This window comes from Camellia sinensis, chromosome 8 (assembly GCF_055761805.1).
Source record: "Camellia sinensis isolate YWXY chromosome 8, ASM5576180v1, whole genome shotgun sequence".
NCBI lineage: Eukaryota > Viridiplantae > Streptophyta > Magnoliopsida > Ericales > Theaceae > Camellia > Camellia sinensis.
The window spans coordinates 129,468,728-129,540,816 of NC_138968.1; the positions used below are offsets into that span (position 1 = coordinate 129,468,728).

The window sequence follows — 72,089 nt, forward strand, 5'->3', positions numbered from 1 at the left end:
TACGTGCGGCCCTTTAGGCAGACCCGATTTTGTTTCTGCTCATCTTTTCCACCTTTGCGGCCTCTGTTTGCATGGTTTTAAAGTTTTTTTCATGTGCTTTTGCATCTCATGAACACGAATGAATTAAAGAACAAAAATTTAACCAAACAGATGAGCAACGGTTAGAAACCGAGAAAATGAACATCGAAATAAGTAAAAAATGAAGAACACCGACTAAATACATGAATGAATTATGTATTGAATCATTGTGCTTGAATTTGTTTGTTTAGGTCGGACGCTGCATCTTTAGTGCCTTATAGCACGCATTTTAAGGAGCCCACTGTGGTAACAATGTTATAAAGCTATGTTCAAGTGTTATTTATTTTCTGAATGATATTGCTAAGTTCTATTTCTGAAATGATACTTTTTATTGAATGAATGATTGTCCTATTTTATAAACTGTATTCGTGGCATCGCATATTGTTACTGTTTACTGCTACTATTTACTGTTATTGGTATAGAGATCTCTGTCAGTTCCAATTTTTGGAACTACTGTGACTGTACTGATGGCCATCAACTGACTATTCGGTCTTTAAGACCTACTGTACTGTTCTGCTATGGGATGTACCACGTATGACTGCTATGATTACTATATGACAGATATGACATGAAATATGAGACATTGATTGAGTAAATGATCTACTGATGCAATTGACTGTTTTAAATACTGAAAGGACATTCATTCTTAACCCCTTTACACATTTGTTATTCACTGGGCTTTAGCTCACAGTTTATTATATTTATGTAGGTGACCAGGCACCGGAGCAAAGTTAGCGGTGTCAACTTGATTCTGTTTTGTCAAGCCAACCTGTTGTGCCTCACCGCGAGGTTCTAAACCGTTTTTGTCAAGGCTTTTTGAGGTGATCTAAATCTACCCATTTTGAATGTTATATGGAGTCAAGTGAATATTTTATGACTTTTGTTAATACTATTTTGATAATGGGATTTCATTTCCTAGTTTGTGTCTTGTCTTGTATATATGTGTTTTATGGACATAAGTGTTTGTGTATATGAAAGTTTATTTCCATTGCTCATTGGACGATATATTCTATTATTGATTGGCTTTCGCCAACCCCTTTTTATTATATTATTGTCATTATGGTTAAACAGGCCTTCGGTAATCATAAATTACTGGCCGGTTACGATGCTAAACCTATAGGGGCGGGTTTGGGTTCTGACAGAGTGATATCAGAGTACGAGTTATACTGCACACACCTATCCAAATGAGCTATAGGATGAATAAGCAAACCATCTTTCCTATGTTTATTATTACCATGTTTCATATAGTGCAATAGAGAATGTAAGAAATGTAGATGAAAATGAATCACCCAAAGTAAGAATTGCAAGATTAGAGAGAGTGGTTGAACTCTTGATTGAAGCTCTAAGACAACAACAGAATCAACAGCCCTTACTTCCTCCTCCGCTACCAGTACAATCTAAACCAAATGCCAAAGATGATGTTATTGCCTTAACACAAAAGTTTAACAAAATGAAGCCACCGACCTTCCAAGGAGGACTGGAACCACTGAAAGTTGAGGCATGGATCCTAGAAATTGAAAAGCTGTTTGAAGTGTTTCTGTGTTCAGAGGCACAGAAAGTGTTGTTGGCTAGTTTTACTTTATAAGAGGAGGCAAGGCGACGGTGGATGCTTGTTCGTGAATGTAATAATACTATGATTTGGGCTTAATTCAAGGAAGCATTCTATGATAAATACTTTCCTCAATGTGTCCATGATCGCAAAGTATCCAAGTTTGGGGAATTAAAGCAGGGCACTATGTCCATGGCCGAATATGAAGCAAAATTTACTGAGGTTACACGTTATGCACCACACATGGTAGATACTGACTATAAAAAGGCTCAAAAATTTGAGGGAGGACTTAGTGTGGAGATACTTGACCGGATCAATGTTCTAAAATTACTCTAGTATGTGGATGTCCTTGACCGAGCTATCATAGCCGAGGAAAACATTGTAGCCTTGAAGTAGGCTAAGATGCCGGTGACTGAATGGCGGGGTAAGAGACAAAGTTTTAATCTAAAAAAGGATCGAAATAACTCACAGAGTAAAAAACAAAATGCAGGGTCAACCAATAGTTCCAGTCAGGGGAACAATTCTATACCACCTTGTCTAGAATGTGACAGAAGACATAAAGAGGTTTGTTACAAAATTTCTGGGGCATGTTACAGGTGTGGCAAGGTGGGCCACATAGTCAAAGAATGTCCTCTCACATTGTAAGGCACTAGTAGACCCGTAGCAAGTGTTGCAGTATCAACCGCTACACCAAAACCCAATCCCAAAGCTACCGGGAAAGAAACCTTAAGGCAAGGCCAGGTGTTTGCACTTGTACCAAGGGATGTGCAGAATACTGAGACAGTAGTGTCAGGTATACTCCCTATTTGTGCTCAAAATGCTTATATTTTGATTGACTCGCGGTCTATGTATTCATTTATCTCGCATGTTTTTTCGAGAAAATTATCTAGACCATTGGAACCCATGAACTATTTATTAGATGTGTTTTCACCTACTGGGGGGTCCATGACTTGTGCTTATGTGTATCCTGCATGTGAAATTGTTATTGGGGATGTGATTTTGGAATAGACTTGTTAACAAAATATCATGCCTCCATTGATTGTGTAACAAAACAAGTTGTTTTTCGTCCACTTGGGTTCCCCAAATTTATATTTAACGGAGTTGGTGTTGTGCCTCTCCTATATTTGATTTCATTTATGAAAGCATTCAAATTGATTAGATAGGGGAGTAAAGGGTATTTGTGTTATGTATTGACTGTGTCTGTTGATACTAAAGCTAATGCGGACAATATTCCTATAGTTAGAGAATTCCCAAATGATTTTCCAAGGGATTTAATTGACAAGGGGATTGGGTTCACTATTGAGGTGATACCGGGTACACAGCCAATTTCCAAAGCTCCATATCGAATGGCACCTACTGAATAGAAAGAGTTAAAAATCCAGTTGCAAGAGTTATTGGACAAGAAATTTATCAGACCTAGTACATCACCGTGGGGCACTCTAGTTTTATTTGTGAAAAAGAAAGATGGCTCATTACGGCTCTGCATTGATTACCGTGAATTGAACAAGGTAACAGTGAAGAACAAGTATCCATTGCCTCGTATTGATGCCTTATTCGACAAATTGCAAAGTGTCCAAATATTTTCCAAGATCGATCTTAGATCGAGATATCACCAATTGAAATTCAAAGCCGAAGACGTAGGAAATACTGCCTTCCGAACAAGATACGGACATTATGAATTTCTTGTTATGTCTTTCAGAGTTACTAATGCGCCTGCTGCATTTATGGATCCTATGAACAGAATTTTCAAGTCATTCCTTGATGAATTTGTAGTTGTTTTTATAGATGACATTTTGATTTATTCCAAAAGTAAAGAGGAACATGAACATCATTTAAGAATTGCTTTGCAAACCTTGAGAGAGAAGAAATTATATGCAAAACAAACAAAGTGTGAATTTTTGCTTGATAGTGTTATGTTTTGGGGACATGTGATTAGTAAAGATGGCATTTCTGTCGACCCACAGAAAATAGAAGCAGTTGTGAGTTGGCCTAGACTAACTAATGTTACCGAAGTCCAAAGTTTCTTAGGTTTGGCCGGATATTACCAAAGATTCGTGAAAGACTTCTCCAAAATTGCTTTGCCTTTGACTTAGTTGACTCAGAAAAGGGTACCATTTGATTAGACTGATCATAGAGAATCATCCTTTCAAGAATTGAAGACTCGACTTATGACTGCACCGATTCTCACCTTACCCTCAGGTACGGATGGATTTGTTATTTTTAGTGATGCTTCTTATAAGGGTTTGGGGTTTGTGTTGATGCAAAATGGCAAAATAATAGCATATGCTTCCTAACAACTGAGGCCACATGAAAAGAATTATCCGACTCATGATTTGGAGCTTGCCACAATAGTATTTGCATTGAAGATTTGGTACCACTACTTGTATGGGGCAACATGTGAGGTTTGCATAGACCAAGAGAGCTTAAAGTATTTCTTTACCCAGAAAGAGTTTAACATGAGACAGCGGAGATGGCTAGAATTGATAAAAGATTACGACATGTAAATCTTGTACCATCTAGGAAAAGCTAACACTATTTTCGATGCACGTAGTAGGAAATCAATTGGGAATTTGGCTTGCTCACTTACCGGGTAAAGAGAATTACTACATGACCTTGAGTTGTTTTGCGAGAGCAAGGCGGGACATTGGTTGCTATTTCTGCTCAACCGGCGATTCTTGAAGAAATTAAAGAAAAACAGCAACAAGTTGAATTTTTGAAGAAGATTATTGATGAACGAGAATCCAAATCGAGGCCGGATTTTGTTTTTGAAAATGGTGTGTTGAAATTTTAAGGTAGATTGTGTGTACCAAATGATGTCAAGTTAAAGAAGCGAGTTTTGCACGAAGCCCACAATTCAAAACTTTCTATTCATCTGGGGAATACAAAAATGTACCAAGATTTGAAGCTCAATTTCTAGTGGCCAGGAATGAAAAAGGAAATTGCAGAATTTGTGTCTAAGTGTTTATACTGCCAACAAGTCAGAGTCGAGCATCAACGACCCGCCGGATTGCTCCAACCACTGCCAATACCGAAGTGGAAATAGGAGCACATCACTATGGATTTCATTGTTGGACTGCCTCGCTCCAATAGAGGTATGGATTCAATTTGGGTTATTGTTAACTGTTTGACTAAATCTGCTCACTTCTTACCTGTTAAAACAATTTATAATGCGGATAAGTTGGTTACAATTTACATTAATGAAATTGTTAGATTGCATGGAGTGCATGTATCAATTGTTTCAAATAGAGACTCGAAATTCACATCGAGATTTTGGCAAAGTTTGTAAAAGGCATTGGATACTGAATTAAGATTGAGCAGTGCATGCCACCCATAGACCGATGGCCAGCCAGAAAGAACAATCCAAGCTCTGGAGGACATGTTGTGTATGTGTGTGCTTGATTTTCAAGGGAATTGGAAAACTCACCTGCCTTTAGCCGAATTCGTCTACAACAACAGTTTTCATTCGAGCATTGGTATGGCGCCTTTCGAGGCTTTATATGGCAGAAAATGTCGGTCTCCTATTTGTTGGGCAGAAGTTGGAGATGGACCTTTACTTGGGCCTGAGATTGTTCATGAAACAATGGAAAAGGTGAAATTAATTCAACAAAGATTGAAAACTACGTAAAGTCGACAGAAAAGTTACGCGGATGTTCGAAGGCAAGACAGGGAATGTGAAGTGGGCAACCATGTTTTTATTAAAGTGACACTAATAAAAGGGCAGACTCGCTTTGGAACCAAGGACAAGTTAGCACTGTGGTATGTTGGGCCATATGAAATCATTGAAAAGATTAATCTAGTGACATATCAGGTAGCACTTCCTCCCGAAATGGAACATATGCATAATGTCTTTCATGTTTCAATGTTGCGGGATTATCTCCGGGATCCTTTCCATGTTATTGAGCCTACTCACGTGGTTTTGAGTGATGACTATACTTATGAAGAACGGCCCATTCAGATTGTAAACCGACGAATCAAGAAGTTGATAAATAAAGAAATTTTGTTAGTGAAAGTGGATTGGCAAAATCATGGTGACATCTATGCAACTTGGAAAAGAGAGGATGATATGAAGAGAAGATACTGGACCTCTTTCCACTTGATCCTATATTCTTCCCGGAGGAAAGTAATTGAGTTTGGAGGACCAAACATCCTAAGGGGGAGAGGATGTGATAGCCGCTTCCTTAATTAAATAAATTAATGAAGTTAATTATGTGATTAGTGTTGATCATGAGATTATGTGTTAATTGTGATTTATGTGCCATGTGTTATATGTATTGTATTGATTTGTATTGTCATGTTATTGTGTTATTGCAGACAGATAGGTTAGAGTGAAAATTAAACCTGTCTGATTCGTTAATTTTTAACAAGTTAGAATTAAGAAATTGGATAGGAATTAGAGCCTAATTCACCTTAGACAAACTAATTAGGGAACTAACTAACATTAGAGATATCCTCTTCAACACTTGAATAGGATGATGATAAGTGTAATATAGTGGGTCTTTTGGGAGCTCTCTTAGTATATACGTAGAGAAAGAGTGAGATTCAAGAGAGAGAGAGTGAGAGTTCATCTAGAACACCAAGAGGAAGAAGAAAAGTGAAGGAGAAGTAAGAATTCAACTCAATTCTTTAACTCTAGGTAAGAGTTCTTCTCTTGTATCTCACCAATTTGAAGAATCATATTTATACTTATGGAATTCAAGATCATTTAAGAAGAATATAAACTTGATTATAGGATTTGTGGTTAGAAATGGAAATTAATACATGCATGGCATAATTCTTAAACAATTATGATCATACATTCAATTTCTTACATATAATTTTCAATTTGAAGAGAAACTCCATGGGAGTTGAGAGTTTTGGCTCAAAAGTTACAAATTTCATGATCATAAATTTCAACATTTGAAGTGAAATTAGAGTTGAGAATATATGATCATATAAATAAAAGATTGGATGAGTTGATTCTAAAACCTTAACATGCATGGCATGATTTGCATGGAAATTGTTTTCACACACTTAAATTCATGTATGGTTCTTCAAATGTGAAGGATTTTGAAGATTAGAGCTCATACTTGCATGTTCTTTACAATTACATATTAAATTGGAAGTTTGCTTTCTTCATGCCAATTTTGGGGTTTAATCTTTGGTCATGGTTTTTGTTTTAAGGTACAAGTGTTAATCCTCCATGAAAGTATGAGTTCTTGGCTTAGAATGCACGGTATTGAAGTTAGAATATACAATAGTTGAGGTTCTACAACATAGCAAATTTTCGGATTTCAAAACACCCAGTGCCGCACGTGTGGCTTGGAGCCCCGTACGTGCGGAAAACAAGGTAGATTAGAGCTTGCATACTAAATAATTTCACCTGCGAGGCGCACATGTAGTGGAGGTCCCACACGTGCAGCCAGGACCCCCGCACGTGCAGCCCTTTGGGCAAACTCGATTTTGTTTCCGCTCCTCTTTTCCACCTTCCAGGCCTCTGTTTGCATGGTTTTAAAGTGTTTTTCATGTGCTTTTACATCTCATGAACACGAATAAATTAAAGAACAAAAATTTAACCAAACGGATGAGCAATGATTAGAAACTGAGAAAATAAACATCAAAATAAGTAAAAAATGAAGAAAACCAACTGAATAAATGAATGAATTGTGTATTGAACCGTTGTGCTTGAATTTGTTTGTTTAGGTCGGACGTCGTATCTTTAGTGCCTTATAGCATGCATTTCAAAGAGCCCACTGTGAGTAACAAAGTTGTAAAGCTATGTTTAAGTTTTAATTATTTTCTAAATGATATTGCTAAGTTCTATTTCTGAAATGATACTGTTTATTGAATGAATGATTGTTCTATTTTATTAACTGTATTCATGGCATCCATTGCATACTGCTACTGTTTACTATTACTGGTACAGAAATCTCTGTTAGTTCAATTTTTGGAACTATTGTTACTGTACTGAAGGCCATCAACTGATTTATAGCGATCTCGGTTTTCCCTTCATTGTTTAATTGTATTTCAGACTCGGCTCTGTGGATGTGTTGTTGCCTTATTCTCGTTTCCATCCTTTACTCTTTGTATTTTAGTCTTGGGTTGTGTTGGGCAGGTTTGGAACAAGTTGGTTGTGCTTGAAAACCAAAAGTTGATACCCAGATTTTGGCCTCCACGCTCGAGCGGGGCTTTTGACGCTCGAGCGGACTCTTTTGTTTTTTCTTCTCTGCTCGAGCGAGCGTTTTGACGCTCATGCGTGATTTTTCATCTCTCAGTATTTTGTTCTGTAGGTCGTTGGACGCTTGAGCGTCCACTTTCACGCTCGAGCGGGGACCATCAACTGCAAAACTTCTGGAAGTGTGCATCCGGCACTCGAGCGGCGTTTTTTATGCTTGAGCATGTGTCTGTGTCTGACGCTCGAGCGGGGAATCCCACGCTCGAGCATACCTGTTTGTATATCAGTCTGAATTTCGACTTTTGGATCACTTTTTCGGTGCCTCTTCTCTCTCTAACTTTTCAAAACCTCCATTAGAGAGCTCATCTCTCTAGATTTCAACTTCTCTCTAAGGTTTGATCTAGTTTGAGTGATCCTCTTCCTTAGTTCCTTTGCAAAAAGTGTGGGGTTTGGCTTGCTCTTCATTTTGATCCGAAAATCTTGGGACTTGGAGCACCTTCGAAATTCTTCATCTTCTCCTTTGGGTCTCTCCATTTAAGGTAGGGATAACTATTCATTTTTATGATCTTTAACATAGATGTTGGGTATTTTGTATAAATGGTTTGATTTGGGAAGTTAGGGTTTGAGATTTGAAATATTGAAAAGAGGGATTTTGTTCCTTTTGAACTATATATGTGAATGTGGGTCTCAAAATGAGGTTTTGAACGTTTATTAATGATATTTGAACCTTTGGGTCAATATTGGGAAAAATGGGGAAAATGTCATATTTAGATTTTTATTGGGTCATTAGTGTGATTAATTACTTTCATTGTGAAATAATGAAACTGGCTTAGAAATAGTGAAATTGAGAAGTTATGAGAAAGAATGGTGGAGTTGGATTGATTAATCACTCACTTTTGAAAATATTGATAATTTATCTGTTGATGCATTTATTATCTGTTTAGAAATAATTTCTTCGGGCTATCGGTGGAGGATAGTCTTGATTGTTGTAGACACTGCATGATGATTAGGTGAATTAAAACTAATCGGTTGAATATGTCATCGAATATGACGGTTGGAATAATACATCGAATTTGTGTATTGATTGACCGTGTATATGATAATTGTTTATATACAATGTTTTGTGTGGGAAAAGATAGAGGATGTACTCCACGGTTTAAGGAGGAGATAGAGGATAGACTCCTAAACCGGATATTATTTGGGAGGAGATAGGGGATGGACTCCATTGATACAACGAATCTATGTATCATTTGTGAAGTATGGAAGTGTTTTATTATGAGTTGCTATCTCATGTGAATTGTGAAGTATGGAAGTGTTTTATTATGAGTTATAATCTCATTTAAATTGTTGTTATTGGAAAGGTTCTAACATGAGCTGTAGTCTCATGGAAATTGTTTGGCCAGGTTCTGAGCCATGTTTATAAATCGAAATTGCTAAGTAAAGGAAAATGGAATGAAACATGGACATATCTGCTATGGAATTGGGTTGTGTTGTATGTTGGTTTATATTAGTTAAACATTTATCAAATGCTAATGTTTTAGTTATTGCTCATATTATATTTAGCATATCTCTACTGGGCGTTGGCTCACCCTATATGGGACATCATTTTCAGGTTCAGGTGATATGCCACCTCCAAGGACGTAGCTTGTGAGGCTTGAGGCTGATAACTCTTTTTGTTGTTCTCTTTTGTATATTACATGTATATCAAGTCATGGGCTTATTTTGTGTAAAGAGTTAGAACTCTACTTTTGTTGAACTCAAGTGTTGACTTGGAAAGTTGTAAGCCTATGGGGCATTTACTTTTGTTGTCAACATGTAATATTTCTTGTAAGAATACTCTGATGTTGGTAATATGATATCTCTTTTTGTATCATGAATGTATGATTTTGGGTTTATTTTTGAGGGCGTTATATGACTGTTTGGTCTTTAAGACCTACTGTACTGTTCTGCTATAGGATGTATCACATATGACTACTATGATTACTATATGACAGATATGACATGAAATATGAGACATTGATTGAGTATATGATCTATTGATGCAATTGACTATTTTAAATACTGAAAGGACATTCATTCTTAATCCTTTACATATTTGTTATTCGCTGGGCTTTAATTCATAGTTTATTATATTTATGTAGGTGGCCAAGCACCGGAACAAAGTTAGCGGCGTCAACCTGATTCCGTTTTGTCAAGCCAACCTGTTGTGCCTCGCCGCGAGATTCTGAACCATTTTTGTCAAGGCTTTTTGGAGTGATCTAAATCTACTCTTTTTGAATGTTATATGGAGTCAAGTGAATATTTTATGACTTTTGCTATGATAATGGGATTTCATTCCCTAATTTGTGTCTTGTCATGTATATATGTGTTTTATAGACATAAGTGTTTGTGTATATGAACGTTTATTTCCATTCAGATCCTCCCAGCTCATTGGACGATATATTCTATTATTGATTGGCTTCCGCCAATCCATTTTTATTGTATTATTGTCATTATGGTTAAACAGACTTTCGATAATCACGAATTACTGACCAATTACAACGCTAAACCTATAAGGACAAATTTGAATTGTGACAGTTTTCAAAGTACGAGCCTTGTGTCATTTTTTAGTTCATAATATTTAAATTGGGTTAATTTGATTCCTAATATACAAAAAAAATTATTGAAAATTAAATTGACACAACTTAAACATTAGAGATCAAATTAAAATATTTTTATAAGACTCAAAATTTAAGGATTAAAAGTATAATCAACCCCGTATAAAAACAATTTGTTACACATTTCCAAAATGTATGTATAATAATACAGCAATGCTAGGTATCATGAAAAACCTTTCATGAAAATAATCATGAAAGTTTCGTGACCCTTGGATTACATTTAGAATGAAGCACCACACACTAATCAAGGTAATTCAAGGATCATAAATTTTTTATAATCATTTTCATGACAAAATTTTCATGATATCTAACTTTTTTCATAATAATAATAATAATAATAATAATAATAATAATGAGGAAATTAGTGAGCACATGACCTTGTGAGGGAAGGACCATCATCATCATGTAGAGCTGGCCTCCCAAGTGAGTTGGCAAGATCAGGCTCCTTACGAGTATTGAGTAACTGTGTTACATATCACCAAGGATCCTCTAGAGTGAAATTTCCCTAAAGTTTCCTAAAGTGCTACAGTGTATGGTTGAGATTTATTGGCAAGTCACATCAGAAAAATTGATGTGACTTGCCAGTAAATCTCAACCATACACTGTAGCACTTTAAGAAACTTTAGGAAAAAATCACTCTAGAGGATCCTTGCTCGTTACATATATCTTCTCTCTCTCTCTCTCTGAAGGGAAGCTTACTTTGGTTTCATCGAGCTTGAATTGAAGGGAGCCTTTTTCTGTCTTTAAAACACACTCTGGCGCTTGGTTTGTGTTGGGTTGGGAGGAGCAATGGCGTCGTCGTCGTCTATTGCAGCAACGGCCTCAGTTGCCTCTGTCTCCAAAACTAATCTTCCTCATCCCCAATCCTACCATTCTCACTCCAAACTCTTCTTTCGTCTCTCGCCCAGACCCAAACTCCGATTCTCCACCAAGGTTTTCTTTTCTTTTCTTTTCTTTTAATCTCTACCTGTGTTTACTATTTGATTTTCATACGTAGACTTTCTGATTGATTCGTAATCCATCTCTGCTTCTCTCTCATTTTTCTTATATGCCCTTGTGTTTGTATATTGGTTTCTGATGCAAGATCGGGTTTTTTTTTTTTTGGTAAAATTTTCTCTTCTCCGTTTGTTTGCTGAGAAAACCGAGCATTAGAACCAAAATTGTATTGGCGAATCTAATCCAAGCTTACTGGAGGTTTCTGTTGTCTTTAGTGGCAATTACTGGATGTTTTCAAGTTCCATTCCTTTTTCTTTTTGGGAATTTCTTGCTAGTTTCTTGTTTTGCTTGGTGTGCTGTTTTATTCTGTAGATGATTTGTGTTTCTGTCTTTTAGAATTCAAAGTCAGAAATTGAGCCATTTTGAACTTGACTCATTTTCATATGTGAAGATTTAAATTTGTCTATTTCTTTTTTAAAAAACATAGAATTGTCTAATCTAAATTCATGTGATTCAAAATCTATTAAGATCAACTTCTTCATGAATTTTGAATTTACTAATGTATAAATTTGGAAGATTTGAATTACTTAATTTCAAAAAATGAAATAATTCAATTTGTTCAATCAAATCAACCCTCCCCAAATCTCTCAACCAAACACAGCCTTGATGAATGTAATAATTCTTTTTTAAGTGTTGGGGCTCATTGAGTTCTATTTTACTGTTCAACATTTCAATATTTGTCATGGCTAAGTTGAAAGTAGTTGATCTAGGCTTTATGGTTTTTGCATATTTTTAGTGATAAAAATGAATGTTTGTACATGCAAGAAATACTAGTAATTATCATAATATTAATAAATAAATAAAAATTGTAAAATATAAAATTTGAAAGAATGATGCTTTTAGTTGCTATCATGGTTGAGCTTCTTCCAAGTCATTATTACTGCTGACCACATTACAATGAAATGACTCTACATTTATATCACAAAGCAAAATTTTTAAATGCTTGAGTTCAATTGAAGTTAAAAATTACTTTTTCCACTAAGGTTGGATTGTCATGTAATTCAGTTATACAAGTAAAGTAATCAACACTTCCAAATCCCTTTTTTCAATAACATGTGATGCCAAACGTCGCTGCTAAATTTTTATTGTACACTATGCCAAAGGTTAGGTGTATACTTAATCTTTCTCCTCCCAAACACACATTAATGTGTACTATTTGGGCGTTGTTTTATAGATTTTGGGAAGTGTCTGTTTTCAGGCATTTTCCTTTGTTTTGGAAGAGTTCATGATATTGTTCCTTAATATTAGTGTTAGCAGCTGTTGTATGTGAGAATACTCGGGGGGGGGGGGGGGGGGGGGGGGGGGGGTTTGTGTACTTTTTATATTTAGGGTTTACCAGCCCTTTAGTGTCTGTAAAATTTATGCACTTCTTGCTTTTATTTGCACCAAAGTTGAAATGGGCATCATTTTGATGCAACTTTTAGAGATTGGGATTTCAAGCATGACAACTTGGTTTGAGTTTGTGCATGGCTGGTTTAATGTTGGCCTTGTTAAGTTTCTAACCCATCTACCCGCTTATCACCCTTGATTAAGAGGGACCAACATGAGTATCATTTTTTTGCGTCATAGCTGAATTGTCTAACCATTGGAGCTTCAATTCACCATCATCATCATACCCAGAACGTTTGGAACAATTGAATCTACAGCTATGCCTTTCTTTTGGTGGGAGTAGGAGGATCTGAACCAATAAATATTGGAATGCATAACCTATATGTGATCTTTGAAGCTTTTGTAAATATGTGGCCCTAGTGCGAGGACTTTTTTTTTTTTTCCTTTCTTTTTTTTCTTTTTTTTTTTCTTTTTTTGTGAATAGATAAAACTGCTCTTCAATTCAAAAATTCTCCTATGACTTCAAAAAACTTTTGTCCATTAACACAAAATTACTTTGGAAAAAGCCAGGGAATACCTTGGCATTATGGCTAGCACGCCTTCTTGCTCTTGTGGTATCATCATCTTTCCAAGAGGTGATACTTTTGTAATACAGCAGAATATAGGAGGGTCTTTACCATGTGGATTTCGCCGTTTTTCTACCTCGATTTGAAAGTTATTATTTTAATATGATCCTTGACTCTACTTTCTGAAGCCATTTGCATTATATTTTACTTCAAATTGAGGTATCTACTCTCTAGGACTCTCGTACTGATATGTGGTTGTGCAATTGATATCCAAATTGTAGGGTTTGAAGTCCAGTTGGAACCGTTCCAACGTGATAAAAGCGCAGTTGAATGAGGTAAACTTTCAATGGTTTTCATTAGAAAATCTATTTTCGAATTTTTGATTTATCATGGACTCGCTATTGGAGCCATCTGTTGCTTTCAAGGTTGCTGTCGATGAATCCTCAAACACTGCATCTACTCCAACCAAATCAGAAGTACCAGCAGCAGAACCCAAGGATGCTAAGCCATCAAGTGAGCCTTCTCCTGCAGCTTTGGCTTCAGAGGAATCCATATCTGAGTTTATTAGTCAAGTTGCAAGTCTTGTCAAGTATGTGATTTCAACCTTTTGGGGGATCTTTGTTTGGTATCTTTCCCATTTATTCTCAATCAAAGAAGCAACATTTTTCCTGGTTTTGCAGACTAGTTGATTCCAGGGATATTATGGAATTGCAGTTAAAACAGTTTGATTGTGAACTCTTAATCCGTAAAAAGGAGGCCATGCCTCAACCAACATCTTCTGCTCCTGTTGATATTATGCATTCGCCCCCTTCACCAGCTGCAGCACCACCAACTTTCCAATTGCCCCCATCTACGGCTGCTCCTTCTGCACCCACACCTTCAGCCCCATCTGTATCACCTTCTCCACCTGCTGCCAAGTCAGCTAAGTCATCCCTTCCACCTCTTAAATGCCCAATGGCAGGGACATTCTACCGAAGTCCAGCACCTGGTGAACCACCGCTTGTTAAGGTGATTATTCTCTAATTTGTGATTTCTGTGGATTTTGAATAATCATACTTGTATGATTTTTACTGCCTTGCAGCGTCTTTCTGTATTTTTGAACTTGTTTTCACTTTGGTTGTCTTACGCAAGTAGCTTTTTCTGTAGGTTGGAGACAAAGTACAGAAGGGACAGGTTCTCTGCATCATTGAGGCCATGAAGTTGATGAATGAAATAGAAGTAAGGCTTGTAATTAATTATTTCTTTTGCTCTACAGCTCGTCTTTTGTGTCATACATGTGTTTCCTTCAATTAAGTATATTGCTTCCTTTCAATTAACTATATCACATGGATTCTTCATAATGTGTGAACTAACTTTGTTAGGTAAGTCATGATGTGCATCTTACTAAGAGAGATTGCTTGTTACACCTACTGTCAGACTTGTACCCAAGATGAGTAATGAAGGAATAGGAGCAAGATATTAGGGGAATTGTTTTGACTTATTTTAGTAGGTGGACATATTTATCAAGAGAAGTACCCATTTGTAACAAGTCCTGTTCCATAAAAACTAAACTCCAACTGAGTTAGAAGCAGAGACAAAAAGAATGTTTAAACTGCTCGGCCTGTCAATGTCATTCTCCTGGGTTTTAAGATTTTGAAAAGTATGATTTTCAAGATGTATTCAATCAATTTACATGATTATCTTAGTCCATGTCATGTTGCTGTTGATCAAATAGTCAGTGATTTCATTCATATTTATTCTAAATTGTTCAAACTGAACCTGGAAAGACCCTTGTGACACCAAGGGTCAATTGTTCCCGTTAAGAGTGGGACTCTAAGTGACTTACAGCTTGTCTTTAATGTATTGCTGTTCTATCTCAGTGTTCTGGACTCAATTATATTGTGTTGGCTGATGTAAATACTGATGTTAGCAGTAGCTTTGCAATTATTTTCTTGCTAAGAGTGGGGAGTGCATCCCTAGTGAGATTCATCTAGATGTTTGTCTTTATTGCAAGTTAAGCTGTGGTATCATTGTTTGTGTCCCTATTGTGTTTTATTCTTCTTTTGTTTTCCTCCAATCTGTATTCTGCTATTCTTTTATTCTAGTTCATGTTTTCATTTCTTGTAAAATATAAAAATAGCTTTGTGAGATAGCTTTATGAAAGTAACCATTTCCACAGAATTCTTACCTATTTAGCAAATTAAATAGAATCTAGAGTGATCTTTTAGAGAGACAATCGATGCATCCTGCTGAAGCCATCCCTATCATTGAATTGAACCAAACTTCCCGGTGACTTGTGGTCTGGGAAGAATGTCTCAGTTTCTGTATTGCCATGATAGCATAATAGTTTTACTAGACCATGGGCATGAAATATAAATTCTGAAAAAGATTGTTTCATATTCTCCTTTAGCTCTAATAGGACTCCTCAAGAAACTCTTTTCTGGACTAGATTCTGCAATTTTATTATTTCTTTGTACATGTAACAATTACATTACACAGAGTTGAAAAGGACTGCCTCTCTTTCGTGTTTTCAAAATCAAAACAACAAAATTCTCATTGTTGATAATTCATTCTCATTCTGAAAGCTTCATTTGCTTTTCTTGATGGAAGTTTAATTTTCCTAGAGCGTATTCTAATTTTTGGCCTAATTGTTCTTTTGATGATCAATTCAACCTCCACCTCATCATGTGATGGATCAGGAAATGAACCCATGTTAAGTTATTAGTCATGGATATTTCATATAAATGCCAGGTCCACACAGTATGAGAAACCTACACAAGGACTAAAGATAGAACTTGATGACAAAATTGTTGGCACTTACTTGCCAAGGATTTTGAGAGGGCACAAGGGATGGCCCTCCCAAATACATAGAGAAACTAATCGCATTCTCTGTTTGGATAAATTTATTTATTCAACATCTATCTCTGATTCCAGTAAGAATTAGGACATGCCCAATATGAAAGAACTCGACTTTATGCAGTTTTTTAGGGGTGTTAGAAATTCATGAAATTTGAAGCATTATACTATTATTTCTAACATTCTAACTAATATTGTTACCGTAGATTGCAAATTGACTGCTCATCTTATTATGTACTGTCTATAAGACTGTTCATTTTTTATTTTTATTTTTTAAAAAGTATGATTTATAATAATATACTTATGCCAAAAATATGATCATTTCCCTTTATTTAGGCTGATCAATCGGGTACAGTAGTTGAGATCATTGCAGAGGATGGCAAGCCTGTCAGTGTGGACACAGTGAGTTTCCTTTGACTAATCCAACTATTAGATGATGACTTGACATTAATCCACATTTGATCTTTGTTGATTCGTGGCTTAAGTTGACTTTGCATTTGGTTTTTTTTTGACAGCCTCTATTTGTTATTGAACCCTAAAGATGATATGATGGGACGGCAAGTAAATGGTACAAGAAGTGGAGATTAGGAAGGTGTTTTCGTTTGTAATGTTGTGAGATGCGGCAGTGCAGGGTGTTTTGTTGCAATTACGATATTTTGCCTGGATGCTATATATATAGCTAGAGATGAGAAAAAGAATGTGAGGTTCTGAATTCATTGTGTGTACTTGAAGCTCTACTACGTCCATTCAGATTATTTTGTTTTGATTATTTCTATACTTTGAGTTAGAAAGGATATCTTATTGATGATGTGTTGGCTAATGTATGAAGAGGAAGTTTTACTTTTGAAGAACTGAAATTTCTTGGAAGTCCAGAAAATGCATAACAGATTGGTGTTACTTTGAGCAAGTTAAAACATGTTCTTTGCAGATGGTGGCCTGAGACCATTCGAATCCAATGAGCCTGGAGACTTTCAATCCGAGCTCAAAGTAAGTGAAAAGGCTCTCTTTTAGAAAACTATCAACGAGATCTATATAATCGGTGACCCTATCAAATTTTGAACGAAATCAATCATTTTGATCATTTTTTTTGTTTCTTTTTGTTTTAGAACATATTTTATTTTCTATTTACTTTATTTATTTCACTTTTATTCAGGGCTTAATCAAATTTAGGCTTTTTAGGCACAATTCATATGTTTAGATTTGATTAAGGTTTATTTTATTATTGCTAGGGTTTTTAAGATTGGTTTTATTTATTTATTTATATATAAATCAATTATTGTATTTTTTTTAATTTTTTTTTCTTCCCTGCTCTATAAGGTAGAGAGTTTTTAGAATTAGGATTGAGCAAAGAAATCAAAAAATTCACAATCCGAACTGGTCTAGTCCAATTCGATAGGTTTGAACTGATTTTTTGAATCCCTAGTTTAATTTTGGTTTGAAAAATTGGAGAATCGATCTCTTTAGATCGATTCTGGATTTAAGTTCACAGTTTTAGATTAGAACCGAATTAGACCGTATGTAACTTAAACCATATAAATACCATACACCTTATGCATACAATCATAGATATTTTGTTTGTTTAAGGGTGATTTTTTTTTTTAAGATCCCTAGTATTAAGATTTTATAACATAAAGGACATCTAATATTTTAATAATGTCTAAGGTCTTTCAAATTGATCCAGAAAAAATTCGATCCAGAAAATTTCTCTAGACTTTACAGTGAAATTCTCTCCAGAGAAATTCTCTGGACTTTCCAAAGAAATTCTCCCCAACCTAGAGATATTCTCTCTAACCCAGATAAATTTTCTCCAAAATCAGAGAAATTCCATTTTTCTGTGATTTCCAATGGCAACTCTCTGCTTATGTCTTAGACCCACTTCATCATCTTCATCGTAGACATTCAACTTAATAATATTCAAATTTTAAGTTTCTTCCCATTTAACACATTTTCTCAGCAACCAAACATGAAACCACTGATACAAAGTCCAGAGAAATTGGACTTTCCAGAGAAATTCTCCCAAACCCAGAGAAATTCTCTCAAAACTGAGAAATTTCCAGAGAAACCTTTTCAGAGAAATTCTCTCCAACCCAGATAAATTCTCTCCAAAATCAAAGAAATTTCATTTTCTTTGATTTCCAATGGCAGCTCTCTACTCATCTCTCAAACCCACTACATCTTCTTCATCATCTTCATCACAGACCTTCAACCTAATAATATTCAAATTTTAAGTTTCTTCCCATTTCACATATTTTCTCAGCAATCAAACACGCAACCACTAATACAACAATCAACTAATCAATAAAGCATAAAGAACTCAATTGCGCAATTTTCACAATGACCATCATCATCATCATCATCATCATCATCTAAAATAGCACTTAAATTCATCAATCTTCATAGTTACATATACATATATGTGTGTATAATTCACCTGAAAATAGGGCAGAGGAAGGAGGAGGATTGGTGGACCCAAAGCTGGGGATTAAATAGAATCATTGCTGATTCGCTCGCCGAAAGGGTCATCGTCAGAAAAAGAACCCAACAGGTGGGTTTGGTGGATCTGGGCTTGATACAAGGCCAACCTGAACAGGGCTCCGGCCTCTCCGACCCACTTCATTTTCTTCATCATCTTCATAACAAAGCTTCACTTTGTCCACCTATGCAAAGAAAGATTACAATCTTGCGAAGCATTCAGATATCATCGTTCGACATCCCAGACAAGAGTCCTATCATGAAGGTCAGTGAAAAGAAGAAGAGTCTAATCATAAAGGTCGGTGAACAAAAGAAGAGTCTGATCATGAAGGTCGATCATGGCGGTAGAGGTGGAGGCGGAGGCAGTGACCATTGAAGGGAATGAAGTGAGGTTTGGATTTAGAGAGAGAGAGAGATGAAATAGAGAAGGTAGAGAGAAGAGAAATAAAGTTTGATTTGAAAGAGTTAAATTTTTCTGTGATATATAGATGTGGGGTTAAGGGACCTTAGACATTATAATGTAATATTATGAATCTCTTCCATTACTTAAAATGAAAGAGGGACCTTAGACTAATTTTTCCTTGTTTAAGTTATGTTTTGAAAAATCATAGGAAAATTAATAAATATTTTCTTAATGTCATGTATTTATTTGGTGGGCATGTTATTACTATTTTTTAAATTTATGATAAGTTGAATTATTTTAAAAATGTTATATGATTTTTCTTGTGAACAAATTATGTAAAATCATAGTTTCAAATTGAGTCAAACGGTGTTTAAGTAGTTTGATTCAGATTAGTTCCATGATTTAAACGGATTAATTTGGTTTTAATTTTTATAAAATTATAAACAATAGATTGATCTTGATTTTATCCAAAATCGAACCAATTCGGTCCATGCTCATCCATATACAGAATGTTTTATGGGACGGGAGAGAGACTCGCGGCAATCTGCTAAATTCACCAAACCTATGAATGAACATGCCTACTACAGCCTCTTCTTTTTCTTTTTCTTTTGACGAATAAAAAAAATTCTAAAATTTTGAAAAACGTCCCTTCTTTTTTTAATTTTCCCAAATATATTGAATATCACAAGAAACAAACTCTATATAGCCCAACAAAAACAACACCCATTACATTCATGTTTAAATTCAAATCACAAATTAGCAAAAAGGGTCGTCGTGTCAACACCCCCACTACCTTGTCTGGTCTCCTCATCACCATAATCTGAATTACATAATGAGTAAAACTCTCTCTCTCTCTCTTTCTCTCTCTCTCTCTCACACACACACACACACACACACACACATATACTTGACCAATAATACAATCAAATGCAAGGTAACATACAAAATCAAGTCATAAGGAGCATGGTCACTCCCAAAAATGAGCGAAGAGTTCAGAACTTACTACTGGTCCCTTCCAGCGCCGAGAATCCACTGAGCAAGATGAGTTAAATATGGCTCTGCTTGAGAACTCTTGCTCAAAATTGGCCCCAGATTCTGAAGCTCCGAATTGAATTCCCTCTCAAATTTCCTGCAAATTATTCATAAGAATGAGAGAGAGAGAGAGAGAGAGAGAGAGAGAAAGAGAGAGAGAGAGAGAGAGAATAATTTATTCTAACATACAAAATAGAATCGGTGACTGTTGCATTTTCAGTGGCATCATATGGTGAGTCAATCTTGTGAATGTCAATGGAAGATGAGATCACCCATTGAGTTGCTGCAGCATACTGAAGGCATATAGATTTCAGCTTCTCCACCTTCTGCACATGCAAAAACTCGGATATATAAAAACAAAAGCAACATACAATAAAAAGAAAAATGGATAGTAGCAAGTTTTCAAGCCAAGCCACCCAATTAGAACTTTCTAGGTCAATAACAACATATCGACTAAAATTTAAAGAAAGACAACTCAAATGAAGGTGGCAAGAGACCCAAAAAAAACAAAAACGAAAAGCAGCATTCAAGATAAAACTAGAAATGAAGGAGCTTGGGTCCCTAGCTTGTAAACGTAAAGGTTCTGAGAAACCCTCCAAGTTGTTATATTTTCAGGGTACAGTTCCAAATTTTGTATCCAGCATCAATTTAAATTTAGGAACGTTGAAATATCCAAACTTCATCAAAATTTAAAAACTTTGGAACAGTGACATGTAAAATTAGTTCAAAAGTTCAACATGGTCCAAAAGGCATGATATCAAGCAGAAAGCTGAATATGACATCGTCCATCACCTAATAACTTGAGCAAAGAAACTCACTCTTCTACACTCAGGAATTGATGATAAAATCAAAAAACCAACCTTAAGAAGTTCAGGAGAAAGAAGCAAGCATTCCCTCAGACACTTCTCAAGGAAAAAATCATGGTATTGGATAACCTGCTTCACAGAAGAAAGTGTCGAGTTAAAGGTGTTAGGAGAAAGCATCCAGGAACAAAAAAACAAACATTCGAAGGCTTGTAGCTTTGTCAATCTATTAATTGAGATAGATATGGGAACAAAGTTTTGTTTTCTATTTTTTGCTTTTACAAAATTGAACAACTATGATACATAAAATCCAATAAGAAAATGCATATATACCTCATCTATGCTCTTTGCTGTTTGTAGTCTATTATGCATCACGTGCCAGTTGGGTTCAAGAACCTGAAAACACAGAATTGTATGATCACACGAGAAATCACAATAGCACAGGAGACCTCAAAACCCTTTGATGAAATTTTTTGGAATAATTTTACGAAGTTCCCACTCTTTGAAAAACAATTACAAATTAGGAGTGGATAAAAAACTATTCAACCCAAAAAAAAAAAAAAAAACTGCAAAAGATAAATAGCCACCACCCAGAAGAAATGGAACATTAAAAAATAAATAAAATAGGTAACTATAAGGCTGAAGGGAAAAAACATGCCTCGAATGTTAGATAGTGTAGAAGGCTATTAATAAATTTAAGCATACTACGACACAGCAAAGACGACCGAGAGATTGCAGTTCCTCGTGTATTAAGAGAACGGACACCCTACAAAACAGGTTGCAGTAACATTAGACAAGCAAAACAAGAAGCTATTATCCACAACTTTTGGAAGAGATTTCAGCTCCATACTTGATGTACTTGCCATGCCCCACAAAGCTGGCGGTCCACATGTTTACAGTGAAACAGGAAACGGAATATCAACTGATATTTTGTTAAGGCTTTTCTTGATATAACAAGAGACAATGGCCAGTGAACCTGAAACGTGAAATAAACAATTGATAAACCTATTGATGACAAACACTACCATGGACACTTCAATTTCGACCAAAAAGCCTTCTTAATGATCATGGGACTCTTAGATTTTGTTTTGGGCTTTCAAACACTATCATACTTGTTAAGCCATGCAATAGATGTTGCATCAATATGGCCCTGTTTGGTGGGCTTATTTTCAGCTTATTTCAGCTTTTAGTTTAATTTAAACTATTTTGATGTGTTTGGTTCAGCTTAACAATACAGCTTATAGTTTTTTGTAAGTTAAAAATCAACTTATTCTTTGAGTGAGGGAGGAGAAGCTTAATTTATAAGTCAAAAATCAGCTTATGTTCACAGTTATAAGCTATAAGCTGTTAAGGTATAAGTTATAATCACTTTCCCACAGCTCTATCAAACGGGACATATATCTAATATCATGCGCAGTGCAAATAGAAAATATTTATTCATGTTCGTTTATATTTTATGTAATCATGGATCACTCTATTTAATATACAAAATACAATGCGTAAAAATGCATATTATTTTTATTTTTATTGATAAATAAATGAACAAATTTTATTAAAAAAGCATCAAGATGATGCAATGAATACAAAAAAACCAACTCTTACCCAATCACATCATCCAAAAAATCTAAAAAAGCAAACATATCTGGATCAACCTTCTGCTCAACCCAACTATACAAAACTGTAAGTAAACAACCCTGCAACCAAGACACATAATGAGAGACCTCTTGAAACGTCCGTCTATTTTGCTCCAACCACACTAACCACACCAAACACAGCAGCGCCAAAACCCACACACGCCGCCTTCGACCACCAACCCGAACCCCACACCAACTCCACAACATGTCCAACACCCTCCGTGGTTGTACCCAAACAATCCCAAAGAGAGAACATATAGAGCCCCACAAACGAAAAGCCATATGACAATGCAAGAACAAATGATCCACGATTCTGCATCTTCACAGCACATACAACACCAAATGACTAAAATATGACCACGTCGCATCAAATTATCAAGTGTGAGATTCTGACCCAAAGTTGCCGTCCACATAAAGAAGGCAAACTTAGACGGAGCCCCCAAAACCCAAATACTCTTCCAAGGAAAATCCCTTCTCACCTCCCCCACCATACTCTAGTAGAATGATGAAACAGAAAAACGGCCCTTAGCACCCACCACATTCCACACCAAGGCATCCTCCCCCACCCCAACCACCCCCAACCCATACAAGTAACCCCATAACTCCACTAACTGAGTAACCTCTCAATCTTGAACCTGTCATCGTAACCTAATATCCCAAACCACCACATCCCCACCCCTCAAATAAGATGCCACCATCGCCTTCTGATCCACCACAATACTGAAGATCAAAGGGAAGTGATCTTTCATCAAAACATCCACACACCACCGATCCTTCCAAAAATGCTCCCTCGACCCATCCCCTACCCGGAACCCCACCCGATCCCAAAACTCCACTCTCCCCAACCAAATACTTTTCCATAACCCACAACCATGAGAGCCAGTCACCTCCCTAGTCCCCTAATCCCCCCTACCTAAACCATATTTAACAGCCACCACCTGTCTCCACACCCATTTTGGCTCCCAAGCAAACCACCACAATCATTTAGCCAACAAAGCCCTATTAAAAATCACCAAACTCCGCACCCCTAAACCCCCTGCCACTTTGGATTGGCAAATCCTCCCCCAATCCACCAAATGATATCTTAAAACTTCCCCTCCACTACTCCACAAGAACTCCCTTTGAAGCTTCTCAATTCGTCGTGCCACAGACACTGGGATAATATGCAAAGACAAAAAGTACGTCAGAATGCTATCAAAGTCAATCTTCCCCCTTTCGAAAGATATTGCCTCTTCCACCCTACTAACCGACGCTGAATGTGTTCCACAACTCCTTCCGATACCCTGCACCCCAACACTGCCGCTAGCATTGGCAACCTCTCCACCTCCCCTACTGGAGTCAACTCAGACTTCCTCAAATTCACCCGGAGGCCCAAACATGCCACAAAACACAATAGAACACATCTCAAGTAACCCACCTGCTCCACCACCGCCCTACAAAGAATTAGGGCATGATCTGCATATAATAAATGAAAAACAGACAAAGATACGTTCGTGGAAGAACCCACCACAAAACCCTCTAATAGACCTTCCTGAACTGCTTTATCCAACAATCTGCTCAACGCCTCCATCACCAAAATAAACAATAATGGAGATAAAGGATCTCCCTGACAGAGACTACGATGCATAGAAAAGAAACCTGCTGGAGTACCATTAACCAGAACCGACATCCACAAAGTGGAAATACAGAACCGAATCCACTTATGCCACGTATTGCCAAAACCCATATACTCTAAAACATATAATAAGAACTCCCACCGAACATTATCATAGGCCTTCTCTATATCCAATTTGCAAATCAAACTTGGTTGCCCTGTCTAATCCGAGAATCCACTCATTAGCCACCAAAACTGCATCTAAAATCTGCCAACCTCCCACAAACACATTTTGAGATTCGGATACAACCACTTGCAAGACTCCCCGGAGTCTATTTGCCAACACCTTAGCCAGCAACTTGTACACACTTCCAAGCAAACTAATTGGCCAAAAGTCCCGAAGGTCGTCGCCCCCCCCCCCCCCCCCCTCCTCTTTGGAATCAAAGCCAAAAATGTTGCATTAAAACATCTTTCAAAATGCCCAGATTCATAGAATGTTGTCAATGCCGCCATCACATCCTCCTTAACCACACTCCATCAATGCTGAAAGAATGCCATAGTAAAGCCATCCGGCCGGCCCTGGAGCCTTGTCGCCGCTCATCGCACAACGCAAAAATGCATATTATATCACCAAGATTGTCAACAATCTAAGCTACTACAAGCTAAACAAGATCTTTGTGTTCATGATATAGAGTGGCATCAAAGGGATATTGTTTACATATCAACAACAAATAAGGCCGCCGCATTTAAAATGGTCTTCACAAGGACAATAACTAGGACAAAGATAACCCAAATAAAGAGACTCATACAATCTATCCACCAAATATATTTGACAAGTGAGAATGAAAGAATATATATTACCTATATTGCAATACCAGAAGACCAATATCTTTAAGATTCACAAGAAGAGGAAGTTCAAAAGAATAAGAGAAAATAGGGAGAAAAAAGAAAAGAAAAGATCCATCATGAATAATCACAGACCTTATAACTCAAAGAAAAAGTTTCCAAGCCAGTAATGCTCACTGGTTCCTCTAAATCACTAGTATCACAAACAGTCTGGTTGATTTCAAGATCTTTGAGTGTGCACAGCCTTTTGATCAAACTAGATCTTTCCTGAAACCAAAATGGAAAATTCATGAAATAGGGATCGGAAATTCATATTTGCATCATCGCTATACAAAAACACAAAGAATCAGCCACTAACCACACAACATGTTAGGTCCTCATGACAAGGATCAGCTGCAGCTGCCGTGGTGCGCAAAGCAAGGTCTAGCAGAGACTAATGTAACCACAAACATATATATATGAGTTACCCTTCAAGTATTTTCCTTTGATTTAATAATTCAAGGAAAGAGAACATGATTAGCCACCAATGAAACAAAAATAACTAAACCTGCAACTTCTCAACAGAAATCTCATCAGGCTTCTTCAAGAGCTCATCTCGAGCTATATCCATAAAATGAACCAAGAAATCACCCTGTTGGATCAGTCATAATAGCATAGAAATGAGTTCCAGGATGCACTGTCCTAGCCCCAAATAAATTTCCGCCGAAGAAAAAAATAGACCCAGAAATTATAGATTCCTGTCTTTATATATCTTAAGGATCTCAATAGTAGAGGTGTATGTTTGATCATACAAAATTAGGCCACTGCCATTGACCATATAATTGTCAGCAAACATTTGTCCAACCAGCAGAGCATATCAGCTTTTGGCCCTAAGCGTCCAACTAAAAAGCCCACTATATTATCCTTTCTAATCTGTCTATAGAATACTCTGTAAACACAATTGAAAAAATCTGAACCAGACGCCTAGCTCCCCTAAAAATATATGGGTACTGAATCCTGATAACCTATTATTGAGTTCCACTTATAAATTCATTGAAAATATGTACCTGATCAAGAAGAAGATAGTGCTTTATAGACCGCAGCTTTCCCATTAGGTCATACTACACAAACAAAGCTATTAATGACATTGATATGAACAGGAGAGAACGTAATTTTGAGAAAAATGTGCAAGTAATTATTGTTGAATAAACTGAACCACACCTTTTCTTTTATGAGATTTAAAAGCTCACCACTGGCAAACTCATAAGCAGCTTTTATACACTCAAGATAATGATGATTTGTGCCAAAGCTCATCAATTTTATATTTTCTGACACAGGAACCTGCCAAAGTAATGTGCTGATCAAGGGGTTGAACTAACACTACCAAACAGAGATCAAAAAAGGCTTATGGGGACAAAAAAATGAACCATAGAGCAAGAACATAGTCATAACAAAACCTGAACACTATGCCCACATTCTCTCATCACATTCAAATATTTTCCTGTCGTCAAAATTGTTCCGGCGGCATTTGCTAGGAAGCTAGGAATATCATCCTTCAGACTGTAACGTTGTCGCCAATACTTTGCACCATAATCTTGAGTAAGACTCTCCTATTGGAAATAAAAAGAGGTAAGAATCTAAACCACACTTCCAATGCACTTATACTTATCAATAAAGTCATACCTTTCGAAGAGATTTGTTCTCGGCAATAAAAAATTCACCATAAGGATCATCAATCACTCCTTCATACACCCACCTTAAAATAAATCAATTCCATATTGAGTCATAACATCAATAACAATGATTTAAAGGGAAAGAGAAAATAACATCAACTACAGCAAATAAAACGATAAGAAAATGATAACATCTGAGAAAGATACATATCCACAAATACCTAAATATGAATAATTTGAGTAAAACTTTCCCAATGATGGGAGCCTCATGCACTGATTTTGCCTCTCTTTTTTCTTTTTCTTTTTTATTTGCCAACTCACTATACTGTAGTGTAAACAATGAAGTTCAAACATTAAATTTGTTAAAATGTACCAAAACCTACCACTACACCTACTCCACCCACTTCACCTACTCCACCTACTACTCCACCTACTACATACCTACCTCCTTTAATCTTCTATATATAGGACTCATTGTAAACACTACATATATCAATCAATATTACATCAATTTTAATATATAGGACTCATTGTAAACACTACATATATCAATCAATATTACATCAATTTTAACATGGTATCAGAGCCAGGTTTAGAACCTAGTAATTTCGCTTCACCGGCGGGCGGCAACCTCGCCTTGGCCGCCCGCCGGACCTCAACCTAGTCTGCTAAAATTCTCTACACATACCTTTATTCTTCTTCACCACCTCGCCGAAGCAAACCCAAAATCCCTCTGGGACATTTCGTCGCACACCATGTCTGCAACAATGATGGGCATGACACACACACAGAGATGAGGCTGCTATCTATTACCTTCTCTCTCTCCACAGGGGCAAAACCCAGCTTGCCCATGGCTGCTACTCCAGGTGCCGTTGTTGTCACCGGTGACCACGCACCTTTTCTTTCCTCTTCTTGGGCATATGCAGAGGCTGCCCAAACAAAGATATAGCTCTCTCTATCTAGGTTGGTGGATATTATTGCACAGCTTCACGAAAACTGCGATGGCCATTGAAGCACTGTCCGAAAAACTAGATCTGGTGCTCCTTCGAAGCACACATCTCAATCTTCAGCCGGACCTCTCATCTTCCAACTAATACAAGCTTCCTCTCTCTTGCTGGTTTTATGTTCAATAGACCCAACACACCACGCTTCGGCTTTGTCGGCATCCCCGTCACCTCCCTCGCCAACCGCGCCGTCGCGCTCGGCGTCTGATTCATCGCCGTCGCGCTCGGTCCAAGGCCGCGTCTTTCTTAGTCCCACCATTTTCGCCTGATAAACCCATCGGTGGAAGCGTCGTGGACTCAAGTCTCGGCCTGGAAGTTGAAGGACGTTATCGGAAATCCCAGCTCCGGGAGCTTCTGGAGAGACACTAGTCTCGGCCGCTTCGCCATTTCTCACCGCTTGCTTCGCGGAGACACCGTTGCTAGCCTCGCTGTCAAATCCTCTGTTCAGGTTACGGACATAAAACGCCTAAACAATATGATGAGTGACCATGGCATACTCTTATCGTGCGCTGGAAAAGCTCTGCCTCAAGCGTATGTCTGTGAAGGACGAAGATCTGGAGCTCCTTGCTCATTTCCCTTGCTTCAAGGAGCTCGTTCTTGTCTGTTGTGATGGCTTCGGTACCAGTGGCCTCGCTGTCGTTGCTAGCAAGTGCAGGCAACTTCGAGTGCTTGATCTGATTGAGGATGAGGTTACGGATGATGAGGTGGATTGGGTTTCTTGCGGATGTGGTGATGGCCATTATTGCAGATTTCATGCTTGTCTACCTCCCTGCTCCTACTGTCTCTCTCCACTCAAGGACACCCTCATAAAATAAAATAAAAACATATCAACACACTGCAGCAGCAGAGGGAAAAGGGCCACACACACACACAACACCCACGTTATTTCCCACTTTTTCTTTTATTTTAATATATATATATATATATTTTTATTATAATATATTTCCACCATCCTCTAAAATAATAGTTCTCCACACACTCCCAATTTGACACATTCTTTTTATTTTTATTATTATTATTATTATTATATTTTTTTTTTTGGTTTGTTTTTTTTTGTTTTTGAAAAGAAGGGAATCGAAAAAAGAAAAAAATAAATAAATAAATAAGGGGATGGTGATGAAATGATGAGCATGGGGATGATGAATATATAATGATGAATAAAAATAATAAAGGTGGGAGTGGGGAACAGACTGTTAATGGGTTCTGAAACGGTGGGATGAAAAAGAAAAAAAAAAATAAAAATAAAAAAAAAAAACCAAAAACAATTTACAAATTTGCACAACAACCCATATTTTATTCATCTCAGGGATCCACCCCGATCACAATTTTACACCAAAAAAAAAAAAAAAACAACAACAACAACAAACCAAAACACAACACCAAAAGCTTTGTTTTCTTTTCTGCAGACGGCCACCCACCGACCTCACTTCTTCGCCTATTCCGCCGGTCTTTTCTTCTTGCCTCCGTCCTGGGCGGCCCTTGACGGTGTTGCCTCCATGTTTCCCACTCCACTGGGCACGATCACTTCACCCTGCTCCTCCACTACAGCATATGGCGGACCTCCAAATCGGAACATAACGGTGGCCTTCCGCTTCAGCTCCTTATTTTCCGCCTTTAGCACACTTATCTCTGCTCGCGCATCCTTATACATGCGTTGGAGCAGAGCCAGTTGGGCGTTTAACTGCTGCACCTCATTTGTCCTACTCTGCAGCCGGTGCGACAAGTTTGTGACCGCAGTCATGGTTTCAACACATGACTTCAAAGTATACTGATTGGCCTCAATATCAGTTTGCACCGCCATTTTTTGCTCCACCGACCGCATCGGAAAGTTCAACGGAGCAAAACCAGAGGCGCTTGGTTGAGATTCACTGGCCACCGCACCAGTTATCTCTCTTGTTGACTCGTTGAGGTCGGGAAAGAGAGTGAGCAGACTACGGGACGAAGAGGCCATGTTATGGGTTGCTGAGTGTTTCAGAGAAGGGTTGGTTACAGAGTGTTACAGAGTATCTCTCTCAAGACAACGAAGAGTTTCTCAGAGGTTTTTAGCCAGTTTTTTGTCTTAGCCTCAGCCTCAGCCTCAGCATCCGTCTTGGTTAAATAGCCAAGGCAGACACGCGCATCGCGCGCCACTTGACGCCAGACGACAAAACGGGCGCGCAAGCCAATGTGGTGACACGCCTCGCCATCATGTCCGGCACATCTTTTTATGACTTGGGCTCGCCTTTTGATGGCACGCCTTTTTATGGATTGGGCACGCCTTTTGATGGCACGCCTTTTGATGGCACGCCTTTTGAAAGATTGGGCACACCTTTTGAGGGTGCGACTTTTTAAGGGTCCGACAAGACTCTGTAAACTGTCCCGACATTGATTCCGGTTAGCTCCTTCATGGGTCCGACAAGACTCTGTAAACTGTCCCGACATTGATTCCGGTTAGCTCCTTCATGGGACAAGACTCTGTAAACTGTCCCGACATTGATTCCGGTTAGCTCCTTTATGGGTCCGACAAGACTCTGTAAACTGTCCCGACATTGATTCCGGTTAGTTTCTACAAGGGTCCAGCAAGACTCCGTAAACTGTCACCACAACTGTCACAACATTGTCTGCTACAACGGTCCGACATGACCCAATAAACTGTCTTCTACATCGGTCCGACACGAGCCAGTGTCTTCTACATCGGTCTGCCATAACCATACAGTCTTCTACAACGGCCTGACACGACCATACAGTGTCTCCTATCCATTTTTTATTTTTCAGATTATTTTCTTGGTTTGTTACTCTCTCCAAACTCAAGTTGGTTAGTTCCTATCCCCCTTGAGTTTGCGGGGGGCTGTTAAAATGTACCAAAACCTACCACTACACCTACTCCACCCACTTCACCTACTCCACCTACTACTCCACCCACTTCACCTACTCCACCTACTACTCCACCTACTACATACCTACCTCCTTTAATCTTCTATATATAGGACTCATTGTAAACACTACATATATCAATCAATATTACATCAATTTTAATATATAGGACTCATTGTAAACACTACATATATCAATCAATATTACATCAATTTTAACAAAATTCCTTTTTGGGAAGAAACTTAAAGACTTTCTTATTCGAAGATATTTATTTCTTGCAATGTCTATTCATAAGGTGATGGCCAATGTAATATTTTATTTTTGTTGAAAGGAAAGATCATACATTATAAAAACAAAAAACAAATAGATCATGAATATAGCATATTGGTTACCACATGCAAAAGGCAAGGGAGCCATCTAAAGCATTAGATGTAGACTATCCATATCTAAGATCAGTACTAACAAACTATGTCAGGTCAAGCCCTCAAACAAGAAAACAAATATAAAACATGATCAAACAGGGTATAGAAGACTCAAGCCACTTCATTTGACCAACAAACAAGCTGACACCAAACTTATGTGTCTTAAAATAACTAGAAGACCCCAATAAACCTCCTGAGAGCACCACACACAATCTTAATGCTAACATACAACTCAGACATTGGAATTTAAGAACATCCACTTGCACATATTTATGTACCAATGATCCATACCAAGTACCTTTCTAATATGCCAAGATATGCAGAGCTTGCACTTTGTGTCATCTTTTCCAGTAATAACCTCACTGCATGATCACCTGCCATGGCCTTAGCCTATAAACAGAGAAAACAACAATTACCTAAGCAAATAAAAATAGCAACCCTTCATACAAGTAAAAGGTTTAAGTTCCATAACTTCTACATCAACAAAACCTATACTAAGCCAAACATTAGACCTGGCTTTGCAAGAGGTTAAGAACTGCCGAGCCCACAAAATTATCAGCTGAAGCCTTTTTTATCACAATTGACAGTGCTTGCATTGGTCCCATCATTGGCTGCAATAGTTTAACAAAAGAGCATTCAAAGTGAAGACTGCACAAAGAAAAAGGTCCAGGATTCTGATAAGAGCCAAACCTGAGAGTAGAACCATAATCCTTGAATAGAAAGTCTTCCTAGTCGAAACTGATGTTCAAGTTGTGCCACCATGGCCTGGTAATCCTGAAAAAAGATATAAATGCAGAAATTTTTTTTATTTTTAAAAAAAATGATATACGATTTGTGTACCGATTTGACAACTATGCTTGTCACCTCCATTAGAGAGTGTGAGCTAAGAAGCACAAACACTTCTAAGATGGTGACGTTTTCGTGTTGGACACCAACACTCCTCGGACACGTGTGTGATACTCTTTTTTCAGTGTCCATAATTAAAAATAAAAATTTTAATTTCGGACATGTGTTCGACACTATTTTGTGACGTGTCCGTCACTTCTTGGCCATGTCTATCGCTAAAAGATAAACATGAGATCAACACTTAATGGATATTTGCTAATGCTGGTTTCAAAGTATAATTCTTAAGAATAACCCTATTGAAGTTTCAAATAAAATTAAATGAAAAAGATACGTAAATGTATTAGCAGATGGCTTAAAAAGATAAGGGAAATGATGTAATTATATATTTTCGCTATAGTTTGTCTAACTTTTAACAACTATATGGTCCATTAGTCGAAAAATTCATGCAAGAGAAGTAGATACAAGATTTGCTTAGTATATAGTAATTAAATAAATCAAGATCCCTTTTGATCATCAAGATCTAGGCCTTCTTTTCATTTCTGTTTCACTTCAACCTTAGAAGAAATCATAGATTATGAATAATTCACTTCAAGTCTAGCCTAACATTTTTAGTTTCCAGAAATAAGACAATCCAAAGAATGTACACCATGCAAACTGGTTTTTGAATACAACAGCAGATAATCCGCTTACAGGTGAAGGAAACAAAACAGCAATCATCTAAAATCCAACAACAGTTGAGCAAATGTCTGGCAACACAGAAACCTACTAGGAGGAGAGCTCGTAGTGCAGCAGCAAAGGCATGATTAACTAGTCCGGTCTTGAACTGAGACCTTGATTCTACAAACTGATTAATCAACAAATAGCTCTCGCACAAAGGGAATAACCGTTTTGCTGATTCCTACAATGAAGATTGTGATCAATTGAAGCAATTAAGTGAAAGCTAACATTAAATGAGCAATTAACTCCCAATCATCTGATAACTCCCTAGACAACTTGATTAAATACTTCACTATTTTTGCGAGATTGTTGAAACTTATTCAAGAGCACATTTTGAGTTTTAGAATACTCGATTAGGTACTTGATCAAGTTCTCCATGAATCTTTTTTGTAGCTTAAAATCCATGAACCTGGTTTTTGACTTCAAAGTAATCTGAATTCACAATTAATCACCACATAAAAACATTAGTCTAAAACCTCGTCAAAGTAAATTGCTGCTTTGGGATAAGACTTCGGTAATTTCCCTTTTGCACACATTAATTCCATTTTCAGGGAAAGTGGGGAAAAAATAGCTAAATCAAGAGAGCCGAAACAAGGTCATGGCAGAAAATACATAAAATAATTGCTCATGCCAACAGATTTGAGGACCCTACAAAAAATATTCAAACCTGAAGTGCTAAATCCATAGATGCATCAACCTTGAAGGTAAAATTATTATCCTTCCCTTGGACTCTCTTGATTGAAGTGTATCGTCCTTCAATTCCAACCAAAGAAGACAGAAGATCGTCAATGACAAGCAGCTCCTGCATATCAAAAGAACACAAACTTACTTATGTAACAGATCATATGGTAAATCACAAATAGAGAGAATTTGCACCTACTTTAAATTTTCTTATAATAGAACTCGTCCCCACATAGCTCTGCTAAACCCCAATTTCACAAATTACTGCCAAAAATACCTAAATTACTACACCATACACATTATGCTCTAATTAACACAGGAAACAAATTATCTCACCCACAACACGTCATATACACAAAATTAAAATAACAATGTAATTATACGCACAATAATTAATTAATTTGTTAAAATACAATGTATAAAATTGATTGTATTATTGATTGATATATAGATATATATTACAATGATTCATGATTCCTATATATAGAAGAGGGTGAGTGTGTAGTAGGTAAGGAGTAGGTGAAGTGGAGGTGGTAGTGGTGTAGTGGGTTAGGTTTAGTGGAGTAGGTGAGGTGGTAGTGGTGTAGTGGGTTAGGTTTAGTGGAGTAGGTTTAAGTAGGTGAAGTAGGTGGAGAGTAGGTGGATTTTAACAGCCCCCGCAAACTCAAGGGGGATAGGAACTAACCAACTTGAGTTTGGAGAGAGTAACAAAACAAGAAAATACATAAAAATAAAAGAGGATAAGAGACACTGTATGGTCGTGTCAGACCATTGGTGAAGACACTGGATGGTGGTGTCATAACGTTGTAGAGGACACTGTATGGGGGTGTCATAACCATGTAGAGGACACTGTATGGTGGTGTCATAATGGTGTAGAAGACAGTTTATGGGGTCATGTCGGACCGTTGTAGCAGACACTGTTGTGACAGTTGTTGTGACAGTTTACGGAGTCTTGCTGGACCCTTGTAGAAACTAACCGGAATCAATATCGGGACAGTTTACAGAGTCTTGTCGGACCCTTTGAAGGAGCGAACCGGAATCAATGTCGGGACAGTTTACTGAGTCTTGTCGGACCCTTGAAGGAGCTAACCAGAATCAATGTCGGGACAGTTTACAGAGTCTTGTCGGACCCCTGAAGGAGCTAACCGGAATCAGTGTCGGGACAGTTTACAGAGTCTTGTCGGACCTTTAAAAAGTCGCACCCTCAAAAGGTGTGCCCAATCTATCAAAAGGCGTGCCATCAAAAGGCGTGCCCAATCCATAAAAAGGCGTGCCATCAAAAGGCGAGCCCAAGTCATAAAAAGGTGTGCCGGATATGATGGCGAGGCACGTGAGTGCCTTGGCTGGCGCGCCCGTTTGTCGTCTGGCGTCAAGTGGCGCGCGATACGCGTGGCTGCCTCGGCTATTTAACCAAGGTTGATGCTGAGGCTGAGGCAGACAAAAAACTTCTGAAAATCCTCTGAAAAAACTCTTCCTTTGCTGAGAGAGAAACTCGATAATACTCTGTAACCAACCCGTCTCTGAAACACTCAGCAACATGGCCTCTTCTTCCCGTCCAGCTACCCAGAACATGGCCTCCTCTTCCCGTGGTCTGCTCACGCTCTTTCCAGAATTGAACGAGTCCACAAGAGAAATAACTGGTGCGGTGGCCAGTGAACCTCAACCAAACACCTCTGGTTTTGCTCCGTTGAACTTTCCGATGCGGTCGGTGGAGCAAAAAATGGCGGTACAAACTGATATTGAGGCCAATCAGTATACTCTGAAGTCATGTGTGGAAACCATGACTGCGGTCACAAACCTCTCGCACCGGCTGCAGAGCAGGACAAATGAGGTGCAACAGTTAAACTCCCAGCTGGCTCTGCTCCAACGCATGAATAAGGATGCGCGAGCAGAGATAAGTGTGCTAAAGACAGAAAACAAGGAGCTGAAGCGGAAGGCCACCGTGATGTTCCGATTTGGAGGTCCACCATATGCTGTAGTGGAGGAGCAGGGAGGAGGCAACGTGCTTGGTGGTCTAGGAAACACGGAGGCAACACCGTCAAGGGCCGCTCAGGACATAGGCAAGAAGAAGAGACCGACGGCAGAGTAGAGAAGAAAAAATCCCGCCTGTGAATGTAGTTGTTTTGTTTGTATTTTATTTTTTATTTTTTATTTTTTTATTTTTTTTTTTGTATGGGGGAACATGGTGATCGGGGTGAGCCCCGACATGAATAAAATGAGTTTGGTGTGCAGTTCTTCGTCTGCTTGTTTTTTTTTTTTTTGTATAATAATAATAATAATAAGAATAATAATAGATTAATGGTTTGAATGTGTAAGAATAATAATAATAAGAAGAATAATAAGATATTAAAGGTGAAAGCATGTGCCCTGGTGGGAGCAGACTCTTAATGGGTTCTGAAACAGTGGGATGAAAAAGAAAAAAAAATATAGATATAATAATAATAATAATAAGAAAAATAATAAAAAATAATGGGTCACGTGGGTTGCTTGGTGTGGTGTTGTCGGTTTCATTTCAAAAGAGGGAGTAAAATAATAAAAAAGAAAAAGAAAGTTAAGTGGGTTTTCAAACGATGGAGTAAAATAATAAAAAAAAGAAAAGAAAGTTAAGTAGGAGGATTCTTGAATTGGGGTTTAATTTATCCTCAGAACAGAGAGAGAGGGAGTGGGTTACATCTGTTCTAGGGCGAAGATGAACATAGTCTCTGAGAAACTCAAGAGTCAGCCTGGTCTTAGGCAATGGATATTTCGCCGGATCCACAGTCCTCACATCGAGAACCTTCAAAACCCTAAGCTCGATCCTCTGCTTCGTCCCTTCCGGCGGTAACTTCAGCTCTCCTTCCACGTGCACGCACGTGCCGGTAGCCACCAGCTGGCTGAGCGGAGCCACGACGGCGTCAACCATGACCTGGAGGTTGGCTGGGCACGAGCCGTCGTTGAGCTCCAAGAAAGCAAACGAGCCCTTGCCTTGCTCGCGACCGGTCTTGACCCAGCCGCCGACTCTCACCGTCTTCCCGGAGAGACCGGCACCGCCGTCGGGGCGGCCGATGATGCTCTTGATGAGGACGCGTTGAGAGAAGCTGGCCTCTTCGACGGCGTCGGAGAGGGACACGGCGGACATCTGATCCACCGGTGGCGGAGCAGAGGCAGCGGACATTGAGGATAAATGTTGCCACCGTTGATGGCAAAGAACTCGAAGCTATGTGTAGAAAATTCCAGCGGGCAGCGAAGGCAAAGTTGCCGGCCGGCTGCCCGCCAGTGAGAAAGAAAATACAGGTCTAAATCTTATCGCTCTGATACCATGTTAAAATACAATGTATAAAATTGATTGTATTATTGATTGATATATAGATATATATTACAATGATTCATGATTCCTATATATAGAAGAGGGTGAGTGTGTAGTAGGTAAGGAGTAGGTGAAGTGGAGGTGGTAGTGGTGTAGTGGGTTAGGTTTAGTGGAGTAGGTTTAAGTGGGTGAAGTAGGTGGAGAGTAGGTGGATTTTAACATAATTAATGGAAAAAAATCCCAAGTCCCTACACTATCCCACCACTGTTACCGCAACACCACCACCATCAAAAGAAAATAAATATGTATGTGTGTGTGTGTAGAAAGAAAGAAACGGGCATAGATCAGAACAATTAAAAGCTAAAATACTTATTTATCGACAAGTCTATTACATGCTGAGCAATGAGAACAATTATGATCATTCACCTACTAATAACTTGACACAATTTTAATCAACAAATGAGCAATATCAATGCGATACACAATTGTACCATTTAATCATTCAAAAGATGCCTTTAAAGCATACCTGAATTGAAGCATTATAGGAACTTATGGCCTTCTCCATTCCAAGACTGCTTGGGAAATAATTAATGAAACCAATAAATGATAAATATTGTTATTTCCATTTGTTATTATTAGTAAATGCATAAAATCTACATGGATTAGGGAAATTTAAAAGGAAAATTATACGAAAGTCAATAAATAAACTACATGAAACAACACATAACCGAAGAAGTATGTACCTAAATGAATCCATGGAAAAACCCTTTGATTCAGCAATTAGAGAGGATGGCTTTGTTTCCTAATTAAACATACCACATACATTGTCAAAAAAAATTATGGATTTCCAAAAAAGGATAGAGAAAATGAAAAAAGTTTGGCAGCTGAGAAAAACAAGAATTTTCAAGTCTTGGCATTTATTCAAAAGTTTAACTTGTACTAAACCAAGTCAATTTTCTTAAGCAGTTAATCTTTCTACAAAACAAAACAAGAGAATATATACATACAAAAAGATATGTGCACATGAACACATGAAGGAGAAAATGTGGGAACCTGGTGGAATTGACCGGTGAGAAAGGGTCTCTCAACATTCCATCGAGGAGTTGAACACAATGAAGAGGTTGGATCCATGTAGCAGTAAACCCTAGCAAGATATATGTGTAAACATATAAATATGCATGTACATGGAAGAACTGAAACCATATTGGATGAAAAAATTGGAGCAGCAAAAGATGAGAGCTTTCATTTGCGCACCACAGTTTCTCTCAGTTCACACACACAAAATTTTAAAATAAAAGAACAATTATTTTTGCTCAGTTCACACCACTTGACCCCATAATACCTTTATCTTCAACCTTCTAACCCTAACCCTACAGACACCACCACCCTTCGGCAACAACAGATTTCTTCACAACAAAGATGGTATCATCATCACAGAGGAGAATCCAGCCTGTAAGCAGTGAAATACACAACACCAATTACTAGTCATGTTGATCAATTCTACACTTCTTCATCAACTTTATCTTTTGTTGTTGGCCAGACAACAAGTCATGGTGTTTGGTCAGTTCTTGAATGACGCTCAACTTCAATCTGAATCAAACATCTTGAACTTGAAAATGAAACTTCATAACATTCACAAAGACAATGCTTCCATGGAGATTTATCTTCAATGTGTTGAAGAACTTAGAGATAATTGTCTGCAGTATCAATGCATTTCGATGACAAAAAATTATTACACATAATTCTCAAGGGCTTTACCAAAACCTGAGTATGAAGCCTTCTGTTCTGCAATTAGGACTCATAATAAGTCTATTTCCTTTGAAGATCTTTATATCTTGTTGCACTCAGAGGAACAGTCCTTTAAAGCTCAAAGTAATGCTAAAGCATTGTCAAATCTCATGGCAATGGTCATTTCATCCTCCAACACTTACAATTTCAAGAATTCAATAAGTCATAAAAAAAATTCTCCAAGGCATCATTTTCTAATCGAAATGAGGTGGTCGTTCTACTCATGGTTTTTCATCTTCGCCACAATTTAAGAACACCCAATCAAGTGGAGATACTAGACTAATTTGTCAGATTTGTAATAAACCTAGTCATCTTGCTTTGAACTATTATCACAGGATGAACTTCTCCAATCAAGATTGACATCCTCCTTCCAAACTTGCTGCCATGGCTGGCTGACTGACACAACACAAGTGACACCAATTAAATTACATCAGAGCTACCTCATTTTTCTCTCAGAAATCCCTACACTGAAAATGATCTTGTTTATGTTGGTAATGGACAAGGTCACCAACACTAGCACATCTCCTTTCCAAAAATTCTCCTTCCTTTAAGCAACAAAACATTTTGCATATTTCCTTCCATTCCCTCCAATCTGATATTTGTGCATCAATTGTGTAAGGACAATAATTGCTCTTTTCCTTTTTATACTAATCACTCGAGGAAGGTTCTATACATAGGGCAGAGTTGGAATGGTAGCTATCCCATTCTTGGCTCTACATCTACTGGATCACAGACCTCTCTTTCTCCTTCTGTCAATGTTGGAGCTAGGATACCAGTTACGGCATGATAGATTGAGTCATCCAACAATGAAGCTCAACAAATTACTTTATAGCAGCTGCACCATTGTACTTCTCATGCTTATAATAGAAACAATTACTCTTCTTCATTTTGTATTCATTGCCTCCATAGGAAAATGTCTCAGATTCCTTTCCCATCTCTTCAACATGGACTAGTACCCCTTTGCAAACAATACACAATGATGTTTAGGGCCCTGCCACCATTCCTTCTATGAATGGTTTACAAGTATTATGTGCCTCCTATAGATGATTATACTATATTTACTTGGATTTCTCCACTTAATTTCGAGCCTAAAGTCTTTGCATTTGCCACATTCTGTCATTTCAAAGCACTTTTAAAAATCTATTGTCCCTTCAAATCAAAGTTCTCAGGTCAGATGGAGGGGGGGAATACATGAGGACTACTTTAAATAATTTTACTGCACTCATGGCATTTTTCATCAACTCACTTGTCCACATACCCCTCAATAGAATGGGATAGCTGAAAAGAAATATAGGCATATTACAAAGTTGAAACAAGCATTCCCTTCATGTGTAAAGCTTCTTTACCTCTTCAATTTTGGACCAATGGCTTTGCCACTGCAGTATTTCTTATCGATTGCCCACGCCTATTATTTCTCATTCATTCTACACTTTTTCAATCACAATTCGGAAAATCCTCAGAATACACTAATCTTAAAAGTTTTGGTTGTAGATGTAGTTGGTATCCATATCTGAGATCATATAATTCTCACAAATTGCAGCCTCACGCAAAACATTGTTATTCTAAAGGATATCTTTGTTTTGATATCTCCTCTGATAAACCCTTTTGTCTCTAAACCTTGTTTGGTTTGTTTTTCAAAAAAAAAAAAATGGAAAAAATTCTCTACAAACAAATGTTCAAGAGTAATCAAACCAAATAAATTTTTTCAAAAAAAATCTCAAAATTTTGTTTGGTTACCTACTTTCCAAAATCACTCTCTCTATCTCATACACATCAAATCAATCAACTTTTTTAAAACTCTCCCCAAAACAATTTTCCAAAACCATTTCTAAGAAAAGGCAAACCAAACAAGTTTTCGTACTTTTTATCTCAAAAACGACTCTACAAACGCAAACCAAACACACGCTAATGAACAAACTTTTCCTTTTGCCCAATCTTCTCCAAATACTTGGTCTCCTGCTCTTTATCTGAGAAATGGTTAAGAGCCCTTTCGTTTTCTGATCCTTGCTCTTTCCATTCCTCTAGTCCCATCCCATATGTGGTTTGAAATTCTACAATCCCATCTCTTGCTTCCTCTCTTCAGTACCTGCTATGTCTATTTCTAGTCCTAGTGAAACTACCTACAGTTGATTGATGCTTCCAACTCTGATTTCTATGCTCCTTTCACTACTTGTCTTTCTAATCCTTCTCCATATAAGTTGGAAAAAAAAATTAATTAAATTAAATTAAATTAAATTAAAAATCCTTTGTCAACTTGAATAATATGCAAGTTCATAGGAGAGATGCATTGATGATAACAAAGCAACCAATGAGAAAGAGCTTAACTTATCCTATCCCTACCAGAGACCCAGGGCTTTGTTTTGGATTAAACCAAGTTAGGGTTAGAAATTGAGGAGAAACAATAGAGAGAGAGAGAGAGAGAGAGAGAGAGAAATGTACCAGGCAGGCGGTGGAGATGGAGGAAGAACGGCGGTGGAGCACGGTTGGGCCTGGCGGTAGTATGGTGGTGGAGATCCAACGGCAGTGGCTCGCGTTTGGGAGGGACTGCCAGTGTATAAAAGTAGAGAAAACGGCGCCGTTTCACCAAGAGTTCTGAAATTTTACCCCACGATTGATGTTCGTTAGTGCGTTGGTTACCCCTCTTTTTTTTTTGGGCAAATTACATATACACCCCTCGAGGTTTGGTTAAATTACATATACTCCTGAGATTTCAGAAATTACATCCCGCCCCCTGAGGTTTGTATTTTCATAACAATTTACCCCCTGAGGTTTATATTTCATAACAAATTACCCCCTAATTTCTTATGCAAATATAGCATTCAGGGGGAATTCGTAATTTCTCAAACCTCAGGGGTATCTGTAATTTAGCCAAATCTCGAGGGGTGTATATGTAATTTGCCCTTTTTTTTATGTTTTGACATAAAAGTTTTTCAACTAATATATTAAATCTATTATTATATTATTTTTAAAAAAGAAATTATTTTAATTTAAAATTTGACAACTTGAAACATATCAAATTTGACATATTGAGTTCATACTAAATGTCAATTTAATATTTTACATAGCGGATGAATTTTATTTTTCATGTAAAAATTGAACTTTTACAGTGATTACATAAGATTTGACACTTCAATTATAGTTTTTCTTACTCATTTAATCCCATAACTTTTTTGTTGAATTCCATAAATCTGATTGTATAAACTATTCAGAAGTTTAAATTATTTTTTAAAATTTTTAAGAATTTGTTTTGAACAATTTTACTCTTAGTTGAGTAATATGCACAAAAACATGTCAACTTTTTATTTTTATTGTATTGTGTTTATAACTTCATTATCATGACATCTAAAATATCAAAATATATATATATGCGGGCTTTAATCGAGCCGAGCCGAGTTTTATAATATTCGAACTCAGTCTAACTTATTTATAAGGTGTTCATCTAACTTATTTATAAGGTATTCAAGCTCGGCTCGAGCTCGAAACGAGCTACAATATCTTAGCTCAAACTTGGCTCGTCTAAAATTTATATAATTCGAGCTCGGCTCGTAATGACTCGTTAAGCCAAAAGAGATCCATGGAAACCACAAACTAATCCTTTGCACTTGAACTTATATAAAATTTTGTCTAACTTAAAATGTATTTTGCAATCGATGTGGGACTCCAAACAAAGACACCAAACGACGTCGTTTGGCACAACATTTCCGTCCATTCTTTGAGTCCCACATCGCTGGGAAAGGAAAAACTCTTCTGTCCAAAAGCAGTGGCAAACATTTGACTATTTCTTATATTAAAATAATAAGAATCAATAATGACGATGGACCGGTTAAAATATTTTAACTGTTAAAAGTATTTTCATATAATAAATATAATATTATATGTAAATATTTTATTATAATATAATATATATATAATATATAATATATATTTAAAATATAAAAATATAAATTAATATTTATATTTTGAGCTCGCGAGCCTATTCGAGTCGAGCAATAGTAAAGCTTCAGTTTGTTTATTAATCGAGTTTGAAATTTAAGCTTGCTTGAGTCGAGCAATAGTAAGCTTGAGCTCGGTTTGTTTATTAATCGAGCTTAAAATTTAAGCTCGAGCAAGTTGGGTTCATTTATTAATTGAGTCGAGTTTGAACGAGCCTTAACTGAACTCGAGTTTGTTCATAAACAGCTCGGTTCGTTTGCAGCTCCAAACAAATTTTTAATTGAATATGAAATTACATTTAAAAAAAAATTAATACCGTGGGTTTTCTTATAATTAGTGTATTGTAGTTGAAAATTTTGTATTTAACAATGTGTTGCGAGATTTTAAGGAGAAAATTTATAAAAGGTGGGAATAATGTAATACCTCAAATTTTCAAAAATAATTATTCTGTGACTTAAACTCTTATTAATGAATGTTTTAATCATAAAAAATAAAAAAATGCATTTATTTTTGTGGTTTTCAAAAGTTTTGGATTGATTTTGTAATTTTGAAAATAGAAGGGTTTAAAATAAATTAGGATTTTGTAATAAAAATGTTAATTTTAAATAAATAAAGGTTTTTATTTTTCAATTTTACATCAATAAATGAATATTTTTCCTACTTAAATTATAATTAGATACCATGTTATAAATTTTAAGATAGTAATGCTTACTCTGTAATTATGACAATTTGAGAGCATTTTCATATTTTTGCAAAATCCAATAATTATGGATTTAGTTATACATTATAACCCCAAAAAAGTAATAATAATCTGACTAGGAAGTTGTCTTCTATTTTTATTAAAAACCTAATTGAGGAAAATATTTGAAATTAGAATATTGAATGAAATTAACTTTAAGAGTTTTTTTTTTTCCCTAGACAAAAGTGGATAGGTGAAGGGTTGAGTATTTGAATGGATTAAAGTGCCCTATTAACTCTTGGATTGAGAGGTTAAAATTTTATTATTTTATCTTAAAATATAATAAAAATTCTAACAGCAACAAGAGCACACCCACTAATTCTGGAAGTTCAAACCATTATATAAGAAGGAATTGGAATAAATAGAGGACAATATGGACATAAATAATAGTGACAGCAGAGAGAAATAAAAAAAAAAGAGCAAAAAAAGAAGAATCATTAGCTTCTTTGTCAAGAAAAACACAAAGCTCAAATAAAATAAAATATGCAAATACATACAACTTTGTCCATTTACAATAGCTCAATGCAGCTTGGTGGTGTATAGTAATATGATCAGAAGAGAACATAAACAAATAACACATATACAATCCAAAACCACCATAACCAAACAAACACCCTACATAGGTACCACCTAGTTCTCATTACCTAGATCTTCCTATCCTCTGTATCAAAACTACTGGTTGTGCATACACGATGTGTGATATCAAATCTACAACCCGCAGCAGTTGAGAGATTTTTATGGGGGGCAAAAACTGAAGCAATTTTTATGGCATAACTGCTCCTGTGTGGAAGGCATTTTCAGAAATCAAAAAGAGCCTAACGAAGTTTCAGCAACTTAGCTGTAGACTATATTAGTATAAATTTGCATAACCTGCCTTGCATAGACACAATCATGCAAAAAAGTCTTACATTTTTGGCAACCAAGCATGCATAACGGAAGCATAGTCCACGCTTAAGAACTCTTTAAGGCAAACAGGAAAAACCACCAAGTCAGCTCTTGAACTTTGTAAACTACCTCTCTGTCTTCACAGTCCCGCTTTCAGAAACAGCCCCGGATACACTTTCCTGTCCAAGTTCATTATCAGGTTGATTCTGCAACAGAATGACAATAGACTTTAGTACAAATATGTGTAGTAGACTCTCGAACAAATTCAAATCAAGAAACACGTGCATAGAAATAAGAAACTGATCAAATAAATGAACATTAATTAATGGATAAATATTATAGGAGTCTCAACGTCTCAAGGAGATTGGACTGTTCCATTGTACAATCAAACATGCACCATATGCCAATACAGGACCTAAGAAGCATGGACATGGACTCCTAACATGACAAAAACACGACACATGGGAGACATGTGCAAAATATATAATTTTATATATTTATTAAATGTTATATATAAGGATAAAAAGTTATTATATATCTTTTTTATGAATATTTAAGTCAAAAATAATAATATTTAAAGTCTAAAGGAGGAGAATAAATATAAAATTACATTATTATTGTTTTATCATTAGATTCCAAGTTATTAAATTCAAACTTGCAATGTGTTTCATGTATGTCTAAATGTTGGGAAGTGTCTGATGAGTATCATGTCGTGTTAGTGTCCGACACGACACATTACCTTCTTAGAAGTGCCTGTACTTTTTAGTTCAAGACAATTCATCATCACAAATAGAGCCATTGTAGCAAAAGGCAACAGTCTAAAAAAAATATCAGGAAAATTTGAAACAACACATACATCAACAGCCAAAATAATGGCATCAATTTAATATATCCTATCTCAATACCTCACCCTATGCATATAGAAAAAAAATATGATGCTATATATACATAAAATCATTGGGGACCAGGAATCAAAAGAAAGAATCATTGACTTCCATGGCACAATGCCATGCAATGGACACAGCAAAAAATAACTTGATACCACAGGACATTAGCATTGCACAAAAGGAAACAATATAACAATTAATTTAACCCCAAAAACTATACCCCCAAAACCTTAGAACTATTAGGTAACAACATACTCAACAAACACCAAATTGAAATCTCTTAGTCTCCATTTAGATCATAGGGTGAGAAAAGAAAAGGAAAGAAAAGATTCATCAGTTAAGAAAAGAGGGGTATAAAAAATTCCATTTCCTCACTATCATGTTTAAATGAGTAAAAAACCAAAATATGTGATATATGCATATGAGTGAGATTTCTTTTTATTTTCTCTGTATTTTAATGAGAATGGGCAATCTCATTATTATGAAAAGTGCACAGCCAGCCATTGGGAGCCTCTACATGCACCTTAATAAGTTTGTTGGGCACCCAAATCTCAAATTTCAATTTTACTCACCTCTTTTTTCAACACTCCATTTAATTGCAAGTTTACCCTACCAATCCCACCCAACAACATCCATCCCTGCTGGCCACTCCCCTTCCTTCACCCAACGCTGCAACTTGCCCACCACTCCACCTCTCTTTTCCCCGCTAACCGGCCCTGACCATCCACCATGAGTTTAAGGGGGGAGAGAGTGTTGCAAGGAGAGAGAGAGAGAGAGAGAGAGAGAGAGAGAGGTGGTGTCAGTAGTAGTAGTAGTCAGTAGTAGTAATAGTAGTAGTAGTAGAAAAAGGAGGTGGGTGGCGATAGGGGGCGACAGGGAGAGGGGGCGGCGGCGATTGTAAGGGATGGCAGCTGGAGAGGATGGCGACCTTAGGTATAAAATGGAATTTAAAAATAAATAAATAAAACATATAGAACATTGTCCATTTTGAAAACTTGATATAGGGGCAAAATGGTTTTTTTTTTAATTTTAATTATGATAAGTGGGATGTCCAACAGTATTATTTAGAGATTCCCCCAATCAATTTGTCGGTGAGAAATGAAACCTATAAACTATCGCTATGTGTGTTTTATGAATTTGAGTAGAGATTTAGAAAGGAGAATGGAAAAGGAAGGTAAATTGTCCCTTTCTGTTCTAAATCCCTTCTCAAATTCATGATCCAAACCCAACCTAAGAGTTCTATTTCTTGGCAGTTATCACCATTTCCCACCAAACTTATTACCCAATCTTAACATGAAACCTAAAATTTTAGAAATTAAGAGTCCGATATCAACATCAAGGGGGCAATATTGAGTAACAAAATACTACCACTTACAACAACCCAAAAGGAATTCGAAAAAGCATTAAAATTCATCTTGTATATATACAGACTTACACACACACACATATCTACACACACCTATTAATAAATTCATCATGTATAAACATAAACCAAAATACATACATACATAAAATTTAAAAAGAAAAAAAAAAAGAAGAAGAAGCTAAATTCCTAAATCCAAAAATATAACAATTATACATGAATATAATAAGCACCTATCAATATATTTATGATGTAAATACATATACCTATCAACCCAAAAAAAAAAAAAAAAAAAAAAAAAAAAAAAAAAAGAAAAGAAAAGAAAGAAAGAAAAAGAAAAGGAGCTAAAATTAGATCATATTATTGACCTGAACAATTCGATTTCGAGCATCATCAGCGAAAAAGACAAAATCGAGATCAACCAAGGAAACAGGATGACCGGGAGTACAATCCCTGGGGGTTTCAAAGAAGGAGAGAGAGAATTGCTTGCGTAGAACACCAACGTCGAAGTAAATGAGTCCGGAGCTGGGGACATCGACTCGAACGCCCTTGACGGGGAACCAAAGGAAGAGGTCCTGGGCAGAGACACCGGAAAGTTGGCCGATCTCGCCATAGCGAAGAGTTCCAGAGACATTGAAGTCGTAGTGAAAGTCAGTTTCGTATTTAGCATTGCAGGCCTCGGGTAATCGGACTTCGAAGTGGCCTGTGGAGGGGTCGATGGTGAAATTGGTTATGCCCTTTGGGAGGAGACCCGTAGGGAGGCCATGTGACCCAAGAACTTCATAGATTGATGATGATGGTGATGATGAACAAGGGATTGGGTAATATGAGAAGGTGATAAAGGCAATGATTGTGATTGGAATAGCAAGATTTGAACCACCCATTTGATGGGTTAGGGTTAGGGGAGAAGGATGGGAAGGTAAAGGGGGAGCTTTGGAGTTGGGTTGTAGAACGAAGGCCACAAGGCCGTGTTTGAAACTTGCGGAAAGAAAAGGAATCAGGGGACGAGAAAGTGACACTCTGTTTGGTAGCTGGGAAAGAAAAAAATTACTAATAATAAAATTTGTTTTTTCTGTCACTCTTGTTTGATAAACAAAAGAAATAAGGGAAGAAAAATAAAAAATAAAAAGATTTACCTTTTGTTTGATTAAACTACTTTAATGAAAAAAAAGAAAGAATAAATTACAAAATTTAAAAGGGTAAAGTGCAAAATAAGTCCTAGTTTAAAAAATATATATTTTAATTTACCCTTATTTCTTTTATATCTAGAGTAGTTTTGGTATAATAAAAAAATAATAATTTATATGTCTTTACTTGCGCAAAGATTTAAAATAAAAATTATAAGAGTAATGAATTTATTTTCATATTCTCTCATTTCATTCCATATCTGTCATATTTATTCCCGTGAGAAATTTTCTATCCTCTTTGAAATTCAAACAGAACGTGAAAGGGACACATTTCTTTCTTTTTTTCTTGAATCAACCAATTCAAATAGACCATGAAAGCATTTCTTTTTCTTTTCTTCTTGAAATTCAAATGGACTATGAAAGGGACACAATTCTTTTCTAATCTTTTCTTTTCATGTTTGCGAAAAATGGGAAAGAATTTTACAAAATAGTGAGAATCTTCGTGGGTGTAAATTTTTAATGAGTTTTCAAACATGCTAAAACTTTACACCCCACCAATTTGCAAATATTTTTAATCTTCTATATTGAAATGCTAGTTTCCCAAATTTAAAAGGAATTGACAAGAACTACGCAAAGCTTATGTATTTTTTAGCTAAAATATTTTTAAAAATATAAATCATTTAAAAAAAAAAAAAAAAAACAAGACAATTTTAAAATTATTTGGCAAAATATCACTGTTCTTAAAAATGCTGTTAAAAGACCCATTTCACATGATGCCAATCTAAAACGAAAAAAGACCCATTTCTCATAAAACGCTATTTTATATTAAGGTGGTATAAACTCATTCCCTTAAAAGCCACTTGTACATGATAGCTCAAACTCCGTTTTAGATTTTGGGGGAAAAAATTAATAATACTAATAAATAAATAAACCATTTTCCATAACCAGTCCCAAATCGAGAGAGACAGGTGTAGACTGTAAAACTAGCTTTAGGCAATACTCGGAACTAAGCAAGCTCTGTTCAAAATTGGTTCACATTTCTATCTGCTCAAGTTCGAGCCAGTCTAAGAAATTGGATTCTGTGATTTGTTCCCAAACCACGTACAATTCTACTGCAAGCGATGTGGATGTTCTTCCAATGACAACCATGCTTAAAGCCACTGATAAAGATGAACCAGCATAACGTGCAGATTAGCCGGCTAAGTACAAAGGAAAGGGTTACTAAGCCAATAATGGTATAATACAAAAGACAGCATAACAAAAATCTATAAAGATACAGTAGTCTTCTACTGATAACAAAAGACATATCAAATCCACGAAATCCACTAGGACGGAAAAAAGATAAATATATATTAACTCAATGCAAAGCAGACATCATTTCTCCCCATACAGAACTTCTATCCCTTTGACCGAGACAAGGACACCAATTTCCATATTCATCCGTTCAGCTGGACTCGTCAGCTAATACCGATCATAACGCCTGATGAAAAGATTGGGCAAATTATTACAGACAAATCAAAATTGGTACAGAAATACAAAACTACATTGCCATATATGCAGGCAAGGAGGCAGAACAATGAAAATAATAGAAACTGAAACGGTAGCAAAATACCCCATGGTATGTATGTTGGTTCTATTTTCTGAAAATGCAAAATGTTGTGATGTGTCTGGTGTTTTAAGGCAACATTGGCATAATGGTCAACTCAGAAACCCTTGGATACGTGAGAATACTGAGGTCTTCAATTACCAGAGTCTAAACATGACAGACAAATGTTCTAAATTTATGATAAGAACACTTATTTTAACAGATGTTAGTACTTACTACAGACTACTCAGGCTGAGTGTACTAAGAACACAACATGCATTAAAGCTAAAAAAACAAACTAGAAATGTTGCATACACGTGTACATATATACTAGAAGAGTACATCTACAGTTGTGTGCAATTAAAACTGTTATGGAGATCATGGGTGAAACCATGTGAGAGAGAGAGAGTGAGAGAGTGTGTGGAGGGCCGCAAATATATTTTGCACATGTCTCCCATGTATTGTGCCCTATATATTTTCAAAATTTGAGTGTCGGCATGTCTATGTCATGTGCCTGTTTCCCTGCTTCTTAGTTTAAAACCAAATTCTACGTAAAGTAATAAACCCTTGATAATGCCAGATAATTTTTACTTTTTTATTTTTGGTTTATTTATTACTGGCATTATTTATTTATTACTGGGAAGAGCCATGAGCCATGAACCATGAGTGTCAAGTACCTGTGGCGATCATAATCCTTGGAGCGTTCCTTTGACCGTGACCGTGACCTCCTGCGACTCCTTGAATCATAGCTGCGAGACCGATCTCTCTCTCTGTCACGCTCTCGATCATGCCCACGATCACGATCACGATCACGATCACGATCATTATACCTATCATAATCTCTACTCCTATGATCATAATTCCTCCCCCGTTCACGGCTGTCTCCCAGATCCCGATCCCTGCTCACTCCCCTATCACGTTCCTGGCTTCGTTCTTTTGATCTGCAGAATAAAAATAACTGTTAAAAAGGGCTTGACCAAAGCCAATTTCTGATATTCAAGCAACCCAGGACCCCAACCCAGTGATGGTTAAAACCCTCCGGAAAAAAAGGAAAAGAAAATTAAGAAAATGAATCTAGAATACCTTCTCTCATCTTCTAAGGCCTTCCGTTTCTTGTTCCTCTCTTCCTGAAAAATTAACCACGAAAGTACTTGAAACACCTCTTCGACAAAAATTTCACTTCAAGCTAGAGATATTAAACAGCAATTTACATGCTACAAAAGCTAGTATACTCACCCGTAAACCATATGAGCTTTGGTGTCTACAAGTATAGTTAACAAGAATATGTTCAACTCCCACCCAAGAACCACTTCAATGATGCAGAAAAGTAGAAACGCAAATGCAATGAAAAAACTCAAAAGTTAATGGTGTGTGTGTTTGGTTTGTGTTTTGAAATAAATTTTCAAAAAAAAAATTTGGGGAGAGAGTTTAGAAATTTTTTTTGTTTGTTTGATTGTATATTTTGAAAATAATTTTGGAGTTGGGAGTTTGGAATTATTTGATATTTTGTTGTAATTGAGTAGATGTGTGTGAGAAAAAAAGTGATTGAGAAGGAGAGAGGAGAGAGAAAAGTGATTGATTGATGTGTAGGAAAGAGTGATTTTTGGAAACCAAACAAAATTTTGAAATTTCTTTTCAAGAATTGTATTTTGAGATACAAAACAAACAAGTTTTCTTTCTTTTCCTTCTTTTACAATTTCATAAAAAAATATAAAATACAAGATTTTCTAATGTTCAAAATTATATATATTATATACAAATCAAGATCATGAAGCTAATTGCCAAGACTAAATTAATTTTCAAGAGCAACAGAAATCTTCCCCATGTTAAATACCCACGGAGATTCTCAAGCAGATCATAATTACAGTCAAGTCACTACATCAACCTTTAACAACTCCAAGGCTTCAACAAGCAAGTCTTTGAATTTGGAGTTGAATGAACCAAGTCCAACACAAAAGTGAAACCCCACAAGCCCAATAAAAATTAACATTCCCACATTAGACAACACTTTTTGGGCTGGAACATCAAACTAAAAATCCCAAAATAAACTTTTATCTCTTTGTATCACTTCACTTAAATTGCATAACAAAGGTGAACGCGTGACATAAAATAGAAACTGAACAAGAACTTTCTTAGATATCAGAAGGCACAAAAAAATAAAGCAACAAAACTCCAGTGGAGATGGCACACGATCAGGTACACCTTCAAGGTCAAAACAGAAAGCTAAAAGCTTTGAAACAAACACAAGTTTAAGCACCAGGTCAACAAGAAGCCTTTGAAAATTTTAAACATAAAAATGGAATTGGATGACTTAATTCTAAAAAAGATATAATGATGGATGGATGCATGACATATAAATAACCATTGAAAATAACAATAAACTGAATGATGAAATATTATTTAAGAAATTTCTAAAGTTATATGCTCGGTACAAAGCTGTGATATACCCACACTCTGGAGTCGTCCAGCTAAGAGAGTCAAAATTCTCTCAAGTGACTGTGGGATACATATGGTTTTTTCCCTTTCATGGTAAATGAACAGCAGTATGCATACGCGTTTACAGAGACACACAAAAACCATAAATTAACAAGGTACGATACCAATATAAATCAACTAGCGATATTTGTATATAAAAAAATATATATTATGTTTTATTTTTCTAATTAGGTCAACAAGCACAAACAGGAACCAGGTAATTGACAATTAACATAGACAGAACTGACAATACCATTCTCAATTTAAAAAAGTTCACAAAAGCTCCAATGCGAGTAAAAACAAGCCAAGCCATGTATATGGCCATTCAAGGTCACTTGCTAAAAGGAAGGTGATGCGTGAGCTTGGTTGCATGTTAAGCATCCTTGGAGCTCAGCTCCAATTTCAGCTAAGCCAATTGGGCTTCAGCCAGCTCACCTCAGCTTGGCTTGACTAACAGAATCTGGAATGCTAACCTCGCTTCTTCAGGAACTGACAAAGGTAAAGAACAAAATTTTCACTTTGTCAAGTAAAAAAGGGGAGCTTCTATCTCCACACGTCATTTTTCCTCGATTCACCATTATGTTTAGTTTGGATATCAACTACCAAACAAAACTACATGTTCAGAAATCAACTTCTAAACAAAAATCTATGGTTTGGATATAAACTTCCGAACCAAAGGTACAGCCGAATCATGGGTTTTTGGTTGGAAGTTGTTTTCCGAACCATATAGTTTTGTTCAATAGTTAATATGCGAAACAAAATAATGTGTGAAATGAGAAAAGATTGTGTGGAAATAGAACCACCCCTAAAAAAGACAAGGAGCGTTCTTGTCGTAATTCAAGGTTGAAGAGGACCCTTGAGTAGGTCAAATCAGAAGACAAGCTACAGAATAACACAGCTGATGGAGTTCTAGAACACTTCAAAGAAAAAAGGTAGCAAACAGACAGGGATTACTATTATATGATTTTACTCAGTTCCGTGTGAATTTAAGTAAAGCTGTGAGAAGTTGAGTCCAAACAAGCTTGCAGCAGATCACTTAAGCTCGGTATCCGTACCTTTGCTGGACAAACTACAAGATGCAAAAGAGATAAGCTCGAACAAATTTGAGCTACTCCACTTGTTTACAGCCTTACTCCAAATTAGATGTCAACTATCAAGCAACTGGCTGAAGTTTGACGACTTCTTCTTAGGCACAAGCATGCATTAAGCAGATTTTGTTTGTTCCTAGTGACTCCAATACTAAGTACTGGTTCTTTTTAACCATATTCCGTGATTGTCTGTGCTGTTGAAAGTCAATGAAGATACAAAAGCAACAGGACTTCAAACTTCTCTAATATGGGGAACCTCAATATAAATCCATATCCATATAAAGACAGTTGAAATATGGCAACACACTCTTCTCCAAGTTAAGAAAAACTCACAGAAGCATATTAACTGAGAATCGCTACAGAGAAACTGAAACATTTATACCAGCACCTGAATCAACATATTCAGAGTACCAACTTTGAGTATATACCAGATACACAAACGGTTAAACTAATGTAAACCCCACTTAGTACTACAGCATTGCTTTGAAAAACTGCTTTTGATGCCTATTTGCAAATGGCAAGAACTATGCATTCAATGAAATAGATAAAAAAGCAAAAGCAAGGATCCCACATCAAAACAGAATTATGCAAGGTTCCAAACATCTTGTTTGCAATTCTGTCTTAAAAGGCCTCATAATAGGATGAAAAAGTCAATAGCCCCAAAAAACCAACCCAAAAAGGCATGGAAATAGATCATCTTACTTGAAGCTCAGCTAACTTCTCACGGATTTGCATATAGCCTAAGTGAAGCTTTCCTCCAAAATGATCTGCTAAACGGCGGTCACTGAAAACCACATAAAGCATCAAAATAGCACTACAAATATTCAAATCCCTAAAATGATAACAAAAATGTAATACATCAACCCATAAGTTTCTAGCTAACAATAGCATGATCTACAAGCATAAAACAGTAAAAGACGCACATTCTGTAGCTGCAAAAGTTTATCCTCGAAAAACTGGGCCCAAAAGCCTGCTGGTGACAAGGAGGTATAATTGCCAGGTCAAAAGCTGAAGTACTTAAAACCCCAAATACTAGTTCTTGTTGTCCTTAAAAAGCTACAAATTGTATTTGCAATTCTTGAGAAATAGAAAGAAAATTTACCTGTCATAAACGCTCAAAAACGCTCCACAAATGTCACAGACACGTAGCTTCTGATCAGTCTATGAGAACATCAAAATTGTAAGATTAGAATACATGTGCATGTCATACATTGTCAAAGACTACAATTTTTTTTCAAACTCTAATCCCAAGTAGAAACCTTATATCTAACAACCAACTTAATGCATTTCCATAAAAATAAAAAAGATAATAACTCAGTTTTCAAGCCAGCAAATTTTCAAACTTTAATGACGCATTGTTCTAAATAGTAAGCTTTAAAATAACCAGTTCACAACATTTGTCAAATGGACTTATAAGTTAGCTCTTAACATTGTTATGAAGACTAGAATTGTGGCTAAAAGCAAATGAAAAACAATACTTAATATGGTAAAAATTGTTAGAAAAATATAAGACTCTTCCAACAATGACAAGAAGATTAGAAGAAGCACAGGGAAAAAAGGACTCACAATGCGAACATCGGCAGCAGTGTACTTGGAGGAATCCAAAACGGGTTCCTGTCTGGGAGCCAGCTGAAGACATCGTAGATATGTGAGCACAAATCGAGAGCAAAGTTCAAATCTCATCAACAAAAGGCAGAAAGGAAGGAAAATTAAAGCATAGGAACTTGTCCTGGACACTAGGATATTTTATTTTAATTTTTTAAAGAAAGATAATCCTAATGGAAAAATTACAGATAATGTGGATGGATATATTACATGCACTTAGTTTCCACTTTTTCCAAAAGACATAGAGATTACTAATAAACAATGCAAATTTTGAATCAAAGTTTTTGAATAAAGTGTTTGGGCACTTCAATTTTCTCAAGTGGAACCACTTAGATTAGTTAGAATACCATTAATGAGTTGTTCAAACAGTCACAATACTATACTCATATAAAACATTTTTGAAATCCCAAAAACTGCTAAAGTGCCAATCTGGTATTGCAGTAGCTTCTAATGAAGTATTTTTTAAGAACTGCTTCTGCAGAAGCTGCTTCATCAAGAAAAGTTTTGAGCCTTTTGTTTCTTTCATCATTTATTTTTATCTGAAATAGTTTTAGCATGAAAGCAAACACACAAAACCGCATTTTGTCTGCTAATAAGTGCTTCCAAGCCACCGCACTGCAGTCAAATGAGACCCAAGTGGTGGACACTGATGGAATCCAAACCTACCTATGTTAACATAGGGTAGCCATCTTGCCAAAAACTATATGATAGTGGATCCATATAGCTTGTAGAATGATCCATATGGCTCTTCAATTTAATAAGGATTTAGTTATTCAAATAAGTGCGATTTTTTATGAAACCTGTGATATATCATGCAATATATGCAATTTATACCAATGGTATGAGCTTTTCATTCGTAATTTAAGTCGTGCCTGTCAGTGAAAAGCAATATTTTCTGGTATATCAGCAATTAGTTGTAATTTTTAAAATCTTAAAATAAAACAGATAGATCGACATATTGCAATTTCACAGTCCAAGGCTAGGCAGTGTCAATAGAAACATGAAACTCAAATGTTTGATTATTAATATTAAGATATATTCTTAAGAGAAAATTTAAAACCTTCTTAAGTGCTTCAGCCTCTTCCAATGCTTTTTGTGCTTCATCAACCCTTCCTTGCTCACCTGAAAATGTAATAAACATATAGAAATATACAATAAGCCCATGACAAGGCAGTAAGGAAAGAAAAGGATGGTATAAAACTAAAACTATTATCCTTAAATTGTATGCATGAATTTAATATTGATTCCAGCAGGCCATTTATTTATAGGAACACTTAAGAAAGGACAAGGAGATCGAATAGAAAAAAGTGGAGGGACAAGGCTTAATTTGTTATTTTACAAAAGTAACCAAGAAATGCAACAGAACATATTGAACTTCTATAAAATTACTGATTCGCATACCAAGATCTTCTGCTCTCTTCAGCTTCTCATTTATCATTTCTTGTGTATGAGGATCAGGGACAACTACTTGCAAGGGGGCCAATGGTGGCGGGTTTGGAAGGGGCTGAGGTAAAGAAGCTCGATCTTTGTTGAACGCATCCAAAAGAAGAATTGACTGCCGCAGGAAAATTATTATCATTTAACACATACACGTATAGCAAATTTTATTCTAGGTAGAAAAAAAAATGACGTGACAGCATATCAACAATAATTCAATAGTGACAAGCTATATATGTCAAGAAGCTCACCTGTTTGTCAGCTCTTTTTGTTCTGAGTTCTTCCACTATTTCCAAAGCTCGAATTTTCATATCTGTCTTGCCTTCCAGATCTGCAAAAATATATATATATATATTTACAAGCCTCATTAGCAGTCCATATCAGCTAACTTTTCCACCCATTGTGAAGGATTTCAAGGGCCCTGCTGACTCCACAATAGTAGATAAATATTGTAAACAAAATACGAAACAATAAGCCAAAGCCATACCAGGAAAACCATACCTAGAGGAATCTAATATCAGTAGTTCGGTACAATTTTATGAAAGAAAAGAAGTATACGCTTAAATAGAAAAACCAATTCCAGTGACTTCTATAACCAACTGTCGTATCATCAACCACCACACTTCTGTCATCTTTTGTCACATATAAGATTACTATGGTCCTGTCCTCCTTTACAGAATTTACTTGTATCTTCTTCATTATCTCTTTCATCATGATTTTTTTTCCCAATGAGTACATGGTCACAACTTTTTCACACAACCTGAGATTCTCTGTTCAAGCAAATAGTTACAACCACAATACTTTTCCTCTTGGAAAGGGCATCACAATCAATTTGTAACCATCAGGGCAGTAGGTCAATAATTTTTTTTCCACCGCAACGACAGCCCATAATAACAGCCAAAATCCCAGTAATGAATAAAGCAATATTCAGTAATACCCTAATCTAAGCTGCAAATAAAATTAAGAAATTTTTAAATATCACAAATGTCAAGCATGAATTACAGGAGAAACCCATCAAGCCCACATTTGGAAATAGATAAAGGAACTAACTGAATAATAAAATATACTCAAAGAGCACCTATGGCTAACAGGGAATTAATCTTCATGTTAGTCCCAAGGATTCATTATTTGATTTTGATGATAACAAAACATAGATGAAAATATTTGTTAAATATTTGAAGAAGTATGTCAATTACATGTTTTGAAAAGATTAGAACCTTCACATAATAAAATTGTATTTCGATTTTGCTCCTTCAAGTTTAAAATGGTGGAGACCTTTTCATAAGGTCCTTGTGCATGAAAGATTTAAATCTAGCTTGTAATGGAGCTACGTATGAGTTTCAGTTGGATTTGGAATAGTTTTGTTCCAGGAGAAGCCACAAAAGAACCCAACCCCTTATTGTTTAGAATTGGCCCCAAACTCCTGCAAGCATCCATTTTTAGACCTACGGAAAAGGATCGATCCGTGATTAAAAGGGGTGAATCCCCAAGAACAGAGGACCCCCAGATTTTCTGTCCTACAAAAAAGGATTAACCCCTTGATATAGAGTCACTCCCAAATTGCCAAGAACAACCTTGCAGAAAAGGGTTGACCACTTCAAAGATAGAGTCAACCACATGTGATGGTATTTCAAAACCAAGAAGGCATAGTTCAGAATCCCAACAGCTATAAGCACATTAAATGCTCCTCAACTACAACCAATATTCAAAAACAAACGAGAGACTTAAAAAAAGATCATTACTCACATTTGGACAAGAAATTGAAGATGAAAAGACCAAATCTTTAAGAGCATGAAGTTCTTATGCCCTAACTTCCAACATTCTCTCAAGTCTCAACAATTGAGCTTCATCATTTCTATAAACTCTTTGGAGCCTAGTGTACTAAATATTATATCGTATTTACTCCTTAAATCATTTGTGAACTACATTTACACAAACTCGGGTACAAATATCAGGTGCGAGTGCGTCCAAGTTCCAAATTTCCTAACCTTAACTATTTGGATAATGGGACATGTATCAAGAAGTTAGGTACAGGTACGCAAATGTGTCTAGAATATTTGCATATATTGCGTATATTTTGTATGATATTCAGACATAAGATGGTGTAAATTATTCAGAATATAATTGAAATTGGTTAGGATCTAAGAAGCACAGATATGGGCACGGACACAGGGCAGCAATTTTTAAAAAATTAGAATACGGACAAGGTGGGAATAAGACAAAAAAAAATATATTCTTTATATATCTTCATTTGCTTTGTATATGAATATAAATACGGAGCACATAGATATAATCATATAAGAAATATCAATGTTCATGTGGGTGTATTGTAATTTTTTCCCTCTTTGTTTCCATATTTTTAGTTTGATCCTAAATTAATTTTCTAAAATTATAAATTTTAAAAATAAAAAAAAAAACACAAAAAAAAACCCCCACAAAGGTGTTCCAAGGCATGTCCAAACACAAGACAGGGTCTATAAAATGTTCCCAATGTATCCTGCAAAAAAAATAATAATAATCACTGCGTTTGGTTTGAGTTTTTTGAATTAAGTTTTTGAATTAAGTTTTTTGAAAACTTAATTTTTTGGTTTTCGTGTTTTTTTGTTTTTTGTGAATATTTTTAAAATTTTAAACTTTTTTTTACTTTTTTAGATGCACCTTACTTAGATGTATCTAAAAAGTAAAAATTTTGTGAAAAAATATTTTTGAAAATTAATAAATACATAAAAATATAAAAAATATACTGAATTCTCTTATTTTTTTGTATTTTTGGTATTTAGTGAATTTTTAAAAGGTTTTTTTCATTTTTTTTTTTACTTTTTAGGTATATTTATGTTAGGTATGTCTAAAAATTAAAAAAATTGCTCAAAATATTTTAAAAATTCAGTAAAAACAAAAAAACACGGAAAATAAGAAAGTAGAATTTTCTGAAAAGTGTTTTTGAAAAGTGGTAACCAAGCATAGTGAATAATTTTAAAAAAATTGACACGCTACGTGGTGTGTCCGACAAGTAGACACGTGTGTACGAGGTGTGTCAATGTCTGATACTTGTCAAACACAAACACTGCACCCATATCGAAGTCTATGGTTCCGAGGATGAGATTGATGAGAAAGGGAGGAATTTCTCTTTCATCCACGTCAAAGGCTAGAAAGTTTTTTTTACATCAAATGTGAGCCATTGTTTTCAAAGGTGAAGATGAGGCGCACACTGAGGCGAGGTGGGGCAATAACACCTCAAGGCATTCAATTTTATGCTTGATGCCATCTTGGTGTACATATCTTGGGTGTTCACCTTAGACATGCATTTTGCCCATTTTGCGCTTCAATGGCCTAGGCATAGGGAAAATGAGAGGTGTCTAAGAAATACGACATAGAAGTAAACCAAGGGTTTTGATTCAACAATTCATTGGCTTCCGATCTGTGAAGACATTGATTTCAAGCTTCAATTCTTCTTTTTCAGCTTCAATTAGTTACTTCTCGAGTCAGACTTGCAACAAGGTTCTCTCTCTCTCTCTCTCTCTCTCTCTCTCTCTCTCTCTCTCTCTCAATACCGTATTTTTTAATTTTAGATGGAACGTAATTATCATATTATAATACGTAATTTTGTCACTAGCCTCTTTTTCAAATACACACAAAATATCACTGCACACCAAGGAGAGTGTTAGATATCCTGATATACATTGTTGGGCCCATTTCCTAATAGCTTAGGCTTTAAGAAAAATTAGTGACTTGACATGGTATCAGAGCTCTGGTTGAGAGAGATCTTTAGTTCAGGTCCCTTCGTAAGTATTTGGTATTATATCTCCGTTTGGTTTCTTCCTCTCTGCTTTGTTGTTTGGTTCTCATTCTGTTTGTCTCTCCACATGCAAGACGGGGTTGCACGTGAGGGATGGTGTCAGATAGCTTGATATACATTGTTGGGCCCATTTCCTAATAGCTTAGGCTCTTAGAAAAATTGGTGACTCAACAGACAGCCATGGAGAGTGAATAACAGCTTGCATTATGTTGAACTCCTATAAATCTCAGCATTCGACTTTCTCCTCTACTCTCTTTTCTTTGCAGTTAGTTATTGCATAACCATTCTATATCATCTAAGTATTCCTTATTTCCATTGCATGAATATTCTTGTACTTGTCATTGGGCCCAGGCTATTAGTTTTAGATATCTTGCATTTAAGTTCTGGATTTTTTGTCATTGTTTTATTTGTCGAGATTTATATGGAAACCCAATTCACCGCTACCCCACTCTCAAGATTCCTGCCCTGTAACATGTTAAAATGCCAAAAAAGAGCAAGCAATATAACTCCCCAGTCCCCACTCAAAATCAATAGAGTAATGCTACAATGACCATCTCCTTTTACCACATTACAAATGTGGCACATACACATTGGTTAAATATTAATAACATTCATGTGAGGCTCATTATTGTCATTAATATCCAACCAATATATGTGTGTCACATCAAAGCGGTAAAAGGGGTTTTTTTTTCATTGATAAATAAAAAGTGATAAAAGGGGATGGTTATTGTAGCATTACCAAATAAATATATTCTTCCATCCACATTTCATAAATGAATAGAAACCATGTTCAAGTGCTCCAAATGCAAACAAAGATATTTCCACCAATACAACATGCAATATGATACAATAGATTAACCAGCACCCAAATAAACATCTTGCACATTTGAGTATGCAGCATTTACAAAGACTGCAATTGGAACCAAGACGCCGCAAACAACATAAGTATAGAAAACTAGAATAACAAGAAATACCCTACCTCTCAATCTCAAAAGATAAAGTAGAAAAAGTACATTAATCCAAAAGGAACTTACCATATTGATCAACTTCTTTCAACTTCTCCCTGATCTGTTTCGATAACTCAATAATCTCAGGTGTCTGCAATTCAAACAAATCAACAAACCATTACACACAAAACAAATAAATAACAAAAGGATAGGAGATGTAACTGCAATAAATGACAACTACTAGAACGTGCCCTCATCCTCAACCATCACCTGTGTAACCTCAGTCACGGAAATTGCAATAGCAGCTTTTGCATCCTCATCCTCAAGACGTTTGAGAGCTCTAGTAATTTTTCTATCACACTCAACAATAAGTCTATCGATAACATCCTCCAAGTCCCTATCATAGTTATCGAGACCTTTTGCTTTGGCTTCTTCATATCTGCAGAGAGTTAAAGTAACACATTCCAAATTTCTAAAAAATTTACATTCCAACGTATGACATCCTGTGTTACATACTCTTCAACTTCACCCAGTGCACCACCCAATTCAGACACTTAGATCCTCTAATTTTATAAAATGTTTGAAGAAGTCACATGAATGGGAGAGAATTTGGAAAGTAAATTTCTAAATAATTTACATCTATTCTAAAAAGACGTATATACAACATGTCATATACATAACCAGGAAAGAACTTATAGGCTTGGTTTCGGAACATCCTACGAAAGTCAAAAGGTCACTGAAAAGCTAAAAAGCCAAAGAACCATAAAAAAAAATCAAAAATTCCCTTCTCTCTATTTTTTACACTTTTTTCATAAAAAACCAAAAAATTATCCCGAACATACTAATTTTTTTCACCTTCTATTTTAGCAGAAAAGTCAAAAAGTTACTAAAATAGCATATTCCCAAACCAACCTCTACAATATGTCATTCTAGTCACCAACCAAAATATATCCTTTATCATTCATAAGGGAAAGAACAAACATTGAACCAATTGGTGTTTCATGTGATAAAAAAGGATACTCTTTCCTTAGCTGCAATGAGTGCACCTTCGGACACGGACCCATATCCATTTTCTGGAGAGAAAAATAAGTACAAAAGAAAAATATTAAGATAGTGATATAGTGCGTACATAAAGGAGCACTAAAATATCACTAAAACTAATATGTGAAAGTAAAAGCAATAGTTTGTTGACATGCATGAGAATCCAAGTACATTAAACTCAAGAATTACTACAGCACATGTTAAATATAATTAGTGTCCTCAATACAAAGTTTTTCACTAAAACAGCAAATTTGGGCACTGTTTGGCACATTATCTTATTTGGGTCACAATCATCTCATTTGGATCACATCACCTCTTACTTCAACCCCAACCCATATTTCACGTTTTTTCGTAAAAAGTCAAAAAGCATACTAATTTAGCACATGCCAAACACCCTCTTATTATTTCTCAAATGTCTGATCATAATGAAGACTTATCCAACAATGGGAACAAGTCCCCATCAATTTCCACTTAAAACTAGTTATATTTGTCAAGTTTTCCCAATAATTTTAATGTTGTCAGCCAGAGTCTTTTTTTTTTCAACAGTCAACACAGACCCAGTGGCTAATGGTTTAAACAGTTGAAGTCTCATTATGAAAATGATGGAAAACAACCCAAGCAAACAGTCGTACAATACATAATTGAATAACTTTTTTCATTAGTCTTTGGTCCCAAATCAACACAAAGTTCAAAGTTTCATATTTCCTCTTTTTTTAATAAGATTACTTTCCAACTAGGCCTCGTTTGGGAACAGACTTTTTAGTAACTTTTTGGCTAAAATATTATGTAAAAAAACTAGTATGTTTGGAATGACTTTTTGATTTTTTACGAAAAGATGTGCAAAAAGTACAGAGAAAATGGATCTTTGACTTTTTGGTATAGGTTGTTGGCTTTTTTATTTTTTTAGTGATTTTTTGACTAAAAAAGTCACTTGCCAAATGAGACCTAAATAGCATTCTAGAGAAGCAAAAAAAAACAAAAAAAAAACAAAAGAGAGAACTAGTTTATGAACTGTCTTGCAGCAAAGAAAATGAAAACAATTAAAAAAATAGTTGATCCTAATAACTCCAGATTGACATTGTTTCATGAAACCAAAATCTCACAACATTTTTCCTTTCTTATTTTTAAAGCGGTGGCACAGCGTTTGAATGCACTAGGCTCCAGTTGATCATGGAATTTGACAACTACTTATGGAAGCCACCTTTTTTAGATCAAATTCACTAAACATTTTCAGAAACTCATTGAAGCAACTGTATTCTACATGATTATTTGTTCTTATTATAGGGTAAATTACACTTTCACCCCTGAAGTATGGACATTTTCTCAATTTGGTCCTCAAAGAAAAGATTCTCCCACTTTGCCCCGTAAACTATTTGACTTTTACCGCTTCAATCCAATTACATCTGTCGTTGGGATTAAGAGTCAATTTTGGTATTTTTTGTAAAATGTCCCAACTTAGCCCAAACCCTTAATCCCAACACCCTCTTCCCCTCCCTCACCCATTCTCCCAACCTGCCACCACTCCACTACTTCCATCTCCCTCTACCTCCTCTCTCCGTATTGGGAAAGGGCAATAGTGAAGGTGGTGGCAGGTTGGGGCTATGGAGGTAGGGGATGATGGTGAACATAGCAATGATTGGGGATATGGAGGTGGGGATGGCATGGAGGGGACTGGGGAAGAATGGCGATGGTCGCTCTTTCTTTTTCTTTTTTGGCAAAGGTGCAGGGATGTGGCAGAACAAATGCGAATGGTTTTTTTAGGTTAATCAACTTTTTTTTCACATTTACATGAATTACCATCGGGATTGGGTTGAGTTTCGGACCGGTTCAGATTGCCTCAGCATTTTCCCTTCTCAACCACAACAACTACTGTCGAAAATTGTTGGAACCGACCAACAGCTTAGGGGACAAAGTGAGAGACACACAGTCCAAAGGTGAAAGTGCATATTACCCTTCCCTTCCCTTTATTTTATTTTTTTTACTTCTTGAAACCTAATTCTATTCGAGTACAATTATTTTCCATTTCTTTTCCTAGCTCTCTCGCTTTTAGGGCTCAATCCACAACTTAATCTGCCCTGAAAGAAACCTTATAGCTCTATTAATAACCCAACCATTTCAAATCAAACAAAGCAAAACAAAACAAATAAAAAAAAATAGCTACAATAATAACTGATCATAAACACATATATATATATGTAGAGATAGAGATATCAAATCAAATTATGGGACTTACAGTTAATTGGAAGAGTTCATGAGGACAGAGGCCGACCAAGAAGAGACGACAAACGTCACGATCGTAGTACTTGCGATTGACCTCCCTCACGTCGCCGTTCCGGTTCGCTCCCATCAGCACGTCGAGTTGCTTCCTTAGCGCATCCATCTCTTGCTCTCACTAAAGCAACACTTCTTCGCGCGCGCTCTCTCTCTCTCTCTCTCTCTCTCTAGGGTTTTTCTAAAGAGTGAACATTTGCTGTGAACAGAGAATTGGGGGAAAAGGGTTCGAGAGTTAATGCTATCGTGTTTTTTACTTCTTTTCTTTTCTTTTCGGCAGATTATAAGGGCTGTTTGGGAAGCGAGAGTTTAGCGGAATTAGGTTAAAATTCACAATAAAAATAAAAATAAAAATAAAATAGGTTAAAATAATTAATAAAATAAAATATTACATTAAATTTGTAACTATTTTATTTTTTTCTCACTAATATTATATTTAATTATAAAAAAATTCAATCACTTTTTTAAATATAAAAAATTTATCTTACAAAAATAGTGATGGACTGAAATAATCTAGTAAGTTTCCAAACACTCGCAATATAATTTACGCAAAGTATAGATAAATGTTTGACTGGGTCTTTTTTTCCCAAACAAATTAGGGTTAGTTTGGTAGTGGATTTTTGTGATTTTTTTTTTTTTTTTTTGGTGTTAAAAATAGGCCAAAACATTTTAATGTTATCAGATTTTTTGATTTTTTGTGGAAAAAAATGCATGTAGAGAAAATGAGATTGAATTTTTTATTATTTTGTTTGATCTTCTTGTTTATTTATTTTTTTGACTTTTTAAATAATTTTTTTTTGCTATATTAGTCAATTACCAGACGCACTATTGTGATTCATTTGGGAAATGCTTTTTTTGAGTTGCTTCTGAACTTTTTTTTGTTAAAAAAAAAAAAACGTGCACACCATAAATAGACTATTGTAATATTTGGAAGTATCCTAACAAGCCCTTGTTTTCTAGACTCAAAAATTTCCTTGACCCTTTGCAAATCCACCTTGAACATTCACTCCAGAGGTCTATATCAATAATTGGTACTTCAGTGGAAGAAGACAAAATCCGTAGAAGATAAGGCCTCTCTTCTCTTCAATTATCAGAGAAATGCACGCCAAGAAACAACAAAAGATTCCGTAAATATTTGTGTCTGTAATTATTTGCGTCTGTCAGTGATAAGGTTTTTCCTTCACTCACCACTTTAATATAGCATATGACCCCACACTGCTCCATTAAAGAAAAGTTATGAAAATCCTTACGCGTGTCTTGTAATAAATTATAGTGTTAAAATTTTATCAAAAAATGATGATCAAATGATATGCAATGGGGCCCAAAGCAGTACCCGATGTCATTATCCTAATCTTTTATTGATAAAATTCTATCCATATCTAGAATAGTAATTTGAGTCAAAATCTATGCATTTATGGCATAGAAAAATTTGTAACCTCTATGGCCTATACTTAGGTAGTCTTTAAGACTTTTGAGTCCAAACTTTTGACGTATAGATTTTTTGGCTTGCATGTATCTATCAACCATGTGTATAAATTGGCATTCATGCCAACAAAAGAAGCAGAATGAAAAATTCCCCTTCACTCTACTTTGTAAAAATCTCCAACCTCTCTCAAAAACCTCTAAGTGTACCAAGTCTTTCAGAATTTCAGAGTTTGTAATATAATCTTTGTAAGTATATTCCTTATTAATATAAAGTGTGAGTAGTCTCTCTTTTTCCTTAAATATTTCAAAATGGTAACTCTTCTATTCTAAAAATTTATTTTCTTTTTGGAAAAACTAAGTTTATGAAATGTTTGTTTGCTCATTAATGTTACATGTTTTGCACCTTCGTAATATCTGTTGTTTTCTATTTCATTACTGAGTGACCTTAGCTGAAGAGTTCGTGTGAGTCGTGGTTAGGCATTTGTGTAGGCAAAAAGGGAAAAGTAAAAAACAGAAAAGAAAAATATACTATATTGAACGAAGCTTAGCTTCAAGGTGGGAGTACATGTAATGAAAACAAACATTGCCTAAAAATAGTTTTACCAAAGAAAAGAATTTTAGAATATAAGGAAAGCAACCCGAGTAGAAATATTAAGGAAATATTGTTCATAAAAGAATTTAAAAAATCAAAATTGTATGCCTTTAGAAGAAGAACTTAGGATTAAAATCAGAACCAGTACTGAGCTTATACAAGAATTAGAAGATCAAAATTTAAGGTATCAATTTCTATTATCATTAGCTTCTGGTAAATCTCTAGAAAATTATAGTTTGAAAATTTCTCAGATAAATAGAGAGATAATGGTAAAACAAGAAGCTTTGCAAGAAGCTATACAACAGCTTGAAGACTTATTAGCATAACTGTAGAATTAATTAGATAATTCTCAGCCCAATTTCAAAATAGTGGTAGACCACTAACTCATCACCACCCCCAAAAAATTGGTATTAGAGTAGTGTTCGATTTTAGGACAATTTAAGTTAGTTTATGCATTTTGCTCATGGAAATAGAGTAATTTTTATTTTTTGACAATTTAGTTATGAATTTCATATTATAGTAGCTTTTAATAATTTTAAAGTAGGTTTTAATTTTGTGTATGAGAATAGTAGAATATTTAGATTTAGAACTCAGCGATCACAACCATCGTCTTAACATAAACAAAAATAAATTTCGTTGTAATTTCGAAGATACTTTTACACATCAGCTCTATAGTGAACATAATTCTCAGTTAAATAGTATAATAGATTGTCAGATTAACTTTACAAAAAATATTAAAAATGATGTAGATAAAATTAGTAATCTCTTTACTTCATCTATAGACCATCTTCGTAACACTCGTAGTATAATTAAAGATCAAGATAAAAAATTAGATTATATTTAAGACCAGTGTAGTTCAATTTTACAGAAACGAACATATTTAAATTTAGAAAAATTTCCCACTAAGCTAGAAATAGAAACTCTAATTTCAGCTATAAATACTAGCAGCTCAAAACAAATAGAGTTAGAATTTAAACAATTAATTGAAAAAGTCCATAGCCAGATAAATCAAATAGCTAAACAAACAGAACAAATCAACCAAATTCAAGATAATTTAAAACAGAAATTAGAAATTTTAGAACAACTAATAAGATCTTAGTTTATGAGTAGTGATAAAAAAGCTAATAGAGATTACCAAACTATTTTAAAACAAGTAGAAGATTTTCATAATAACCCAGAAGGAATCAGTAGCTATCAAGGAATAAATCAGTCAGATAAAATATCAGTAAGACAAAATAATATAGAAATTTTATTTCTAATTAGATTGTGTGAAAAAATTGAAGAACTATCAGAACAACTACACAGCTTAGAAAATCGTTTAGCTTCTTTAGAAAAAATATTACTTCAAAAAGGAAAAGGAATAGAAGGACAAACAAACAAACCCCAATCTCAAGTAAACGAAGAAGATATAGCCAGATATTTCGAAAAGCTTAAATTACTAAAGAAATCTGTTTGTAGAACTCATAGAAAATAAAGATGTTTAAACGGCTAGTAAAAGGAAGTAGTAGCAAAAAGCGTAATGAAGATGAAGATATTAAAATGGAAGAATTTATAGATGTAGAACAACAAATAGAAAAATTTAAGAAAGAAAAACTAGAATTAACTCCAGCTAAATATGTATATAAGCTAGGTAAGGTTCATAAAAAACAATATCTATTTAAATACTACGGTGAACAAATGATCAGTGTAACCCATGAAGATGAAAAAGTAGAGCTAAATTTAATAGATAGGAAAAGCAATAATTATGCAGTAAAAGAACACCTCAAAATGACTCACTTAGGATTAATTGTGGCAGGGGTTAAGGCTTTTACTAGAAAAAATTTAGGAACTAAAGTTTTTATATGTCTTTATGATGATAGGTTTAATAATGTAGGACAAAGTATTTTAGGCAGCTATGAATTAGACATGAATTCAAAAGGAGGAATAGTCTATTTTACACCAGATTTCCTATTACCAACCTCGACCTTTCATAAAAAGATAAAAGTAGGAATAAAGAGTAAATGATACAAAATGAAAAAAGGAGAAAAGAATTTATTAGTCTGCACAGGATGTTTAGGCTTAGCAGTCTCAGAAAGTAATACTCATTATAGCCTTACAAATGATCAGATAGTTAAGTTATTAGGCGCAAAAGGAATAATGGCACTACCAGCTAAAAAATTTAGTTATGAAGATAATGCAGCACTAGATTGGAACTTAAGAGATTTTCTAGGACAAAAAAGGTTGGCCCCTCAAGATAACTTATTATATCAAAAAGCAGATGGAAGCTATGCAATAAGATTTACTCAATATACGTATGTAGCACCAGAAAAATCAGAAGATGATGAATTTAGCAATATAGATAAGGAAGAAAATCAAGATAATCATAGTGACATAAATCAGCTTTATGTAATGACAGAGGAAAAAACAATATCACAAAATAAGATATATAATATTGATGAGATAGATTTAGAAAATTTCACCCTAGCCGATATGAACAAAATACTAGACACCAAATATTATGAATATTTAGCCAGAGGAGATACCCATGACGAAGCAGTGTCATTTTTAGATCAAGAATTTCATACAGAATACGTAGACGACATCATAGAAGATAAAATACATCCTAGCAAGATATTTAAGATACCAAAACAATCTAATTTAGAAAATAATTTTTATATGAACACAGAAAGCACAGGAACTAGTAACCCACAACCAACGGTAGAAGATCTCGTAGAACCAATGCATTATGCGGTAGGAGGAAGAAAACCATTAGCTAGTTCATGACGTAGTAAAGCATACCCAAATAAAAGTTATAGGTTTCATGAAAAGCGTAGACAACCAGATATGAGTATACAATTACAGCCAACCAATAATCAATGAACCCTTTTAGATTTAGCCAGATTCGACCCTCAGATATGGCAAGAAGTAATAGAAAAATGGGAAAAAGATGCGGTAAAAGCATAGATGAGTAATCCCTTTGAATCAACGGATATGTGGGAATATATGGAAACACTTTTAGGAGAATCAGCTTTTAATATATATTTAACGTTTAAAGGAAAATATGAGGAGACAATTAGACAGCTGAAAGGACTAGGAGATAACCCATGGAATTTTCCTAGTTTTATAAAAGAAATACTTATAGGATATGACCCTTATAGGAGAAATGATTATACTCAAAGCATAGCATTAACTGAGTTAGATCAGATAACATTAGGAAGTTAGAAATATATTGTACCCTTTAGTAAAGAATACTTAGCCATAGCAGCAGAACTGGAAAAAGTTTTGATGAAGAAATAGGAAATAAATATTTTAGAAAACTACCCGGAGAGCTAGGAAGAGAGATAGAAAATAAATGGTCAATTTCTTATGCAAATTTACCAGCAAAAATAGCCTCAGGTGAAGTAAAAATAAAAGGAACCTTAGGAATAGGATCTAGAATAGTTTACACATTTCATAAGCTCAGAGAAAAATGTATAGAAGTTAAAATACAAAAAGTTTTGAAAAAACAAAGTTATGGTTTTTGTAGCAGTGTAATATATACTCCTCAGCAATATGAAGATAAATATAATACGAAAAAATACAAAAAATATGGAAAATATATAAAAGAAAAATATTGGAAGAAAAAATATAGAAAACCATGGAAAAAACAGAAATTCACTAGAAAAAGTAGAACTTTTAATAGGATAAATTATAAGCGACTACCCAAAGAAGAAAAAGATAAAAGAAAATAAAGATATGTTAGAAAACCCAACAGTAGGGCTGGGCGTAGGGTTATCCGAACCGTCCAAACCACACTACCCGATCCGAACCGCATGCGTATGGGCGGTTTCGCAAACACATTAGGGTAGGGTGCAGTTTGAATTTTATATAAATTTCGGGTTGCGGGCGAGTTGCGGGTTTGACCCGCACCCGCCCAACCTGCCCGCATTAAATTAATTTTTTTTCCCTCTTTCAAATCTAACCATCCATCTCACCATCTCACTCAACTCATCTATAACAAACAAAAAAAACCCTAATCGTTGTCTACCTCACTCTCTCAGTCTCATCTCATCTCATCACTGTCTCTCTCACTCTCTCGTTTCATTGTTCATCTTCAATCATCTTCTGCACCGATCGGCGAACACTCTCATCTAATCACTGTCTCTCTCACTCTCTCGTTGTTCATCTCATCGCACCGATCTACTCACAGGTAAGCCTCTCTCTCTCTCAATCTGTCTTTCTCTCTCTCTCGCCCCGATCGTTGATTTTTTTTTACAACATATATATATATATGATATCTCTTTAATCTGTGTTCAGTGTGTTTGTTTTGGTCTGAATCTGTTTTGGTCTAAATCTGTGTTCTGTGTAATCTGAATCTGTTTGATCTTAGATCAAAGGTAAGAGTATATATCTGTTATTTAGGGAATGGTTTGAATCTGTAACTTGAAATTTGAATCTGTTATTTAAGAGTATATGTCTATTTTGGAATTGAATGGTTTGTGCTTAAGGAATGGTTTCAATCGTAACTTGAAATTTGAATGGTTTGAATTTGTTATTTAAACAAAATTATAACTAGTTGAAATACATTATTATTTAAGTATTTTTGTTGAAATCTAGTATTGGTGTTTTTGTTGAAATCTAGTATTTTTGTTGAAATCTAGTATTGGATTGCTTACAAACTCGAATTCCAACAGCATCTCTTACTCTCCTTACTGATTCGAGCCAAAGATTGAGCTCTGTGGGGTCTTTGAAAGTGGCCACAAATGCCCCAACTCGTTCTGGGTTGCTTCATTGCTCTTTCGTCCCTGCCACTGCACTTTCTCTCTCTTCTGGTTCTTCGTTTTCAGGTACACCACACCACAATTTTCAATCTCTTTCATATCCCATCTCTGTTTAATGTGAAAAATCCCCAAATTAAGGTTCAATTTCTTATTAGATGATGATTTTGTTCATGGGTTTCTGTTTCTCTAACATTTTAAGTTTAGTTTATGTGCTCTTTGATTCTTGTAGCAATGGGTTGTCTTATTTATTAATTTTTTTTAATGGGTTGGAAAGTTTTTAGCTTTGTAGTGGGAGTAATTGGACAACATATAGGTGGTTTTTTTTTTTAAAAAAAAATTTTATAATTTGTGACAATTAGACATTATTCTAGGGTGATGCAATGTGGGTTCTTTTTGTGGGTTGGTACTTTCAAGGAATCAGGCTGCAAATTGTGAACTTTATTCATCTTATGTTGCACAATTTCCTCTGTGATGTTAGCTTGATGATCATATTCCAGTGAGAATTTTTCTGCCTCATTCAACAACATGAGATTGCATTTCTTGTATTCGTTTTGTTGAAAAATGTTAAGAAATCACACAACTGTTGTTGGTCCAACCCCAAAGTATTATAAGGTGCAACATTTGTGTTTCTCTTCTGATATGACTTCTTAGCAAGCATACTTAAATAATAATGTATTTCAACTAGTTATATTTTTGTTGAAGTCTAGTATTGGTGTTGTTAGAATCACAACTTGAAAAAAGTTCAATCCGCAAATTAGGAGAAAAAAAAAAGGTTTAAAAATAAATTTTTGAAAAAAAGTTCAATCTGCAAACCGCCCGCACATCCGCGAACCCTATCCGCACAAACCGCAAACCGCATTGCGGGCAGTTGCGGGTTGACTTTTCCCCAAACCGCATAGATGCGGGTGGGTCCAAACCGAACCGCAAACCATCATAAACCGAACCACGGACACCCTTACCTAACAATAAAAAATGCAATTGTTTTATATGTGGAGAACCCAATCATTTTGCAAAAGTCTGCCTAAAAAGACAAAGGCCTAATACTAATAAACAAATAGAAAGACTACATATAATAGAAGACTTAGAATAAGATATAGTTAGCAAAAATAGCGATGATTCAGAAGTCTATAGCATAGTCAGTGATTATGAATATCAAATAGAAGCCATAAGTTCAGATAGTGATTCAGAAAGTGATACAGATGTAGATAATCTTTTAGGACAACTCAACCAAGAAATAGGAATGACTCATTCTCATGATATTTTCTTTATGATGGAATGGAATGCAAATACTGAATGTCAGCATAATTTTCAAATAGGACTGGGATTTGATACCACTAGATGCAGTTATTGTAATTGGTTTCCAGTTAAAGATAAGAGAGCTTAGTGTTTATTATGCAGTATTACCTATTGTGTAATCTGTCTAGAAAAATTAAACATGACACATAAGATAACATCAGGAAATAACAACGAGCTGTTAGAAGATCAGAGTATAGAAAGCAGAGAATTACATCTAACAATTAGAGAATTAGAAGTACAAGTAAGAGAACGTAAACTTCAAATACGAGAGATAGAAACTAAAGCTAATTTTGACATAGAATGTTTAGAACTAGAAAATAGACAGCTTAAACAGCAGCTAGAACAATTTCACAATAAGTACCCTTTAAAAGATAAACTTATTGAAGAACATATGAATTCTTTAGAATTAGTCAACCTAGTTGATTCTCAACTCTTTAGTTAGTACTCCCAAGCACAGTCAGATAATGCATACTTACCATTCAATTACCCTGTCATACCCAAGCCAAATTTAGTTGAGATCTCTTGTGTAATTAAATTTGTAGAAAAAAAACCCTTTGTATAGATGCCATGATAGATATAGGAGCCAGTAAATCATACATTGAACAACATATAGTCCCACCAGGATGGAGCACAGCTTTAACAACCCCAGCTTTAGTCAGTATAG

General features: G+C 35.7%; 4 protein-coding genes across 8 annotated transcripts; 1 reads left to right on the forward strand and 3 right to left on the reverse strand.

Moving 5' to 3' along the window:
- The first annotated feature begins 11,090 nt into the window (after positions 1 to 11,090).
- CAC1 (chloroplastic acetylcoenzyme A carboxylase 1) lies at positions 11,091 to 17,012 on the forward strand. The gene is made up of 7 exons (XM_028198608.2): positions 11,091 to 11,368; positions 13,608 to 13,661; positions 13,752 to 13,915; positions 14,007 to 14,334; positions 14,473 to 14,544; positions 16,498 to 16,563; positions 16,677 to 17,012. The coding sequence occupies exons 1-7, from the start codon at positions 11,225 to 11,227 to the stop codon at positions 16,698 to 16,700; spliced, it is 852 nt and encodes a 283-aa protein (XP_028054409.2). The 5' UTR covers positions 11,091 to 11,224; the 3' UTR covers positions 16,701 to 17,012.
- A 2,727-nt stretch (positions 17,013 to 19,739) lies between these two features.
- Positions 19,740 to 40,820, reverse strand: LOC114258618 (gamma-tubulin complex component 2). Of its 5 annotated transcripts, none has more exons than XM_028198605.2 (22): positions 40,634 to 40,820; positions 37,460 to 37,550; positions 37,150 to 37,208; positions 36,933 to 36,978; positions 33,107 to 33,241; positions 32,489 to 32,620; positions 31,567 to 31,650; positions 31,389 to 31,487; positions 31,175 to 31,266; positions 26,608 to 26,680; positions 26,382 to 26,534; positions 26,146 to 26,265; positions 25,992 to 26,045; positions 25,493 to 25,576; positions 25,304 to 25,378; positions 25,081 to 25,212; positions 21,722 to 21,847; positions 21,530 to 21,637; positions 21,205 to 21,267; positions 20,929 to 21,003; positions 20,258 to 20,394; positions 19,740 to 20,165 (listed from the first exon to the last, which is right to left on the reverse strand). In XM_028198605.2, the coding sequence occupies exons 2-22, from the start codon at positions 37,535 to 37,537 to the stop codon at positions 20,039 to 20,041; spliced, it is 2,052 nt and encodes a 683-aa protein (XP_028054406.1). In that variant the 5' UTR covers positions 37,538 to 37,550; positions 40,634 to 40,820; the 3' UTR covers positions 19,740 to 20,038. The 5 variants fall into 5 exon arrangements, with proteins under 5 accessions (XP_028054406.1, XP_082739577.1, XP_028054407.1 ...); XM_082883451.1 differs by having other exon boundaries at positions 20,929 to 21,006; positions 40,634 to 40,784; XM_028198606.2 differs by lacking the exon at positions 32,489 to 32,620 and having other exon boundaries at positions 40,634 to 40,784.
- Positions 40,821 to 43,311: 2,491 nt separating this feature from the next.
- LOC114258616 (U1 snRNP-associated protein usp106) lies at positions 43,312 to 63,669 on the reverse strand. Its single transcript, XM_028198602.2, has 14 exons — positions 63,336 to 63,669; positions 61,082 to 61,134; positions 60,332 to 60,500; positions 60,149 to 60,212; positions 55,570 to 55,649; positions 55,283 to 55,436; positions 54,942 to 55,003; positions 53,843 to 53,905; positions 53,379 to 53,437; positions 52,979 to 53,060; positions 49,797 to 49,840; positions 49,391 to 49,654; positions 46,370 to 48,608; positions 43,312 to 43,957 (listed from the first exon to the last, which is right to left on the reverse strand). Exons 1-13 carry the CDS (start codon positions 63,480 to 63,482, stop codon positions 48,590 to 48,592), a joined length of 1,260 nt encoding a protein of 419 aa, XP_028054403.2. The 5' UTR covers positions 63,483 to 63,669; the 3' UTR covers positions 43,312 to 43,957; positions 46,370 to 48,589.
- On the reverse strand, positions 43,877 to 46,885 carry LOC114258617 (uncharacterized). The gene is made up of 2 exons (XM_028198604.2): positions 46,370 to 46,885; positions 43,877 to 43,957 (listed from the first exon to the last, which is right to left on the reverse strand). The coding sequence occupies exons 1-2, from the start codon at positions 46,883 to 46,885 to the stop codon at positions 43,877 to 43,879; spliced, it is 597 nt and encodes a 198-aa protein (XP_028054405.2).
- Positions 63,670 to 72,089: the final 8,420 nt, after the last annotated feature.

Excerpts from the sequence above, each read along its gene's own strand:
- LOC114258616 (XM_028198602.2), bottom strand. The coding sequence starts at position 63,482 with ATGGATGCGCTAAGGAAGCAACTCGACGTGCTGATGGGAGCGAACCGG. Across the intron at positions 61,135-63,335 it reads ATGAACTCTTCCAATTAACT|AAAATGGATATGGGTCCGTG; the intron begins GTAAGTCCCATA and ends TTTTCTCTCCAG. Across the intron at positions 55,004-55,282 it reads GAAGAGAGCAGAAGATCTTG|GTGAGCAAGGAAGGGTTGAT; the intron begins GTATGCGAATCA and ends TTACATTTTCAG.
- CAC1 (XM_028198608.2), top strand. The coding sequence starts at position 11,225 with ATGGCGTCGTCGTCGTCTATTGCAGCAACGGCCTCAGTTGCCTCTGTC. Across the intron at positions 13,916-14,006 it reads CAAGTTGCAAGTCTTGTCAA|ACTAGTTGATTCCAGGGATA; the intron begins GTATGTGATTTC and ends CTGGTTTTGCAG. Across the intron at positions 14,545-16,497 it reads AGTTGATGAATGAAATAGAA|GCTGATCAATCGGGTACAGT; the intron begins GTAAGGCTTGTA and ends CCCTTTATTTAG.
- LOC114258617 (XM_028198604.2), bottom strand. The coding sequence starts at position 46,885 with ATGGGTGGTTCAAATCTTGCTATTCCAATCACAATCATTGCCTTTATC. Across the intron at positions 43,958-46,369 it reads CTCGAAATCGAATTGTTCAG|AATCAACCTGATAATGAACT; the intron begins GTCAATAATATG and ends ATTCTGTTGCAG.
- LOC114258618 (XM_082883451.1), bottom strand. The coding sequence starts at position 37,537 with ATGGATCCAACCTCTTCATTGTGTTCAACTCCTCGATGGAATGTTGAG. Across the intron at positions 25,379-25,492 it reads TTTCTGTTGAGAAGTTGCAG|TCTCTGCTAGACCTTGCTTT; the intron begins GTTTAGTTATTT and ends TGGTTACATTAG. Across the intron at positions 25,213-25,303 it reads AGGACCTAACATGTTGTGTG|GAAAGATCTAGTTTGATCAA; the intron begins GTTAGTGGCTGA and ends TTTTGGTTTCAG.